Genomic DNA, 72,089 nt, shown 5'->3' on the forward strand with positions numbered 1-72,089 from the left:
AGTAAACATATCTAATTAACTTGTTCTGGACAGTTTGATAAATGAATAATACCCAATACATTAATTTATTGTGATGGCAATCAAAATATTTACAACAAATTAAATTTTTTATATTTTGTGGGACAATCAAAGCTTATGTTATGTTCTGTTTTCTTTGGGAAATTGGAAGGATATCATTTACAGTTATTATTTTGGCAAATAGAGAAGTGTCTATGGAATCGGATATCATTGCTTGTAGTTTTTACTATTTTGTCCTAGTCAAATAAGACAGGGTACTGCTCCAACCTTATAAGTTAATTAAAATGAAAAATCAGATTACCAAACTAAAAGAGAAATTGGAACAAAAGTAATTATGAATACATTCAATCCTCTCCGAAAATACAATTGCAACTTTCTCTCTAATGATTAAATGTGGCCTTGTTAGCATATACACTATAGCAAATCAGGGCATCCGCGGCTGATACCGTTGCCTGCCGCTGAAAGTATTTCCCCTAAACCCAAAAAAGAATCACGAATATTTGGAGCCAGACCGAAAAACCCATTGCGGCTTAGGGTAAAAACCCTCCCGCCCAGAGGAGGTCAATTGACCTCTATTTTTTTTACAATTTTTTTTTTATATTTATACACATTTTTCTATATAATCTAGAGGAAAATGCTACAAATACTGTAAATTGGCCCCCATTAATTGCATAAAATTTTTATATGATTGATCCCCATTCACAATTGACCCGCATAGTCCGAAAGTTTGGCTCCGCCTCTGCTCCTGCCGACGCAATATCTCTCTCTCGCTCTCTCGCCTTAGACTGACCTCATTGCTGCCGTAGACCCCACCCTAAACCCTCTCCGCATCATCAACTCCTACTTTAATTAATTACTTTATTCAGCCTGAATCAAAATCAGCACTTTTCATTGCAAAAATGAAATAACATACAAAGAAACAGTGTAATTCACAGTATAATCGACAAAAGTACTTAACATATACATGAACATAGTACGTACATACAACACCAAGCAAATATAAAGCCACAAACTAGCAAGAATATTTTTAGCTACACCATCACTTTCTCAAATATACATGCACACGCATAATTAAATAATCATCTTTCATGGACTGGTGTGACTTGGTGGGGCCGGAATAGGTGCGACCTGGTAAGGCACCTTGGGAATAGAAGGAATGCTTGGGATGGAAGGCATAGGAGGTAATGTAGTTGGAATACTGGTTGGTATAGTCGCGGGAATAGAAGGAATACTTGGGATGGAAGGCATTGGAGGTAATGTAGTTGGAATACTGGTTGGTATAGTCGTGGGAATTGTAGTTGGAATGGCAGGAATAGGCGGGAGTGTAGTGGGAATTGTACTAGGAATAGTGACCTTCGGAATAGAAGGCATTGGTAAAGTTGCTGGAATAGCTGGAATAGTTGGTTTTGGTGATGTTGGTGCTACCTCAGGCGCCGCTGCTTCGGTTGTGTCTAAGAGATGACGAGCAGCAAAACTTCCATTAATGGCTGTTAAAGCTAAAACCAAAGCTAGAATTGACCTAACTTGAAAAGCCATGAGAGCAATCAATCAAAGAGACAATACTAAATTCAAGAACTGTATTTAATATATGAAATAGTGAGTTGTGTGAATTGGCAATGGGGAAATGCTGAGATTTATAGTGAGGGGTTGTTAAAGGATGAGGTGCAATGGTCCTTAGGTTGATCAACCAAAGGTCTGTGGGTTGGTAAACCAAAATTACAGATACATCACATATGTCAGATTGATAAAAAAAATGAAACAGATCAAAGTGACACAATGGCATCCAAGAACAACAACTATAAAGAAAAATAATATATAACTAAATCGAAAAAATACACTTATAATTGAGAATGTTTTTTTGTCCAACAACTACTAGCTAATATTTGAACGGATGACTTGTTCAATTTTGGATGTGAAGAGGTTTCGAAATAAAATAAAGTCAAAACAAACATATATAACAGGTGGTCTACTATGAACCTCCAAAGGTTTGATCTTTTTTACTCATAATATTTTTATTATATTTTTTGTGGGGTTTCATATTACCACATATTGCATATCTCAACCTGATTAAAAATACATATGAAGTCTGGAAAGTAATATATTGTGAAGTACTTAGTCCATAATTTTCCAATTTCGGATCATTCAAATTTGACTTGGATCAGATTGGATTTCAAATCCTCTAGCTTCAGATGAATTATAGGAGCTTCAGGTCGGAATAAATTGGGATCATAATCTATTATTTTATTACTTAGGAGTGCATTTGGCTTGTAAATAAATTTTTACTGTTACAACGCTTATAATCAACGCAAGTCTAATTTTTACACAACTACAAATCAAATTATGGTCCTCGGTGTTGTAGAGAAGGACCCATAATAGACATGAGAGGGGGAGGGAGACCAACACAGGTGCTACTGTATTTTATTACAAGGGATAGTTGATAGTTAGTTAGGTAGGTAGAAAGCTTCAGCATTTAAATTTTGTTTTTTGGTTTTGCTTTTATAATATTTGATTGAGACTGTCCTTGCAGGATGTAAGGTTGTAATTATTTTTTCTTATATTAATACAAATCGTTGGTGAGCAATTGCTCACTTACCCTAAAAAAAAAGGTCTAATTTTTACCGAACACACATATTTTGTCAATTAATTAGTTGTGCTCAAGCAGCTCAACAGTTTGATAGATGATCAATATATAATATCTAATACATTAATTTATTGCGACAGTCATCATAAGATTTAACGACAAATTAAATATTTTATTTTTTGGTGGGGCAATAAATGCTTATGTTATGTTCTGTTTCATTTGCAGTTATTTTTTTGCCAATGTACCTATGGAATCGGTAGTCATTGCTTCTAGTTTTTACTTTTTTCTCCTTTGCAAATAAGACAGGGTAATTCTCTAATCTTATAAGTTAATTAAAATCAAAAGTCAGATCACCTAAGTAAAAGAGTAACTGGAACAAATTAAAAAAAAATACACAAGACCAGTAACGATCTGAGCTCATCTCCGAAAATACATAAAGGTAGTCTGTCTGTATTGCTATTTGAAAAGAAGCATTAGTGAGACCTTGAGCTCATCATCTAAATTTAGTCACTTGTGTAGACAAATTAGCGCATGACAATTTCCAAGTGAAGAAGTGGCATTCTTAAAACAGATTGTTGCACTGTTTCAGTGATCAGTCTACAGACAAAGCATAAATTTGGTATATACCATCCCCACTTAATAAATTATTATTTGTGGAAGGATTTTGTTAATTTTGAATTATGCGCATTGCAAATATCCTAGGGTTGAAGGGTGGAGGGTCCAACTGTTCTAATTTGATTTTCAGTATGGACCTTTTGAGAAATATGTAAAGTCATTTACTAGTGAAAATTCTATATGAAATTCAGTTTCACATGACATTGTCTGGTGCTTGAGCGTAAATTTTGCGGCTTGTGTTCCAGGAAAGACTGGAGATATGTGTTCACTATTTGTTACCTTTTGCAATTTGATTTAGAAATACATATGTAAACTACTTAAAAAATCATTTATAGTTATGTTTTAATCTAGTATATATTAAAACTTGGTACTCTGTCTGCTCCTAGCGATCCATGTGTGCCACATTTTGCATAGTTTAAGCATGTTGCAGTTTTCTCAGTATATCAGAATGCTACAACAATTGTCTCGGTGCTTAATTAGTATTTATAACGGCATCTAACAAAAAAAAAAGGTGGACAATTATTCTGAAAGAAATTAAAAGACCCATTACAAACACGTGTGATTTCAGCCTGGAACAAAAGCATCACTTTGCATTGCAAAATTGAAATAACATAAAAAGAAACAATGTAAATCACAGTATAATCCACAGAAGTACTGAACATATACATGAACATAGTACCTACAACACCAAGCAAATATAAAACCACAAACTAGCAAGAATATTTTTAAGTACACCGTCACTTTTCAAATATGCATGCGCACGCATAATTAAATAATCATCTTTCATGGACTAGTGGTCGCACTTGGTGGGGCCGGAATAGGCGCGACCTGGTAAGGCACCTTGGGAATTGTTACGGGAATAGAAGGAATGCTTGGGACAGAAGGCATAGGAGGTAATGTAGTTGGAATACTGGTTGGTATAGTCGCAGGAATTGTAGTTGGAATAGCAGGAATTGGTGGTAGTGTAGCGGGAATTGTAGTTGGAATGGCAGGAATTGGCGGTAGTGTAGCAGGAATTGTACTAGGAACAGTGACCTTCGGAATAGAAGGTATTGGTGGCAAAGTTGTTGGAATAGCTGGAATAGTCGGTTTTGGTGATGTTGGAGGCTGAGCTACCTCAGGCGCCGCTGCTTCGGTTGTGTCTACAAGATGACGAGCCGCAAAACTTCCATTGATGGCTGCTAAAGCTAACACTAAAGCTAGAATTGACCTAACTTGAAAAGCCATGAGAGCAATCAATCAAAGAGAAAATACTAAATTCAAGAACTGTATTTAATATATAAAATATGTTGGAAGTTGATTCAAAATTAACACATCTAATTTAGATGGCTGCCGAGGTTAGTGGGTTTGAATTTCTCCAAAATTAGAAGTCTGTATTTGTCATGTGTTCTAGAGTTAGTATTTCTATGTTTAGTTGAGTTAGTGGAGAATATGGTTTCCTTATTTACACTAGGCAGAAATAGCATGTAGTGGGGTTAGTGGATTCCTTATTTAGAATAATGTTTAGCTATAAATTCAGCATGTTGTAATCGAATTTAATTAACCAATAGAAGTTAATTTCAGCAGCAAATTTCTTCTCTTTGTTTCATTGTATCCTTCCGAAATTTCCAACAAATTGGTATCAGAGCCGAAGGTTAGAGATCAGGGCAGATCCGACCATGGCAGAGAACATGAGCGTTTCAAATCCGTTGATTCCGCTGTTCAAGGGAGACAACTACGAGTTCTGGAGCATCAAGATACGAACTTTGCTCAAGTCACAAGGTCTATGGGAATTGGTGGAGACGGGAGCACCGACCGCAGATCCCACACCAATAGAAACAGCAAAGCGAGATGCGAAGGCGCTATTCTTCATCCAACAAGCAGTGCATGACACCATCTTCTCGAAAATTGCAGCAGCCACCAACGCAAAGGAGGCGTGGACAACCCTGAAAACAACATTTCAAGGGAGTACTCGAGTCATGGCAATCAAACTTCAAGGCCTACGCAGGGACTTTGAAACATTGCAGATGAACAAGGAGGAATCCGTGCAGATTTTCCTCTCAAGAGTACAAGGGGTGGTCAACCAAATTCGAGCATTTGGAGACACCATGGAAGAGAAGACGGTGGTGGCGAAAGTGTTAAGGAGCCTAACACCCAAGTTTGATCATGTAGTTGCAGCAATCGAAGAGTCCAAAGATCTAGCAACCTACACCTTTGATGAACTCATGGGGTCACTGCAGACTCATGAAGCAAGGATGTCAAAGGCTGAAGATAAAGGCGACGACAAGACATTTTACATGCAGGGGGAGACGTCAAGAAGCAGAGGCAGAGGTAATTTTGGCAGGGGAAGAGGAAGAGGCAGAAGCAACACTGCCGAAAATAGTCAATCATACCATGAAGCCAAGAAGAACATCCAATGCTACTACTGCAATAAGTTTGGGCACTACCAATCCGAGTGCTACAAGAAGCAAAGGGAGGAGAATCAAGCAAGCTATGCTGTAAAAGAAAATGAGCAACCGGCACTCTTCATGGCGTACACCAAGAGCAAGATTGATGCAAGCAACAAGGGCACAGTAGCAGTGCACACAAGAGATAATGGTGGCAGCAGTCCAGAAAGTAGCAAAATCATGGTGGGTAGAAATATTTTGTTTGATGAAAAAGCCCTCAAGGTGGAGAATGAAGGGCTCATTCATCAGAGACCGTTGAAGTTGGTGTACAACCAAGATATACGGCTAGCTCAAATGCCAGAAAAATGTAGTTTCAAGGTGTTGAGAGATATTGTGACGAAGATGTTTCCTTCATTAAAATCTGTGCTGATCAAGTACAAGGATTCTGATGGAGATCTGGTTACCATTACTGATACACAAGTGCTGAGGATGACAGTTGGGATACGAAGATCTGGAATGATGACTTAGAAGATAAAGATGATGTTGAAGCTTGGAGTAACCTATTTTGAATCAAGGGGGAGTGTTGGAAGTTGATTCAAAATTAACACATCTAATTTAGATGGCTGCCGAAGTTAGTGGGTTTGAATTTCTCCAAAATTAGAAGTCTGTATTTGTCATGTGTTCTAGAGTTAGTATTTCTATGTTTAGTTGAGTTAGTGGAGAATATGGTTTCCTTATTTACACTAGGCAGAAATAGCATGTAGTGGGGTTAGTGGATTCCTTATTTAGAATAATGTTTAGCTATAAATTCAGCATGTTGTAATCGAATTTAATTAAGCAATAGAAGTTAATTTCAGCAGCAAATTTCTTCTCTTTGTTTCATTATATCCTTCCGAAATTTCCAACAAAATAGTGAGTTGTGTGAATTGGCAATGGGGAATTGGTGACATTTATAGCAAGAGGTTTTTTAGGATGAGGTGCAACTATCCTTAGGTTGATCAACCAAAGGTCCGTGGGTTGGTAAACCAAAATTAAATGCATCACAACATGTCAGATTGCAGATTGCAGAGAATTAAAAATCAAAGTGACATGCAATAGAACAACAACTAACAAGAAAAATAATATATAAATTAATCTAAAAAAATGTACTTATAATTGAGAATGTTTTTTTTTCTTCTAACAACTACCAGCAAATTAGTACATTTGAACAGATTACTTGTTCAAATTTGGGTGTGACAAGGTTTCCAACTCAAGAAAGTCAAAACTATATAACAGGTGGTCTAGTATGAACCTCCTAACGTTTTATCATTTTTCTCAGAATATTTTTATTATATATTTTTCTGGGGGGTTTCTATTACCACATATTGCATACCTCAACCTGACTTGAAAATACATATACAAGTGATCTGAAAGTACTTGTGAAGTACATAGTCCATTATTCAAAATTTAGTTGGATTAGATTGGATTTCAAATCGTCTAGCTACATGATCCGCTGAATGCGAGCTTCTCGTTGGAATAAATCAGGATCAAAATCTATTAGTTTATTACTTAGGAGTGCATTTGGCATTTAAATAAAATTTTACCGTTACGATGCTTATAATCAACGTAACTCTACTTTTTACCAAACATGGATATTTGTCAATTAAGTTGTTCTCAACAGTTTGATAAATGATCCATAGATCCAATACATACATTAATTTAGTGTGATGGTGATCAATTGATTTAACGACATTTTTTTTTTTTTTTTTAGTTTTTGGTGGGACAATCAAAGCTTATGTTATGTTTTCTTTGGGAAAATTGAGAGGATTTCATTTGCAGTTTTTTTTTTTTGCCAATGGAGAAGTGTCAAGGGTATAAAATGAGCAATTTTAGTTAGTGTCTACTATGACCCATATGGAGTCGTATCTCTTGCGGGTCCGGGGTAGTCCCATGATAAAATCCATGGTGATGATTTGGAATTTTTTCTGAGTCCTTGAGTTTGGGGTATAGTAGTCCTGCTGTTTTCTTTCGCGCAGCCTTCATTTGTTGACATATTATACACTTTGCCACATATTCGCTCACTTCTTTCTTCATATTGGGTCACCAGAATTGAGTATGTAGATCCTTGTACATCTTTACCTCACCGGGATTATTGAATATCCAGATTCGTGCGCTTCTGTTAAAATTTCTCGTTTCAACTCTGAACAGTTTAGCACAAACACGCTTATCAAAATATAACAGTCCATCGCTTTGATATATTGATACAAGAGAATGCAGTGAGCCCAAAATTTATGCCAAAAGGGTCCTGTTTGCATCTCCTACTTTAAAAATGAAGCATCCATGATTGGATTTAGTTATCGAATGTTTTCATAGAAGATTGTTTCTGACGGGGTGTTCACTATTTGTGACGTACCTATTTTTTTTTTTTTGAGGAAAAACAAGGGTCATGCCCTTATTTCATTGATTAAAAAGACGGTTACAAGCGTTTTGTAACTTCAAAATAAAGACAATTGCAGCTCAGGACATCTGAGCCTAAAAAGTAAATTAAAACTAAAAAAAGAAAAGAGAAAATGGTAGATATGTCTACTGGTAAGACCATACCAGTAAGACTAAATCTTGAAGAAGAAAAAAAAAAAAAAAAAAAAAATCCACATCTGTGGTCTCCAATTGTGCTGGTATGCTCTCCTTCACACCAAGCTATATCTACATTACACCTTTGGAGAATGAGGGCAATAGAAATGTGCTCCAGTGTCAACACATTCCTCCTGACAGCGTACCAGTATGCTATTCTCTCATTACAGCATACTAGTTCAATGTCCAATGTCCTCCTGTCAGTGTACCAGTCCTTAGTTCTCGAAACACCTGAGCATCGTACCAGTCTTTCTTCTGTACCAGTCCGGTCTGATCAGTGGTATTCCATCATTGCCCCTGTGATTGTTGTTGCAGTTTAGTCACAGGAAGCCGATGATGAGGCTGAAAGCAAGCTGTATCTCCACTGGTCTTGGACTTGCGTTACCAATTCTGAAATCTCATTTGTAGAATCTCTGAATATTATACTACATCTTTCCCTTCACAGAACAAATTGTGAGATTAACAAAAATTTGATTTAGAAATACATATGTAAACTACATTAAAAATTATTTAAAGTTATGTTTTAATCTAGTTTGGATCTATTAAAACTTGGTACTCTGTCTGCTCGTAGCGATCCATGCGTGCCAACATTTTGCATAGTTATAAGCATGTTGAAGTTTTCTCAGTTATTTTATCAGAATGGTACAACAATTGTCTCGGTGTTTTGTTAGTGTTATTTAAGGGCATCTAACAAAATAAAGAGGACATTTATTCTGAAAGAAATTAAAAGACCCATTACAAACACGTGTGATTTCAGCCTGAAACAAAATCAGCACTTTGCATTGCAAAAATGAAATAACATACAAAGAAACAATGTAATTCACAGTATAATCCACAGAAGTACTGAACATATACATGAACATAGTACCTACAACACCAAGCAAATATAAAACCACAAACTAGCAAGAATATTTTTAAGTACACCATCACTTTCTCAAATATGCATGCGCACGCATAATTAAATAATCATCTTTCATGGACTAGTGGTGGCACTTGGTGGGGCCGGAATAGGCGCGACCTGGTAAGGCACCTTGGGAATTGTTACGGGAATAGAAGGAATGCTTGGGACAGAAGGCATAGGAGGTAATGTAGTTGGAATACTGGTTGGTATAGTCGCAGGAATTGTAGTTGGAATAGCAGGAATTGGTGGTAGTGTAGCGGGAATTGTAGTTGGAATGGCAGGAATTGGCGGCAGTGTAGCAGGAATTGTACTAGGAACAGTGACCTTCGGAATAGAAGGCATTGGTGGCAAAGTTGTTGGAATAGCTGGAATAGTCGGTTTTGGTGATGTTGGAGGCTGAGCTACCTCAGGCGCCGCTGCTTCGGTTGTGTCTAAAAGATGACGAGCCGCAAAACTTCCATTGATGGCTGCTAAAGCTAACACTAAAGCTAGAATTGACCTAACTTGAAAAGCCATGAGAGCAATCAATCAAAAAGAAAATACTAAATTCAAGAACTGTATTTAATATATAAAATAGTGAGTTGTGTGAATTGGCAATGGGGAATTGGTGACATTTATAGCAAGAGGTTTTTTAGGATGAGGTGCAACTATCCTTAGGTTGATCAACCAAAGGTCCGTGGGTTGGTAAACCAAAATTAAATGCATCACAACATGTCAGATTGCAGAGAATTAAAAATCAAAGTGACATGCAATAGAACAACAACTAACAAGAAAAATAATATATAAATTAATCTAAAAAAATGTACTTGTAATTGAGAATGTTTTTTTTTCTTCTAACAACTACCAGCAAATTAGTACATTTGAACAGATTACTTGTTCAAATTTGGGTGTGACAAGGTTTCCAACTCAAGAAAGTCAAAACTATATAACAGGTGGTCTAGTATGAACCTCCTAACGTTTTACAATTTTTCTCAGAATATTTTTATTATATATTTTTCTGGGGGGTTTCTATTACCACATATTGCATACCTCAACCTGACTTCAAAATACATATACAAGTGATCTGAAAGTACTTGTGAAGTCCATTATTCAAAATTTAGTTGGATTAGATTGGATTTCAAATCGTCTAGCTACATGATCCGCTGAATGCGAGCTTCTCGTTGGAATAAATCAGGATTAAAATCTGTTAGTTTATTACTTAGGAGTGCATTTGGCATTTAAATAAAATTTTACCGTTACGATGCTTATAATCAACGTAACTCTATTTTTTACCAAACATGGATATTTGTCAATTAAGTTGTTCTCAACAGTTTGATAAATGATCCATAGATCCAATACATACATTAATTTAGTGTGATGGTGATCAATTGATTTAACGACAATTTTTTTTTTTTTTTTAGTTTTTGGTGGGACAATCAAAGCTTATGTTATGTTTTCTTTGGGAAAATTGAGAGGATTTCATTTGCAGTTATTTTTTTTTGCCAATGGAGAATTGTCAAGGGTATAAAATGATCAATTTTAGTTAGTGTCTACTATGACCCATATGGAGTCGTATCTCTTGCGGGTCCGGGGTAGTCCCATGATAAAATCCTTGGTGATGATTTGGAATTTTTTCTGAGTCCTTGAGTTTGGGGTATAGTAGTCCTGCTGTTTTCTTTCGCGCAGCCTTCATTTGTTGACATATTATACACTTTGCCACATATTCGCTCACTTCTTTCTTCATATTGGGTCACTAGAATTGAGTGTGTAGATCCTTGTACATCTTTACCTCACCAGGATTATTGAATATTCGGATTCGTGCGCTTCTGTTAAAATTTCTCGTTTCAACTCTCAACAGTTTAGCACAAACACGCTTATCAAAATATAACAGTCCATCGCTTTGATATATTGATACAAGAGAATGCAGTGAGCCCAAAATTTATGCCAAAAGGGTCCTGTTTGCATCTCCTACTTTAAAAATGAAGCATCCATGATTGGATTTAGTTATCGAATGTTTTCATGGAAGATTGTTTCTGACGGGGTGTTCACTATTTGTGACGTACCTTTTTCAATTTGATTTAGAAATACATATGTAAACTACTTTAAAAATTATTTAAAGTTATGTTTTAATCTAGTTTGGATCTATTAAAACTTGGTACTCTGTCTGCTCCTAGTGATCCATGCGTGCCAACATTTTGCATAGTTATAAGCATGTTGAAGTTTTCTCAGTTATTTTATCAGAATGCTACAACAATTGTCTCGGTGTTTTGTTAGTATTATTTAAGGGCATCTAACAAAATAAAGAGGACATTTATTCTGAAAGAAATTAAAAGACCCATTACAAACACGTGTGATTTCAGCCTGAAACAAAATCAGCACTTTGCATTGCAAAAATGAAATAACATACAAAGAAACAATGTCATTCACAGTATAATCCACAGAAGTACTGAACATATACATGAACATAGTACCTACAACACCAAGCAAATATAAAACCACAAACTAGCAAGAATATTTTTAAGTACACCATCACTTTCTCAAATATACATGCACACGCATAATTAAATAATCATCTTTCATGGACTAGTGGTGGCACTTGGTGGGGCCGGAATAGGCGCGGCCGGGTAAGGCACCTTGGGAATTGTCACAGGAATAGAGGGAATGCTTGGGATTGAAGGCATAGGAGGTAATGTAGTTGGAATACTGGTTGGTATAGTCGCAGGAATTGTAGTTGGAATAGCAGGAATTGGTGGTAGTGTAGCGGGAATTGTAGTTGGAATGGCAGGAATTGGTGGCAGTGTAGCAGGAATTGTACTAGGAACAGTGACCTTCGGAATAGAAGGCATTGGTGGCAAAGTTGTTGGAATAGCTGGAATAGTCGGTTTTGGTGATGTTGGTGCTACCTCAGGCGCCGCTGCTTCGGTTGTGTCTAAAAGATGACGAGTCGCAAAACTTCCATTGATGGCTGCTAAAGCTAACACTAAAGCTAGAATTGACCTAACTTGAAAAGCCATGAGAGCAATCAATCAAAGAGAAAATACTAAATTCAAGAACTAGTGTATTTAATATATAAAATAGTGAGTTGTGTGAATTGGCAATGGGGAATTGGTGACATTTATAGCAAGAGGTTTTTTAGGATGAGGTGCAACTATCCTTAGGTTGATCAACCAAAGGTCTGTGGGTTGGTAAACCAAAATTAAATTCATCACAACATGTCAGATTGCTGAGAATTAAAAATCAAAGTGACATGCAATGGCATCCAAGAACAACAACTAACAAGAAAAATAATATATAAATTAATTTAAAAATGCACTTGTAATTGAGAATGTTTTTTTTTCTTCTAACAATTAACTACCAGCAAATTAGTACATTTGAACAGATTACTTGTTCAATTTTGGGTGTGACAAGGTTTCCAACTCAAGAAAATCAAAACTAACTTAACAGGTGGTCTAGTATTAACATCCTAAAGTTTGATAATTTTTCTCAAAATATTTTTATTATATAGTTTTCTGTGGGGTTTCTATTGTTGGGTTTTGTTGCTACCCTTGTACTGGCTTGAGTGCGGAAAAAGACCGAAAAATAAAAATTTTTACGTCTAACTTAAGCCGATGATCTATCTTATTGATTGATTTCTAAAACTAAATTTATTTAACAATTAAATAAATTAAGATAACATTATACCTTGGTTCCAAATTCTAATTAGAACTGCCGCTGAGCTTGCCTCGTTGCTACTGCTGCTATGGACAAGAGCACCAGACGTACAGTGCCTCTATCAGTAATCCACCAGGAATGATCAGAGAGCAAGTATTTCTTCTGCCAGAAATACTATACTCGCAACACTCAGCTAAACAAGTTGTCTCGCACTTTGTAGATACTCTGATTCACAACTTATGTGTAAAAGTCGAGTAACCGTTAACTACGCAAGATTACAACCACTTACCACTCAAATATATACGTCTATACGTATATATTTATAACCTCACACAATCACTATTTGAGAGGGATTCCGAGAATGTCAGGAACGTGCGTTCAGTCAGGTTTCCACTCAAACTTGGAAATGAAATGGTATGCCTTCTATCCAACCCTCCACCCCTCCACCCCTTTATATAGGTGTAGTAGGTTGGTTTTGGCATGGGTGAAATGACCAAAATGCCCCTGGACCCAAAAAGGCCCATAATGAATAGTACAAGGACCAAAATGAATAGTTCTGGGTCTAGAAAGGCACATAATGAATAGTTCAAGGCCCATAATAAATGGTTATTGGGCTTGGACATTTTGTGCTTTGATTTGGGCCCACTATGAATAGTAAAAGGGCCCAGAATGGCCCAGACGGAATAGTATAAGACCTAGAAAGGCTCATAATGAATGTATCATACTTGGGCTTTTGGGCTTCAACTCTTAGGCTTTCTTAATTATATTCTAAATATAATTAAGACCCAAATATATTATTCCATATATATAATTGTTCTGAATAATTATATTTTATTTGCGGTTGTAACAATAATTACACAATGTGTCATACACGCTTATAATTTTAATCTGTTTAAGCCCATTCTCTTTATGATATTTTTTATATTAATTATAACATTTATAATTAATGTTTTGCCATCTTATTTATTAATTATAACTATTTATTATTAATAATAAGATTCTCTGATCCGGTTCCTATATGGTGTGACCCGATAGGATTTGTATTATGTTGGCAATAAAATTAAAAACTGTTTTAATTTCTATAGATAATAGTTGGCATCTGGCAGTGCACTGTGACCCCCAATTACACAGATGATGTTGTCTAGTACAATATCATGATCCTGCTATAAACTTATTAATTTACTTGTGTTAATTCCATTGTCTCATAGCAACAGATCAGGTTCAGGGTAGGAATGTGTCATTCATGCAATCCTAATCTTTTCTTGTTTTTTGAGTAGATTATTTTATATGATTAATCTCTATTAATCATACCGTATACGTATAATCCTACTCCTATCAAGGGGCCCACTGTTACTATCACTCGTATAATAATACGAGAGACAATAGTACTTTTGGTGAGGATCTCTTCCTCCGCACAAGTCATGTGTACTGAAATGCCACCTTTATAACTACCTTTTACAGATAGCGTTTGATAACACTTACAAATACACATTTCTCATGTAGAAAATACCACACCTCATACTGTAGAACTTAACACTGAAATGAAACCGTTAATGACACAAACACATTACCATTTAACGTCTTATTTAGGGTCAGTCAAATACCATGTTCTTAACATGTATCTATGTAATTAAATGACAACTCTTTGTCTATAGTCTGTGAAACTTAACCATTATTTAATCCACATACTAACCATATAATGGATAATTAGTGTTCCTGCTAATTATCTTGGTTAGTAACAATTTTGAGTATTTATCATCTTTATTATGAAATTTCACAATTTCAGTCATGAACTCGAATGATTAATAAATGCAATAACATTCAAGGAATAAATGATATATTAATCATCCAATTCATGAACAAATAATTGACTTATAGATTACTACCTAGCATCTATTACCACGTATTGCATGCATACCTCAACCTGACTTCAAAATACATATACAAGTGATCTGGAAAATAGTTGTGAAGTACATAGTCCATTATTTTCCAATTTCGGATGAATTCAAAATTTAGTTGGATTAATTAGATTGGATTTCAAATCGTCTAGCTGCATGATCCGATGAATGCGAGCTTCTCGTTAGAATAAATCAGGATCAAAATCTGTTAGTTTATTACTTAGGAGTGCATTTGGCATTTAAATAAAATACCGTTACGATGGTTATAATCAACGTAACTCTACTTTTTACCAAACATGCATATTTGTCAATTAAGTTGTTCTCAACAGTTTGATAAATTATCAATAGATCCAATACATTCATTAATTTAGTATGATGGTTATGTTCTCTCCCATTTGGTAAGCTTCCTCAATTTGCTCATTTAGTTATGTTCTCTTCCATTTGGTAAGCTTCCTCAATTTGCTCAATTTAGTTTATATTTTTAGATGGTTTGAATTAAAGTGGTTGGTTCTGAGAAAAGAAATTTTGATATTCCCGTTTACGGTATTATGTTTTGATGTCATTCAAAGGACCTACAATAACATTTACAAAATTAACATTTGAAATCAAATATTTTGAAAAATAAAATAGAGAAAATTTCACTCGACAGTTCATATGCTAGAGTGGCCTAATTTGTTTACTTTAGGACCTTAGTTTTGATTTTCTAAACCATTCGTTTATGTTAGTAGTCATGAAAAGGAGACATGTAACCAGAAAATATACATACTACCCAGAAAATAGGCCTTTTTGAACGTCATTAGTGGTTCTGTGGTACTTCTATGCTATGTTGAATTTTGAAAGGAGCATTTACAATCTAAATTTTCTTTTTGTGCATATAAAATTATGCCTGAATTAAGTTCGCACCTTCATTTTTTGTTTGTGTTTTTTTTTCTTTGACATCATTAGTGGTACTCTTTATGCATTCTTTGAAGCATTAATTCTGTTCTAATCTATTTAGACTAAAGCTGGCTACGCTCTTCTCTTCTTTTTGTTATCTATGCGAAAATTGAACTTTGTGTTAAATATGTATCATTTTTTCTTTCTGATTTATTTTAACAGCATCCTATAATTTTTCTAGTTTATTTGATTCCAAGAAAAATAAAAAAATGCCAATTTAAATAAGCGAGACACCGGCCTGAAACCAAATTACCTTATTTTTTTAATATCAACAATGAAATAACAAAAAATTGAACGAAATTAATCACACTATAATCCACAATAGGAAACATAAATATGTACGAAATATAACACCAAACAGATATATACCAACACCATATGAAGTCTCTCTTGCATGTGTATGAATTAATCATGATCTTTCATGGACTGGTAGCGGTAGGTGGGATCGGAATAGATGGCACCTGGAAGGGTACTTTTGGTATTGTCGTGGGAATAGAAAGAATGTCTGGGATGGAAGGCATAGGTGGCAATGTAATTGGAATAGTGGATGGTACAGTCGTGGGAATTGTAGTTGGAATTTCAGGAATGCCCACAATGGCAGGAATATGTGGCAGTGTAGTGGGGATAGTACTAGGAATAAGGACCTTTGGAATAGAAGGCATTGATGGCAAAGTTGTTGGAATACCCGGAATAGTTGGCTTCAGCATTGTTGGCGCTGCACCTTCGGTCATGTCTAAAAGACGGCGTGCTGCAAAACTTCCATTAATGGCTGTTAAAGCTAAAACCGAAACAAGGATTGACCAAGCTTGAAAAGCCATGAATGCAATTTGAAGAGAGAATCAGAATACTAAATTTGAGAACTAGTATATTTCAAATTCAGTTTCTATGCGTTGTTGTGTGAAGTGCTAGTGAGAAATAGTGATATTTATAGTATGGGGTTTAAAGGAGGTGCAAAGGTTTTTAGGTTGCTCAACTAAATTTGTTCAATTATACCAGAGATAACAGGATATTGAAAACCAGAACAGATAGAAGACACCTGGTGGCGCCAAATAATAACAACTATCAGGTGGAAAACAATAAATAAATAGAAACATTGAAACGAAATTTAAGTTGACAACGATATTCGAATTCTACAACTACCAAATTATATGTAAACAGATTACAATGTTTAATTTTGGATGTCAAGAGGTTCTTAGTCAAGAAGTCACAACAAAATTGGTGTTCTGCTAACTTCCTAATAGTTTGATCAACTCCTCACAAAATTTAGAATTTCAGTTTCGATTTTTGAGCCGTATATGATATATTTCTGCTACAAGTAATTAAGATTTTATAAAATAGTAACAAGTAAGCATATCTAATTAACTTGTTCCGGACAGTTTGATAAATGAATAATACCCAATACATTAATTTAGTGTGATGGTGATCAAAAGATTTACAACAAATTAATTTTTTTATTTTTTGTGGGACAATCAAAGCTTATGTTATGTTCTGTTTTCTTTGGGAAATTAGAAGGACATCATTTGCAGTTATTATTTTGGCAAATAGAGAAGTGTCTATGGAATCGGTACATTGCTTGTAGTTTTTACTTTTTTTCGTTGGCAAATTAGACAGGGTACTTCTTCAACCTTATAAATTAATTAAAATAAAAAATCAGATTACCAAACTAGAGAAATTGGAACAAAAGAAATTATGAATACATTCAATCCGCACTTGATACACAAGATCATGTAACGATCTGGGCTCATCTCTGAAAATACAAATGCAATGGTCTCTCTAATGATTAAATTTGGCCATGTTAGCACACACTACAGCAAATCAGGACATCAGCGACTAATATCATCACCGGTCGGTTTTGGTCATGTTGGTGCTACCTCAGGCGCCGCTGCTTCGGTTGTGTCTAAAAGATGACGAGCCGCAAAACTTCCATTGATGGCTGCTAAAGCTAACACTAAAGCTAGAATTGACCTAACTTGAAAAGCCATGAGAGCAATTAATCAAAGAGAAAAATACGAAATTCAAGAACTGTATTTAATATATGAAATAGTGAGTTGTGTGAATTGGCAATGGGGTATTGGTGACATTTATAGCAAGAGGTTTTTTAGGATGAGGTGCAACTATCCTTAGGTTGATCAACCAAAGGTCTGTGGGTTGGTAAACCAAAATTAAATGCATCACAACATGTCAGATTGCTGAGAATTAAAAATCAAAGTGACATGGAATGGCATCCAAGAACAACATCTTACAAGAAAAATAATATATAAATTAATCTAAAAAATGCACTTCTAATTGAGAATGTTTTTTTTTTCTTCTAACAATTAACTACCAGCAAATCAGTACATTTGAACAGATTACTTGTTCAATTTTGGGTGTGACAAGGTTTCCAACTCAAGAAAATCAAAACTAGCATAACAGGTGGTCTAGTATGAACCTCCTAAAGTTTGATCATTTTTTTCAGAATATTATTATTATATATTTTTCTGTGGGGTTTCTATTACCACGTATTGCATGCATATATACCTTAACCTGACTTCAAAGTTTAAAATACATATACAAGTGATCTGGAAAGTACTTGTGAAGTACATAGTCCATTATTTTCCAATTTCGGATGAATTCAAAATTTAGTTGGATAAATTAGATTGGATTTCAAATCATCTAGCTACATGATCCGCTGAATGCGAGCTTGTCGTTGGAATAAATCAGGATCAAAATTTGTTTATAATCAACGTAACTCTACATTTTTTTACCAAACACGCATATTTGTCAATTAAGTTGTTCTCAATAGTTTGATAAATGATCAATAGATCCAATACATAGATTAATTTAGTGTGATGGTGATCAAATGATTTAACGATAAATTAAATTTTTTTATTTTTTGGTGGGACATGCAATCAAAGCTTATGTTATGTTTTCTTTGGGAAAATTGAGAGGATTTCATATGCAGTTATTTTCTTTTGCCAATGGACAAGTGTCTATGGAATTAGAAGTCATTGCTTATAGTTATGTTGCATTATACGCCATACAATTGTTCTTGTTTCTGCATGGCATTTGTCTGGTGCTTAAGCGAAGTTTTTGCAAGTTGTGTTGCATTTCTTTGATCAGTCTGTTGTCTTAGAGGTTAGCTGTAAGCACTAGTACTGGTAATTGTTTGCGAGGCAGTGTCAAACCACGTCTTGTTGAAACAGGTTTCATTTGGATATTGATACAAGAGAATTCCATGAGCCCAATTTTTATGCCAGAAAGCATCCTGGTAGCATCTTCTAATTTAAATTGGAAAGGAAGCATCCATGATCAGTTTTAATTAAATGATCATCTTTCATGGACTAGTGCTGGCACTTGGTGGGGCCGGAATAGATGCGACCTGGTAAGGCACCTTGGGAATAGAAGGAATGCTTGGGACGGAAGGCATAGGAGGTAATGTAGTTGGAATACTGGTTGGTATTGACGTGGGAATTGTGGTTGGAATTGAAGGAATTGAAGGAAGTGTAGTAGGAATTGTACTCGGAATAGTGACCTTTGGAATAGAAGGCATTGGTGGCAAAGTTGTTGGAATAGCTGGAATACACAGAATAGTCTGTTTTGGTGTTGTTGGAGCCACATGTTGACGGAAGTTACAAAAGGAAGGTGCATAGTTATTATTATTCTGTGTATCTACCTTCTGTCAAGACTCAATGAACTATTATATTCAGTGATGTGCTTTGGTTGTCGATGCAATCGACTGCCAGTGACTAGGAACACAATACATTACACGAGTATGTAACAACGGAGTCGGTTCCCCTCTTTCCTTCTATTACGTATATACATCTGTATATTGAGTAATTTCATAAACTTCATTGAATGTTCTACGACTTATATACTCTTAGCCTCTTAGGTTTTTCTTCTTTAGTTTATGTACAAATCCAAAGCCATTGATTAATTTAGTAATACTTGTGCAAACAGATTACGTGAGAAAAGCTGGTTGGATTTTATCTCAAAAATTTCCTTAAAAGGGAGTCTCGGAAGACAGATTGAGAGGGAGAGATGGCGATGGGTGACGATCCGCAACTGGATGAATCCAGTGACCTCCCTGCGCAACCCTATCGGCCATTCCGCTGTACCTCCTCCTAAGCCTCGAACAACGCTTGTATAAACCGTTAACACTACCTCAACAAGTACCCTGCCGCTTTGCTAATAGCTATAAAATGTTGGCCACGTGCACCAACAAGGTTCGATGTTGACTATTCATTATCATGTTGGAGGCACGTACCTTTAAATAAACTCCAATCATATTGATCGATGGCGAACATGATCAGAAAAAAAATGCATTCCAAAAAAATAATAATAATAAATAAACCGATTGACATCTTCTTTCCTTTTTAGCAGTTTTGCCTTCATGGAGCACACCTATTCTTAATTTCCTTTTTGGCAGTTTTTCATCACAATCCCTCCAGCGAGGAACAATCTTTAGACTTTATTGGTGCTCTATCATACAAATGGATAGAGAAGTGCCAATTTTAGATTATTGCATTGTAGTTCTGATGATGCACAGGGACCTGATTCATACAACATCTAAATCTGATGTCGGTCATGGACCTGATTCATACAACATTTAATTTGGAGGCGGTTTGTGCATAACGAGACTAATATCTCAAAGGATATTGTAGACTGGATTGCATTTTGTTGTGGAACGTGCTTTTCAATCGCCTCTTAGCTCGTATCTTATTAGCACTTTAGGTAATATAATTTTTATTTATTTCCTTTGAAATATGGCACCATTTCTTGCCCGGCAATAACCTTGTCATCATTTACTATCACCAAAATTTATTTGTTGTATTATTAATATAACACATTATAAAATTTTGATTTTGTTTGCTACAAGATAAAAACTGTAAGAATGGACTGGTTAATAACATTGTAGATAAACTTAAATAGTAATTAGCTCCCTTCTTATAATTCATATAATGTACGTTTTTGTAAGCTTGTAAAACATGCTAGAACATTTTTTGAGAAAAAAATAATAATCAAAACAACTATATATATATATCCCTGTTTTACAAAATGGACCCTAGACTTAACAGAAATATTTATACAATTCTCCCTCTACTAAATTAATCCAAAATTAGCCCAAATTGATTGGGCTGAAATGTGGAGGGACCCTAGCTACATGTCCACCATTTTTTTTTTCTTATCGGCTGTCTTTCCCGCGCGCTCCCACAGTCTCAAATGGAGCGTCTCAACAATATGACCGAAGAACCTTTCGACAACTTCCTGATGGTTTTCAATAAATTATGGCAGAATCTGCCTTTCATCAAAAAACTTCCTGATGGTTCTAAATTGTCTTCCATGCATAGTGACACATCGAATACCTTCATGCACACCAAACGTTCCGAGCGAGAGATAGTTAACCAAATTGTGGCTAACTATCTGTACCAACACAATCGTTTCGAGGCTGGAGATCTGTTCATTTATGAGGCTGGAATGCCAGACGCTTGCACATTCAGATCTCATTACAATCAGTTGACTAAGTTCCCTCTCACCACTGTGTGCAATGTGGGTGCACAGAATCAATCTTCCCTTGCTGCTCTAGCTTCCGAGAATAATAGGAGATGAGGAATGGGAGTCCACAGAGAGCTTACCATTGTACAACAAGACAGATGTCGGTTTGGAGTGCAACTTTCATTCTGTTTTTGTGTGGAGAGAGATGGCGACAGATGAGAATCCCCTGTCTCCATACTCTTTGTTGGAATACTGTCGCACGGCTGATGTGCCCTTTCTGTTTTCATGAGGTCCATTTGCACTAGTGTTTGCAGGTGCATGTCTGAAACGCCAGTGTCGATAGCTTTAGTTTCTCAAGATTATAAAATAATAGTAGTACATTAAAATAGAAGATAAATGCATGATCTTCAAAGACAATTAGATGTTATTTGTTTCTCAAGTTAATTTGTTTTGTCAGATTATATGTGAAGTTATAATTTAATTATAATATGCTTTATTTAACCTATAAATACTGGTAATTGGTTTAGTCCCTATCCCTATAGTGCAATGATGATAGTTAATGTTTGCTTGATGCCTGCAAATGAAATTATTTTGTATTCTGAAATGGCTCATTCTTATCCAAGTCAAATACTCTGTTTGATTCATTAAATCTAACACTCACTCTTAGATTAGTGATTCAATTTAGATGACCGGTAACATTGAAATCAGGATATATAGCAACAGACATACTAAAACAATAAACAAAATAATCTACTCATATTAAGATTATGTTCATGAATGCATAAATTGGCTTGACAATTGCACCAGTACTCTGTTTCAACTTTCAATTCCACACCCGAACACCCAATTAGCTACAATAATTCATATTTTTTTCTTTCACTATTGATAAGTTGGCTATTTTCTAAGGTCCTACAAATCGTTTCATAAATAGTTTAGGGCTTTCAGGTAATCATTTTGATTGGATGGGCATCTTAATCTAGATCAGCTTTACATAGATGATGAGATTATAATTCACCTTTTTTATATCATGCATATATAGGAATTCCTCTCTCCATAAGATGCAGAGACGTAAACAAGTGGAGTCAAGTGCCCACCCTTGACTCAATTTCTTTTATTATACTTCAAATTTTATACCTTTTTCAAAAATATTATAGAAATATACATACTTCAAAAAATTATATAATTTTGAATTTTTTTTCTTACAAATATGTTTCTTTTTCTATGTTTTCTCCAAATAAAAGGTAATAAAATTATACTTAATATTCAAAATAATTATAAAATTATGTCTCACCCAATACCCTGCTAATTATCCTGGTTCTGCCCCTAATGAGGTGACTTTGCTAATCTTACATATATTCCCTATAAACCAATGGAAATGGAGGGAATAATTGCAAGTCCTAAATTGCTAACTACGCATATAGTAAGCTCAAAAAGTCTCCAAAAATAGAATAAAATAAATACACAAATTGTAGAGTGTTTTCATACCTTTGGCAACTGCATTTGTCTCCCTCTTTTCCTAAACCACTCATGCTGAGAATCTTTTGCAAACTTCAGTCATTGAAACTATATAGAAGGTGAAATGTTTATAGATGATTGAGACATATCTTCAGTCTCTCTCAATGGAATGTGAAATGTTTTTGCCCCAATATTTATAGATGTTTTGCCTCGGACTCATCACTGCACACAGTTTGTCCACTGCACACGGTTTTCCCAACGCACGCGGTTTCCCCAACGCACGCGGTTTCCCCAACGCACGTGGTTTTTCCAATGGACACGGTTTTTCCAATGGAAGCGGTTTCTCAAATGGATGCAGTGTTTATAACGCACACGGTTGCAAAAGGAAAGTAGTGTACAAAATTGTAAACAGTAATACAGAGTTCACAGAAGAAGGAAAGTAGTACAAAAGGTTTTTGTAAGCAACACATGTAGACGGAAGTTACATAAGGAAGGTGCACAGTTATTATTCTCTGTATCTACCTTCTGTCGGGACTCAATGAACTTTTTTTTATTAAGGGAGCGTGCTTTGGCTGTCGATGGAATCTTCTGCTAGTGACTTGGAACACAGTACATTACACGAGTATGTAACAACGGATTTGGTTCCTCTCTTACCTTCTATTAGGTATATACATCTATTAAGTAATTCATAAATGGCATCGAATATTCAAAGCCATCGTTTAATTTAGTTATACTTGTGCAAACAGATTACGTGAGAGAAGCCAGTTGGACTTATCTCAAATTTTCTTTAAAAGGCAGTCTCGGAAGACAGAGTGAGAGGGAGAGACGGCGAGGTACAATTCAGAGAAAGAGATAGAGGTGAAATGGCAGGAGGCGTGAAACCTAATAGAGCATTGAGCCATTGAGCCAGATCATCTCTACTTGGAATACCACGAAGGAGATGCTCACGGGCGGGCGGGCCCGGCTCACGGTTCAGATGTGATTCCTGGGTTCACAGGCGCCGTATCCAGTCGTATCCCTGACTTTCAACGGAGTATCGGCGACCGTACCGGCTTAGTAAGGATACTTATTTTTCCTCTACAATTAATTGACTTTCAACAGAGTATCGGCAACCTTACAGCTTAGTAAGGCTTAGTAAGGATACTTATTTTCCTTACTAAGCCAATACGTATACCGATATAGGTTTAGTAAGTTTTTTTTTAAATCTAAAATTAATTGACTACTTATTTTCCTCTACAACTACCCAACTAAAGTTTGAACGCATGCAGTACTCCAATTTGGAAGTGAAGAGGTTCCGAAATCAATAAAGTTAAACATTAGGTGGTGATCTTCAGCTAATTACCTCTTACATTTTGATCAAATTATCATAGGCCTTACAGGTGTTTGGCACAGAAATAGAGAAAAAAGACTTGAATTTTCAATGTTGCTTATTTGCAGCATTATTATTATTCTAGAAAATTTATGTTTCATATATATAATTTATAAATCATACGACGACAGAAGAAATTTCCTTTCAATAAAATTAATGTAACATAAAATGAACGTTGTTCATGCTCAATTACATTTCTGGATTACATGGTCTTTGATGTTGACAAGCGGAATTTTATATATATAGATATTTTAAGAAAATATATGTAGAGAAATTATTTTGAAATTATATAGGCTATTAGATGAATTGCATCTATATTTCGATCCCATAGAATATATCCTGAAGGAACCGGAAAAAATTTCTAGTTCCATTAGTGACCTATAGATTGCACAATACCAAGCCATAGCATGTCAATATTCCTGAAGGAACCGAATTTTTTTAGGTTCCTTTAGGACCCTTTTAAGTGCTTCCCCTTCTCCTACCCAAGCTTCTTCTCCCCTTCTCCTACATTATTTTAAATGTTTCTATAAATAAAAAATTCTAGTTGGCTAGGCATAGTAAGAATCGTGCTCATCATTAATACATTTTTTTTTTCTTTTTAATGTGAAGTAAATTAAATCTTTTTAATATTATTGGCATCGACCAATATATGATTTATTTGCAGTATATTTGTTAATCACATGGCAAATAAAATCTTATTCACTTAATTCAAGATCATTTTGTTGTCGTGTGCAGAATTGGGAAACAATAGCTGGCCATGAATCACAAGATTAGGAAATATTTTATTTTGTTGAAGATTTTATTTTGTTGAAGATTTTATTTTATTATATTTCTCTGTTATTTCTTTCTATTTTGCAGATGAGACAAATTAGGAAATAATTTCAATTAGCTTTGTTTCTGTTTATACAAATAATTCCCGTGTATTATATGGCTGTTCTTGAAGAGAACAATGTATCAGAAAAATTAAGATAATCAATAAAGAAAGGGAGGGAGGTTTGGGGAGTCTTGTGTTTTTACGATATTTTTACATGGTATCAGAGCAGTGATTATACCAACAAATCAAACAGAGTACTGTCATGTCTAAAGCTGACGAAAGCGTGACAGGATCAGGAGATCAAAGTGGGACCGATGCACTTCTTGAGAAACTGGCGCAACTCCTCACAGCCAAGAATCAAGTGGCTGCAGTACCAACTCCACAATTTGAAGGGGCTGCTGCACCGATTGCGATCAAACTCGATGGAACTAATTTCGGGTTGTGGTCACAAGTAGTAGAGATGTTTGTACTCAGCAAAGACAAGTTGGGGCACTTGAACGGCGATCGATCACAACCACCTGAAGGCAATCCGACACACCACAAGTGGAAGATCGATGATTCAATTGTGAAAGGTTGGATTATCAATTCTCTAGCACCAAATCTAATTGGAAATTTTATTCGTTTTCCAAAAGCAAAAGAAGTGTGGGACGCCATTGCTACCACATTTTTTGATGGCAGTGATGCTTCACAAGTTTATGACTTGAAGAAAAGAGTATCCCGGCTGAAACAATCGGGTGGGCAAGTTGAAGAATACTACAATTCATTGCAAGCTCTATGGCGGGAGATAGATTTTCGACGGACAAATCCAATGAAGTGCAAGGAGGACATCGAGAAATACAATCAGGTGGTGCAGGAGGATCGTGTCTACACCTTTCTCGATGGACTTGATGGGGTGCGGGCGGATGTGCTTCAAATGACTCCCTTGTCAACGGTAGAGCAAGCCTATGCCCGAGTACAGTGAGAAGATGTGAGGCAATCTGTGATGTTGGGTAAGAGTCAAATTGTGCCGGATTCTATGGCAATGATCTCAAAAATTTCTGCACCACATGAGGTAAAAAATTACAGCATTTACAATCTGAATTCCAGCACTAAGGTTAGTTCAAATGGGACCCGAAACCAGACTCAACCTGCCATGGGTACTGGGTGTACTCATTGTGGAAATCCCAAACATACAAAAGACACTTGCTTCAAGCTTCATGGCTATCCAAAATGGTGGAAAGAGCTAAAGAAGAAGAGGCACGAATCGGGAAAAGCAAGGGCTGCTGTGGCTGTTTCTGAAAATTACTGCGTATTTCCATCGGGTGAGTCAAATGTGAAAACCGAACCAGCAGGTATGGCAATTTTGTCGTATGATTTTCATAAGCATAAACCTAGTACTTGGGTAATAGATTCAGGGGCCACAGACCATATGACATTTTCTGACCAAGATGTAGTAGGAAAGGGAAAACCTAGAAGGGATACCATTTTTAATGCAAGTGGAGGTAAATGTGTTGTTACAGGCGTGGGAGATGTGAATGTCTCTCCATCTCTAACATTGTCCAATACTCTCGTGGTTCCCGCTCTGTCTACTAAACTGATCTCTGTGGGACAACTGGCAGAAGATCTAAATTGTGTAATACTTACGTATCCACATTTTTGCATTTTTCAGGATATTCTGACGAAGGAGATAATTGGGCGTGGTACTAAAAGAGGAAGGCTGTATTACTTGTATGATTGGAAGGATGGGAGTGTGAATCTAACAAAAAGCATATCTACAAACCGTGAAGCAAAAATTTGGAGATGGCATAGAAGGTTGGGACACCCATCATTTGGGTATATGCCAAAACTTATGCCAAATTTCTTTTCGGATTTAGATATATCTGTGTTTGAATGTGAAACATATATTAAGGCTAAAAGTCATCGAGTATCATACCCTATTAGTACTAGTCGGAATAATTCTTTATTTGACTTAGTTCATTCTGATGTGTGGGGGTCGTCCCCAATAAACTCAATCCTTGGTTATAAATGGTTTGTTTTGTTTATTGATGATTGTACTCACATGACTTGGATTTATTTGATGAAAGGGAAAGATGAGGTGGCAAATATCGTTAAGGGATTTTATAATATGGTAGAAAAACAATTTGGCAAGGGAATTAAGTATTTAAGAAGCGATAATGGTGGAGAATTTATTAATAACAACTTAAATGATTTATTCATGTGTAAAGGGATTATTCATTAGACTTCATGTGTGGGAACTCCGCAACAAAACGAGGTTGCAGAAAGGAAAAATAGACACGTACTTGAGGTTGCTAGATCCTTATTATTTGAGTATAATATGCCAAAAGTTTATTGGGATTGTGCTATAACAACTGCCATCTACCTAATTAATAGAATGCCCTCCAAAATAATAAACTTTGAAACCCCTCTTAAAAAGCTGTCCACCTTCGTGACTATCCCTTCAATCCTTAATCTTCCTCCAAAAATCTTTGGATGAGTTGCATATGTTCACATACCAAAGAACCAATGAACTAAAATTGAACCGTGTGCCATGAGGTGCGTTTTTGTAGGGTATGGGACGCATCAAAAAGGATACAGATGTTACAATCCTACAACTAAAAGAATGTTTGTAACCATGGATGTAACATTTGTGGAATCTGAAAGATATTTTCAAGAACCTCGGTATCCTTCTCAGGGGGAGAATATGGTAGAGAAGGAACCATGGTCGTGGTTACAAGTTGCACAATCTCCTGACATTACAGAAAACGAAGCTGCTGAAAACAGGGCAGAAAACAGGGTCGAAAACAGCCCAGTTCGGGCTGAAAACAGGGCAGAAAACAGGGGCGAAAACAGCCCAGTTCGGGCTGAAAACAGGGCAGAAAACAGGGGCGAAAACAGTCCAGTTCGGGCTGAAAACAGGGTAAAAAACAGGGGCGAAAACAGCCCAGTTCGGGCTGAAAATAGGAGTGAATCTAGTCCAGTTCGGGCTGTGGAAGATAGGGAAAGTGAGGACCCTAACCGGGTCAATAATCGTGAACCTTCATATCAACCCGAATTGAGGGTATGGATAGATCTAAATGAAGAACTCAGGGACAGAGTGATACAGCCAGAAGATGTACCACAAGATCCAATTACTCCTGAGGAATATCCTGAGGTAAGTTCTCTAGACTCTGGATTTATTTTGCCCCAAAGAAATAACCGTGGGAAGCCACCAAAACGGTATATTCCCGAGGATGGAACAAGTAAAGAAGTACAATACCCAATTGCCAAATATGTGACAACCAAACAGTTACCAGAAAAAATTAAGAATTTCACAGACGAAATGTTATCTATTGAAATTCCAACAAATGTAAATGAGGCCTGTAGAGACCAAAGATGGGTGAAAGCCATGGAACTAGAAATGAAAGCCTTAAAAAGGAATAATACTTGGGAGATGGTTGAATTAGAAAAAGGAAAAAAAACTGTCGGATGTAGGTGGGTATTCTCGGTGAAATATGGTGCTGATGGTAAGGTAGAGAGGTATAAAGCGAGACTAGTTGCGAAAAGATACACTCAGACATATGGCATAGATTTTCAAGAAACCTTCTCTCCAGTAGCAAAACTAAATACTATTCGAGTTTTACTATCTTTTGCAGCTAACCTAGATTGGCCTCTCCACCAATTTGACGTAAAAAATGCGTTCCTACATGGAGATCTCGAAGAAGAAATTTACATGGATCTTCCTCCTGGATATGAAGGCTTGGCAAATGAAGGATCGGTGTGTAAACTGAAGAAGACACTTTATGGATTGAAACAATCTCCAAGAGCCTGATTTGGAAGATTTAGAAGTGTCATGATGAAATACGGCTTTAGGCAGAGTGACTCAGATCACACTTTATTTTTTAAAAGGAACCAAGGGAAACTAACTGTCTTGATTATTTATGTAGATGATATGATCATCACAGGAGATGATCGAGAGGAAATACAGAAGCTTGAAGATCAACTCTTCAAAGAGTTTGAGATGAAGAATCTAGGAGGCTTGAAATATTTTCTTGGAATTGAAGTGGTCCGATCCAAGCGAAGTATAGTTTTATCTCAAAGAAAATATGTACTTGATCTGTACATCTGAGATTGGAATGTTAGAATGCAAACCAGTTGATACACCGGTATGTCAAAACCAAAAACTTGGGGAGCTGCTCGATGGGGTTCCCACGAATAAAGAAAGGTACCAACGATTGGTAGGGAAATTGATCTACTTATCTCACACCAGACCTGATATTGCATATGCTGTGAGTGTTGTGAGTCAATTCATGCATTCTCCAAAAGAAGAGCATCTAGAGGCTATGATGCGTATAATTAGATACTTGAAAGGAACACCTAGAAAGGGGATACAATTTGGGAAAAATGGACACCTAAAGATTGCAGGATATATAGATGCTGACTGGGCAGGTAGCATAAGTGACCGAAGATCCACCTCAGGGTACTTTACCTTTATAGGAGGGAACTTGGTTACATGGAGGAGCAAGAAACAGAATGTAGTAGCTCTTTCAAGTGCAGAAGCTGAATTTCGGGGAATTGCGAAGGGAATATGTGAATTATTGTGGTTAAGAAAATTGGTGAGTGAACTTGGTTTTGAACCACAAGAGGAGATGGAGTTATACTCAGACAACAAAGCAGCCCTGGATATGTCTCATAACCCTGTTCAACATGATAGAACGAAGCATGTGGAAGTAGATCGACATTTCATAAAGGAGAAAGTCGACTCGAAGATACTGAAGCTGTTGTTTGTTAAATATGAAAGTCAACTAGCAGATATACTTACAAAAGGAGTGTCAAGCAAGTTTTTTGAGAGCACACTTGACAAGCTAGGCATGACAGATGTATACGTGCCCGCTTGAGGGGGAGTGTTGTCGCGTGCAGAATTGGGAAACAATAGCTGGCCATGAATCACAAGATTAGGAAATATTTTATTTTGTTGAAGATTTTATTTTATTATATTTCTCTGTTATTTCTTTCTATTTTGCAGATGAGACAAATTAGGAAATAATTTCAATTAGCTTTGTTTCTGTTTATACAAATAATTCCCATGTATTATATGGCTGTTCTTGAAGAGAACAATGTATTAGAAAAATTAAGATAATCAATAAAGAAAAGGAGGGAGGTTTGGGGAGTCTTGTGTTTTTACGATATTTTTACACATTTGCTCCTCTGTCAACTATTTATCAGCATATTATAATTGATATGCATCTCTGCTCATATACGTACAAGCCTGTTATTAGGAAAAATAAATAATGTATATACTCCAACAAATTAAATCAAATTATTCGAAAATTTTTTACACCTGCCAGCCTAAAGAAGCCAAAGCATTTAATACATATTGATAACTATCTCACATGAGGCTAGAAACCATAAAAATAGTGAACAAATATTAACTATGTAGTACAAAAACAAATACAAACCAACAGGAGTATTCAATACATTATATAACAACTATCTCACATAATCCAAGTCTCCACCATAACCAGATAATTATATGACTGTTCATGGACTGGTGGTGTCAGCAGGTGGGAATAACAGAGGGCATATTAGGAATATTGGGAATGCTCGGCATACCAGAGATAGGTGGCAGTCCAGAAGGAATAGTAGGAAAGTTTGGTATATTGATCTTTGGAATTGAAGGCATCGGTGGCATAGTTGTTGGAATAGTAGGAATAGTTGGCATAGTTGGTTTTGGTGTAGTTGGAGCAACCTCTGGTGCTGCTGCTTTGGTCGTGTCTAAGAGATGGCGAGCCGCAAAACTTCCATTAATGGTTGTAAAAACCAGAGCCAAAGCTAGAAGTGACCAAGCTTGAGAAGCCATTAGAGAATTAAATGGAACAGATATTGATAATTTGTTATCCTCTAGATTGAAGTAGGAAATCTTTCTTGTTGCTGCTTTTGTGATTTTGCACTAACGTTTGGATGATATATATAGTATATATAGCTAGGGTTCCAAACGACGGTGCAATATAGTCTTAGTTTGGTGAACTAAGATTGAACAGATGTTCCAAGCTGGATTCCTCTGTAGCATGTATTTTAAACTGTTATCGATGTGGAGCTTATTTTAACTAATTTCCTGTGTAGTTCATTGTATCTAGTTGCTTGCCACAAAGAAGCATTTTTTTTTTCTAGTATGAGTGGACTTGACCAATTTTTCTGAATGAACACTACAGCAGAAAACACTTTCTGCGACCGGTTTTCCGGTCGCAGAAAGTCCAGGCGCCGGTCTCTGAAAGTAATTCCGGTCGCAGAAAGCTGATTCCGGTCTCTGATACTCCGGTCGCTGAAAGCGTTGTCGCAGATACTCAACTGCTGACGTCACCGGTCGCAGAATGACGTCACCCGGTCGCTGATACTCTTTCTGCGACTAATTTTTTTTTGTCACAGTTGTTTTTTTGCTGACGTCACGAAGAGGTATCTGCGACCAAAAAACGGTCGCTGATAGTCAAACCCGGTCGCTGATACCCTTCTGTCAGTTTTTTTGGGTTTTTTTAGTTATTTATTTTTCTTCCATTTAATTGGTACCACACGTACCAATCATTCACATCGATCAAACATAAACAACAATAGAAAATTATAAAAAATCTCATGGCCTCTCAATGCTAATTGAGTTCTGATTACATTCATCTATCAAAATAAGAAACATGGTTTTAAATACAAAAGATCTACTATTGCAGTCCCTGATGCATCTTTAAATTCAGTAAAACAGATAATTCAAACAGATAACATCAATGAAGCAAACTTCTCCATTGATTTCTCGGCAATTCCGGCATATTTGTTGATGTGTGACACATTACATCCAAACTTCCCTTCAGCATTGACATCCATAGCCGCACTATCATGGTTGCATAAAAAATTATAAACAAGCAACACAAGTAGTAGGGTTTTATTTCATTCTTTTCAATAATGGTTGCATAAAAAATTTGGAAGCACAAGAGAAGTATGCATTTAATTGTAAATATTTGGTTTTCACAGATTGTTTTCTAGAACAAAAAGGGACAGTTGAAAGTAGTGGCTTTATTTCTCTTCTTCTCCAGACAATGGCAAAGCCGAAACAAGAACTGGTACATATTTCATCAATTTTAGGTACATGAACTGACTGTGTTGACCAGATTACCCCTTTCTGACAAGCAGTTTTGTTATTTTCATTGTAATTAATTGTGTGAACCAAATTGAGTGTTCTTTACATGTAAATTTCCAGTAACACTTGAACTTTATGCATGCTCAATTTCATATTTTTCTATGGTCATTTGCTATGATTAACATGCATATTAGTGTAGGCCCAGCAACAGATCAGTGAGCTGTCTGGGTTAATTTAGGGGCTGGTTGGAAGTTAACACATCACCGTTAGGTCTAGGGTAAATTCTGGTGGAGGCAGAGGCGCATCGCTTCCAGTGTTCGGCCATGGAGCTGCCGCGTCCCAGGCAGCCCTCTGACCAGCGTCGACAGAGAGAGAGAGTGATGGTGCGTTGAGAGAGGCGATAGAGCGAGAGAGAGACATGAGACATGCCGAGGGCCGTCGGTCTGAGGCGAGAGAGAAATGGCGGAGAGGGTTTAGGGCTGAGCGGGATCTGGAGCGGGAGATGGTTTTGGGGAAGGGTTTTGATTTTCGCGGAGGACTGTGCGCGGAGATGGTTCTGGCGCCTTATTTTTTTAACCCCAAAAATATTTCAGCGATCCAAAAAAAAAAAAAAAAAAATACTTTCAGCGACCGGTGAGGACGCCGGTCGCTGATACCGGTCGCTGATACTATTGGTCGCCTGAATTTGAGTGAAAATCTTTATTTTTAGGAAAAAAATTAGCATCAGCGACCGGCGTAACCACCGGTCTCTGATACCGGTCGCTGAAGCTCCGTTTTGCTGTAGTGGAAGTTGGTTAACTCATCGACTGTAGGGGTGTCAATGGTACCTTTTTAGCCGTTTACCCGACCCGTATCGTATTCGATAAGGCGGGTATGAGTAAGATTTTTTTTTCGTTAGCTTATTGGGTATGGGTATGGGTAAAAAAAAAATTTCGTTAAATAAATGGGTAAGGGTATGGGTAATGACTATTTCGTACCCGTTACCCTATAGGGTAATTATAAAATCTAAATATATATTCAATTCAATTTTCAACCCACTTAAATGTATATTCAATTCAATTTTCAACCCACTTAAATGTATATTCGTGTTTTTGAATTTTTATTCTTTATAAAAAATAATATAGTTGGAATTGATTGCACATTTTCTTATTTTTTTATTAGAAATGCAATTATGTATATGTGAAATGAATGAGTTTTTGATGTTTAATTTGTAAAATATAATAAAACTAATTATTATACTAGTATTATCCGTTATTCACCCGCTACCGTTTCGTTACCTGATAATATTAACGGGTAAGGGTAGGGTAGGGTAAGATCAATTTTTAATGGGTATGAGTAGGGTATGAGTAAAGTCAATTTTAATGGGTATGGGTATGAAAATGTCTCCACCCGACCCGTACCGTACCCATTGACACCCCTAATCGACTGCCATAGGGTATGACAATTGGGAGATTGATGTCAAACTCACCAAATTGATACCTAATGTAAGGTATTAATTAATCCTTGAAGTCTTTTTTAACTATATCATATCAACAAAATTAATTTTTAACCGTATGATTTAGTTTTTTCTCCTTTTATTTATCAGATGTTTCTTGTATCATGTTTTTCTTTGCTCATTTTAAATATATGCATTTTGAAGTGTCTAAGATGTCATATAACTCTTAACGCATTGCATTATTTTTATGTTCTTCGGTTTAAATATTACAGATAATCATGTTGTTTGTCATTTTATATGTCTTAAATATATATTTGGAAAGAAAAAAAATATTTATTAACTCCAAAATTTTCTGAGTGTAAATAATTTCATATGGAAAATGATTTATTTAAAAATGAACATTTTTTTTTCCATTTTTCAGTATAGAAAACTCAAGATCTTGAAACAATATATTTAGCTCTAAAGTAGTTTCAAGTTATTTAGCTCTATTTGCATTTGATTTTTAGTGACAATAAATTTTTGATTTGAAGAGAATGAAACCAATACTTATTGAGTTTTTTATTTTCTTTTATTTGTTTTATTATTTTTGTTTATTTATTGTATGCTACTTAATTAGTATAATTCAGTGCTGTTTGGTGTTGAAACAAGCAATGATTAATATGAAATTATTGCGCCTTATTCACAACACAAATTAAGAAGGGAGGACTTAAAGGAGTATAATTGAGTTAAAATCGTTACCAATTGTATAGGACCTGAACCGAAATGATCCGAATCATACTTATTTAAAAACAAACAAAAGCTCACAGAATAAGTAATAAATATAACTTAAGCGTCCCAATCGAGCACTTTATTTATCTAAACTTGTAACTTGTACGTAATATGAATCCAATAAATAATATATACATAACTTCAATCGTGCAATTTGAGCATGAACCCATAAATTGAAACAATCGATCTGAAACCTGATTTAAACTGTATCAATCAGCTCAAGCTCAAAATAAATCAGTCTAATGTAACCGTACCTCATAACTTGTCTGAACATAAAATTAAGAAGAACACAACTTACTTAATATGACTCAAAAATACATAGCTCCTGTATACAAACATGTTTTCAATCAATACCTAATTAAACTGTTCCGACAAGAAGCTCGTATTAATTTGAAGCTACATGATTTGAAATCCAATCTGATCCAAAATTTAAAATGATGGACTTATGTACTTCACAAGTACTTCCTGACTTGTATATGTAATTTACTAATTTTAAGTCAGTTTGAGATATGCAATATGTTATAATATGTGAACACCCCCCACCAACTACCCCCCCCTACCCCCCCCCCCCCCCCCCCCCAAAAAATAAAAATAAAATAATAATAATAATAATAATTAAATAAGATAATAATAATAATAATTTTGAGTTGATCAAACTTAGGAGGTTCATAGTAGACCACCTATTCTGTTTGTTTTGACTTTCTTGATAGGCAAATTGGAAACCTCTTCACATCTAAAATTGAACAAGTAATAATCTGTTCAAATGTTAGCTGGTAGTTGTTAGAATAAAAACATTCTCAATTATAAGTGCATCTTTTAGATTTATTTATATTTTTTTTTCTTGATAGTTGTTGTTCTTGGAAATCATGGTGCCACTTTGATCTTTTTTTTTTTCTCAGCAATCTGACATGTGTGATGTATCTGAAATTTTGGTTTACCAACCCACAGACCTTTGGTTGATCAACCTAAGTACCATTACACTTCATCCTGAAAAACCCCTCAATATAAATCTCACCATTTCCCCATTGAGAATTCACACAACTCACCATTTAATATATTAAACACAGTTCTTGAATTTAGTACTCTCTCTTCAATTGATTGCACTCATGGCTTCTCAAGCTTGGTCAATTCTAGCTTTGTTTTTAGCTTTAACAGCCATTAATGGAAGTTTCGCGGCTCGTCATCTTTTAGACACGACCCAAGCAGCAGCCCCTGAGGTGGCTCCAACATCACCAAAACCGAGTATTCCAGCTATTCCAACAACTTTACCACCAATGCCTTCTATTCCGAAGGTCACTATTCCTAGTACATTTCCCACTACACTCCCGCCAACTCCGGCCATTCCAACTACAATTCCCACGACTATACCAACCAGTATTCCAACTACATTACCACCTATGCCTTCCATCCCAAGCATTCCTTCTATTCCCTCGACTATACCAACAAGTATTCCAACTACATTACCTCCTATGCCTTCCATCCCAAGCATTCCTTCTATTCCCAAGGTGCCTTACCAGGTTGCACCTATTCCGGCCCCACCAAGTGACACCACTAGTCCATGAAAGATGATTATTTAATTATGCGTGTGTATGTATATTTGAGAAAGTGATAGTGTAGCTAAATATATTCTTGCTAGTTTGGGGCTTTATATTTGTTTGGTGTTGTATGTACTATTTTCATGTATATGTTAAGTACTTTTGTGGATTATACTGTGAATTACATTGTTTCTTTGTATTTTAATTCATTTTTGCAATGAAAAGATGATCATTTAAATATTTAATTATGTGTGATGCATTATGTGAGGAAGTTATAGTGTACTTAAAATATTCTTGCTTTGTTTGCTGTTTTATGTCTGCTTGGTGTTGTATCTACTATGTACATGTACATGTATATGTCCACTACTTCTGTAATTTTAGTATTATACAGTGAATTACATTGTTTCTTTATATGTTATTTCATTTTTGCAATGAAAAGTGCTGGTTTATTTCAAGCTGTAATCTTACTTTTGTTTGTGATGGGTCTTTTAATTTTTTTGGAGAATAAATGTCCTTCATTTTATTTTGTAACAAACCTTTAATAATAATGAGCACCGACACAATTAATTGTTGTATGATTCTAGTAAATTTATTGAGAGAATTGCTACATGCTTAAAACTATGCAAAATATTGGCATACATGGATGATTAAGATTTAAGAGCAAACACAATAGCTTTAGCCTAAATTGAGTTAAAACATAAAAACTAATTTTAAGAAGTTTACATGCATGTGTATATCTAAACCAAATTGCAACAGGTAACAATTAATGACTTCCCCATGAGAAACAACCTTCGATAAAACATTCGATAATTAAAGCCGACAATATTGGATGCTTCTTTGCAGTTTGAAGTACGAGATGCGGCAAACGACGCCCTTTTGGTGTAACATTTTGCGTCACAGCATTCTCATTTCTCATGTATTAATAAATAAAAATGAAACCTTTGTGATTAGGAAGAGAGACACAAATTTAACTTTCATTATCAATAATCTCTTACTCTCTTAAATTCAAAAGATTCCTTACATATTATACAGCCCCAGAACCTTTTACACACTCTATTATCACTAAATAATATTTAAACCTCTCATTAATGTTCTCTATTTTTCACTTTACAAAACATCCTAGAAGACTACAACATGACTTTCTAGAGAATTTCATCATTTACTAATGAACCGTTCATGACAATTCTAGAGAGTTCGATCCAACAATAACTATATCATTTGACCATTAATTAAGTTCATTATTTCTAACAGAAATGTTATCTACCAAGTATCTGCTTTCTCTGTAGATGGATCGCTAAAACGGTGCCAACAATCTGATTCAAGAATGCCATTTCATGCACTTCGCCTACACAAGTGATTGGATTGAGATGATTAGCTCAAGCTTTCACTTATGCTTCTTTTCGAAAGCATTACCGATAATACTTTATATACTAATATGGCCGCATTTAATCATTAGAGAGAAAGTTGCAACTGTATTTTCAGAGATGAACCCAGATCGTTAAACGATCGTGTATCAAGTGCGGATTGAATTTATTCTTAAGTTAATTTCCTTTGTTCCAAATTATCATTTACTTTTGTAATCTGACTTATATAAGCTAACTTTTTTAATCTAACTTATAAGCAATGACCCTGTCTTATTTGCAAAGGAGAAAAGGTGAAAACTACAAGCAATGGCTTCCGATTCCATAGACACATCTCTATTGGCAAAAAGAAAATAAGAGCAAATGATATCCTTCACATTTCCCCAAAGAAACCTGAGCATAACTTAATCTATGATTGTCCCACAAAAAATAAAATATTAATTTGTCGTAAATCATTTATATATCAATTCAGAAACTTCATATTTTTTTTTCTTTGTATATGACCAATTGTAGAAAATCTTATTTCAAAAACTTCAGAATTGTTTGCATCTTTGTTAATTACTTACTATTATGCTAAATTGTATGTGTTCTCACATTCAGAGCTTTACTAAAAGAAACAATGTATACTCCCGCAAAACTGAAAAGATCAATTTAATACACAAGCGATATCTTCTAGACTGAAGAAACCAAGTACATCCTTTCATTCCAAAATATGAAATTACATACAAACGAACCATATGATTCTCAAACTACAAAACACACAAATAGTAAACATATATTAACTATGTAGTACAAAACCAAACATAAATCAACATAGCACATATATAGATAGAGTATCTAGAGTAAAGCTAGCGTGTGACATGCTCACCAAGAAAGTTTGGTGAGCATGACTCCAAAAGTATATCAGATCGATGTCAAATGCCAAATCCAAACCGTTGAAATCCATGTACTTCATGAGTGATGCTTATACATGCAAAATTTTGAAAGTTTCGAGTTTATTTGCTACACGGTCAAGTGGTCAAAGAAATAATAAAAATTGAATATATAAAATAACTTATAATAAAATGTTCATTTCTTTGACCACTTGACCGTGTAGCAAATAAACTCGAAACTTTCAAAATTTTGCATATATATGCATTACTCATGAAGTACATGGATTTCAACGGTTTGGATTTGGCATTTGACGTCGATCCGATATACTTTTGGAATTATGCTCACCAAACTTTCTTGGTGAGCATGTCACACGCTAGCTTTACTCGAGTATCTATATATACATCACCGCTGTCTCACATAATGAAAATCATATGATGATCAATTGTTCATGGGCTGGTGGTGTCAGTAGGTGGCGCCGGAGGCGTTAGCACTTTTGGTATTGCAGGAATGCCGGGTATGGCCGGAATAGGAGGCAATGCAGTGGGAATAACAGAAGGCATGTTAGGAATATTGGGAATGCTCGGCATACCGGAGATAGGTGTCAGTCCAGAGGGAATAGCAGGAATATTTGGTATGGTGAACGTCGGAATAATTGAAGAAATCGGGGGCAAAGTTGTTGGAATTGAAGGAATAGTTGTTGGAATAGTCACTTTCGGTGTAGTTGGAGCAGCTTCTGGTGCTGCTGCTTCAGTCGTTTCTAAGAGACGGCGAGCCACAAAACTTCCATTAATGGTTGTAAAAAGCAGTGCCAAAGCTAGGAGTGACCATGCTTGGGAAGCCATTAGACAAATAGAACAGAGAATGTAGATAACAAATGTATTTAAGTATTAAACTTTGGTAGTTGCTGTTTTGTGGTTTGGCAGGGAAGAGATGATGATATTTATAGTATAGGGCATTAGGGCTTGACGTGGCTCAGTGCAACATAGTCTTTAGTTTGGTGGAGTAAGATATATATATATATATATCAGAAGTTCGCTATATAGTTTTTTTGTGGCGGGTAGCGTAGACTATAACCATGCAGTGAGTCGTTATTTGTTGGTTCGCTTTTAGTATAATTTCATTCCAATTTCATATTCTATTCTATGTGGTAATTTCATTTGAAATTTTAGAATATATGATAATTTCAGATATTATTTTTAATGAAATTACTTTTGAGAACCAGGCTTTAGTCTAGTGACAAAGACAATATACTATGCGTGGGAGGTTGCAGATTTGAAACCTGAATAGAAGAATTCTTAAGATATTAAATAGTTGTGTTGCTTAACCTTGAACTTTTACTCAAAAAATGAAATTACTTTATTCAAAATGCTACGTTGGAAAAGATAATATTAAAACTTTAGTCTAATCTTATGAATGCAGATACCCTTAGAATAATACTAATGGTCCTCGTAGTTTATTGCATGCGTTCATTCAGTTGATTGCTATACAGAGAATCTATTTTTAATGCTTTGAGTAGATTTGACCAAGGTTGGAATGAAGTTGGTTACCTCCTCAACTGCTTCTGGTATGACTATAGGAGCGATCTAGTTAATTTGAGGATGATCTCATTCCCACCAAATGAGAAGTATAGATTGTTCATGAAGTGGCATCTGCGTTTGGTAGATTACTCTTTGTTGGGCTCTAAATTTAGTTATATATGTTTTTTTTGGGATAGTGCGTAAATCACCTGCAATAATAGAAATTTCGATCATCCATAAATAAATAAAATACAAATGTGATACAAGGAAAACCAGAAAATAAATGAAGGTGGAATAGATTTCTAAAATTAACAAGTTATATCTAAAAGTTTTTTTCCAAATTCTAATTCCAAATTATAAAATTTTGTAATTAATTCCCGCAATTGTGAAGAAATTGTTCATGTGAAGAAATTTTGTAATTAACAGTACTAGTATAGATTGCATCACATTATCAGAAGAAATTATTCGTGTGAAGAAAATGAGCTGCTTTTTGAGCAGTAGTGGCTGATCTACACTCAAATAAAAACACAAAAAACAAAATAGCCATCAATTTTACTCAATAAAAATAGTCCCGGTATTATTACAATACATGAGATTTACCTGTCTATACCTCATAGAATAAAATCACAAGTTTCATAATTAATTAATACTCCAAAATTTACTAGTCAGCATATAAAGTGAGTTTGAAAAAACTAATGTTGCATATTTGCTTGCTCTCACTTCACTTATACTTGAGGCTAATGAAATTTATAGTTGCCTGGAAGATTCAAACTAAAAAATAGCAAAAATAAATAATAATAATAATAATAATAATAATAATAATAATAATAATAATAATAATAATAATAATAATAATAATAATAATAATAATAATAATAATAATAATAATAAAAATACTAATAATATATAATAATAATAATCAGGGTTCTAGATAGCTAGCTAGCTAGCTATAGCTTTTTTGGACCTCAAAAGCTATAACGTTATTAACTGTTTTTTTTTTTAATGATTATAAATAACTAGCTATGGTTGCGCTATTGCTTTTTCGGACGTTAAAAGCTATAGCGCTATATTAGCTAATAATAATTATTATTATATTGCACGTTGTCTACACAAGTGATTGGATAATTAAGATGATGAGCTCAAGCTCTCACTAATAGGGCAGATTCAAGATTTCTTTCAGGGTAGAGCACTAATCGGGTTTAAATAGCTAATCGGATTCATATCCATTAACTTATCGGTTACACAATTGCAACTAAATCCCTATAACTATGTTTATTATAAATATGTTATAATCATGAAATCGATTGACATCGTATTAAATATTTTCAATGCTAATTAGCAAAATGGGACTATTCTTAGCAAATTAGCAAAGTGAAGTTAAAACTTAGATAAAAATTTAACCGAAATATATGTATTAAATAATAAAATGTCTAAAAAGTTCAGCCAACCCATTTTCTCAAAATTGTAATGATAGGTCTCACCGTCAGACATTTATTGTTCTCTTCTTCTCCTTCATTCTATTTACGAAATAGCGCATCGCAATCATAAAAAATTGAAATACGTAAAATCGAACAAAGCACGGAAGGAATCGGTTCAAAAATCAGACTAGCTCAGGCTAGAAATAGACACTACATTTTTGCAGAGATAGACACACTGAAAAATTAGTATATATTAAATGGAAACTAAAAAATTTAAATACAGAGGTAGTCACACTTATACCTCTTTCCGAAGGCATTACGGACAAATTATATATACTACATTTAATCAGTATAGAGAGTTGCAATTGTATTTTCGTAGATGAGCCCTGAATCGTTACACGTTCTTGTGTATCAATTAGTGCGGATTCAATTTATTCTTAGTTTCTTTTGTTCCAAATTCTCTTTTAGTTTGGTAATCTGACTTTTGGTTCTAATTAACTTATAAGCTAGGGCCATGACCCTGTTATTTTCAAAGGAGAAAACTAAAAACTATACAAGCAAATGATATCCTTACAATAACTTCTCTATAGGAAAAAATGTAACTGCAAATGATATCCTTACAATTTCCCCAAAGAAAACAGAAGATAACATAAGCTTTGATCGATTGTCGACAAGAAATAAAAAACAAAACCATTTAATTGTCGTAAATCATTTGATCGCCATCACACTAAATTGTATTGGATATTATTCATTAATATATCAAACTGTTCAGAAAATTAATATTTTTCAATTGAGAAAAATACGTAAGTGTGTTTAACATTAGGTCACCTAAGCGCGTACTTTAATCGAATGTATTTGTATTAATATCATTAGATCAAGAAAATCTTATTTAAAAAGTTTCAAAATTGTTTTTATCTTTGTCAATTATTTATTAGTATGATAAAATGTATATGTATATGTGCTTGCATTCCGGACATTACTATAAGAAACATTGTATACTCTTGCAAACGATATCTCCTAGGCTGAAGAAACCAAGTACTTAATTCTTCTCAATCCGAAATAGGAAAATACATACAAACAAAAGATATATGATTCTCAAACTACAAAACACACAAATAATAAACATAAATTAACTATATATGTAGAATGTAGTATAAAAAAACCAAACATAAATCAGCATATCAAATATATAGAGTATCTAATACATGACTGTTGTCTCACATAAATCAACATAGCACATATATAGGTAGAGTATCTATATATACATCACCGCTGTCTCACATAATGAAAATTATATGATGATCAATTGTTCATGGGCTGGTGGTGTCAGTAGGTGGCGCCGGAGGCGTTAGCACTTTTGGTATTGCAGGAATGCTGGGGATGGCCGGCATAGGAGGCAATACAGTGGGAATAACAGAGGGAATATTAGGAATATTGGGAATGCTCGGCATACCGGAGATAGGTGGTAGTCCAGCGGGAATAGCAGGCATATTTGGTATGATGAACGTCGGAATAATTGAAGAAATCGGGGGCAAAGTTGATGGAATTGAAGGAATAGTTGTTGGAATAATCACTTTCGGTGTAGTTGGAGCAGCTTCTGGTGCTGCTGCTTCGGTCGTTTCTAAGAGACGGCGAGCCGCAAAACTTCCATTAATGGTTGTAAAAAGCAGTGCCAAAGCTAGGAGTGACCATGCTTGGGAAGCCATTAGACAAATAGAACAGAGAATGTAGATAACAAATGTATTTAAGTATTAAACTTTGGTAGTTGCTGTTTTGTGGTTTGGCAGGGAAGAGATGATGATATTTATAGTATAGGGTTTCAAGTGGGTAAGTGCAATATAGTCTTTACTTTTTTTTTTTTTGCAACTAATATAGTCTTTACTTTGGTGAACAAGATATAACAGACGTTCCATCTTAAATTTTCTGTGGCATGTAGCGTAGACTATAACCATGTAGTGAGTCGCTATTTGTTTGCTTGATTTTAGTATAATTCTTTCTAATTTCATATTATAGGTGCAATATATGGTATTTCTTATAATGAAATTACTTCCAAAACGCCATTTTGGCAAAACAAAATATGAATTTATATTTGTTCATCCATTTCAGAAATTAATTTATGGTACAGAATATTAATTTCTTTTTCAATTTCTGTACGCTAAAACAATCAAAAGTAATTGCATGACTGCAGTGCTTTTCAAATTAACTTTAAATTAGTTTCTGTTATTTTTACTCTAATGTCAGTCTAATTTCATTAATGCAGATACCGTTAGTATAAAGATATTGATCCGAGAAGTATATTGCATGCATTCAGTTGATTGCCACAAAGAACCTGCTTTGGAGGCTTTGAAACTTTGAGTAGATTTGACCAATGTTTGAATGAGACTAGTTTGAGATTAATTAATCTATTTCACCAAATGAAAAGTATAGATGTATCACCTGAAGTGGCACTGGCACGTGCATTGGGTAGATTACTGGTTGTTGGGCTATATATTGAATTATGTATATAGTGCGTAAATTCAATCATTTATAAATTAAAAATATATAATGGATGATGAATCATTCATAAATTAATCATCTATATATATATTCAATCATTCATCTTTGTCAACAATGCATATTATGTATATAGTTACTAATACATTTATCAGAAAAACTTGTGCGAGTATTTCACTTGACCATACTATGAATTATGACACGGCCCGGCCTATGAGATTCATAAGAACACTAGCTAGTTCAACTAATACATTATTCAAAGAGAAGCAAAGCTCAACTCAACAGAGGACAAGAGAAGATCAACTCAACTCAAATAATAAAATTTATAATAACTCAATATTACAAAATGACTTTGGACTGTTATATAGCCATATTCCTTTCTTTCGAAACTACCTAACAATTATTACAAGTCTCAAATACTTTTACTAATACCAAAATACACTTATTAACCTCCCAGTAACTCTAAAAAGTCTCTCGTAGAAACCCACAAATAAACAGAATTCAAACACATTTTCGACCATATTTTTAAAGACCCACTAAAAACTCACACCTAACTTAATTAATGACACATAGCCCAAAACTAACAACTTATCTTGACATACCTTTTTTACTATGATTCCTTCAGATTCTGGACAAATGTTCACTACAGCAACAAAGACTTTCAGAGACCGGTTTTCCGGTCTCTGATAGTCACGTCGCCGGTCGCTGATAGTCATTCCGGTCTCAGAAAGTCAATTCCGGTCTCTGATACCCCGGTCGCTGAAAGCCTTGTCGCAGATACTCTTCTGCTGACGTCACCGGTCGATGAATGACGTCAGCCGGTCGCTGATACTTTTTCTGCGACCAATTGTTTTCTGTCGCTGTTAATTTTTGCTGATGTCAGAAAAACATATCTGCGACGAAATAAACGGTTGCTGATAGTCAAAAACCGGTCGCTAATAACCTTCTGTCAATTTTTTTTGGTTTTTTTTTGGTTATTTACTTTCCCCCATTTAATTGGTACCACACATACCAAACATTCACATCGATCAAACATAAATAACAACATCTAAACATACAAAATATAAACAACATTCAAATCAAACAAAATCGATCAAAGCAAGAGTATATTACATCATGCTAAATCAAACATACACAACAAGAATGAGACACCTTTCGCGAGGATAAAAAAGTGACTTTTTGCGACGGACTACTCTCATTCTTCAGCTTTTTCTTTTTGCGACGGTACTTTTCGCGAGGGAGTACCGTCATAAATTTGTTTTTTCTCTCGCAAAAAGTATCTACATTGTTGTAGTGATAATATCACATTTTGACAATACTAATTACATGAGCTAATCCACAAACACTAAAATCTTCTTGTGACCTAGAATTAATTGATAACCTGGTCATGAAGGTTCTTGTTGACAAGCTGTAGGTGGTCTGTTTGAAAAAAGATGCAATTATATCTGTTACATCATGCTAAATTCTGTATAATATGCTGTTTTCATATTTTTGAAAAGTCTTAACTTTGAAAATGGTTAGAAAATAGCAGAAAAATCCAAATGGAGAAAACTTTGGCTCTAAACCACTTGTTTTTCTGTCCTCTATCTAACTGTGTAAGTGGATTTTGGATTTAGACTTTTGATCAGCCTGCACTGGCTGATCTGTCACAGGAGGTCAAGAAAAGATCGTAGCCAACTTTAGAAATTCATTCCAAGAGTTTTACTAAGCCAAATTTAATGTTCTTTATATGAAAATTCTCAAGACATGGTGTTCTATATGCTGGTAATTTTTCATAAATTTTGGGGCTCCCTAACTATACCAAACAGTAGCCTAAACACAGGGGTAAACTGGGAACAGTGCTGTCATTTTTGCTGTTTTTTCCCATTTCAAAGGCTGAACTTCAAAAATTCATTAAAAATAGCAAAAAAATCCAAATTGATCAAAATTAAAGCCTAAACTGCATGAAATTAAATCCTCTATCTATCTGTCCTATTTATTTTACCAGAATCAGAGTTTATGTTCTCTAATTTGGTAGTTTCCAACAGAAGTTATCTCATGAGCAATCTACAAATGAAAATACCAATCTACAAATAAGCAAGTACAAATAAGCAAAATTGCAAAGAGTAAAGAGCTTACTGAATTTTGTAGTAGTTAAATTAATGGTCAAATCCTACCACAACAGCACCAACCTGCAATACCACATATAAATATGCTAAAGTAATAATCAACCACTTTATTACAATAAATAAAGGGTCTTTTGCCAAAAAAGAAAAAGAAAAAGTAATAATCAACCTGCAATTCACCTTTTGGCCTTCTCCAGTTGCAATTCGAGCTCCTGAATCCTTCTTGCATGAAGCAAATTTCTAGTTTCTGCCTCGTTAATCCGAAAATAAAGTTAATCTGAAAATAAAGTTAAGATATTTTAGTATGGACCAAACTGAAAATAAACTTTGATCAAAGTATGTACAAAACAAGGAAATGAGATGGAAATTAATTGAACTTTCTTGGGGTAAAACCAAATTCAATAATACTGGATCATTTTGTTTCCTTTAGTAAACCAATGTCTGCTTGGAATGAGCCTACACACAAGATGTAAATGCATCCTCTAACAAAACCAAAAGAATAAAAAGTGAAAAACATTTACAAGAATTGCTTCTTTCTTGCGGCAGAGAACAGTCAAATACACCGAAATAGAACACATACAAGCTTAATTCTCACTTCTTGCACAGCCAATAAGATTGAATCCTATCCATGGAAAATATGAGCAAGTTGAAGAATGTGTGTCAGAACATGACAGTGAGGATGCCCAAAGATCTTAAAGCACATGACAACCAACTATTTAACCTCAAATTATATAATTAATTGAAAGATAAAAGTTAAAAATGAAGCACTTGGTTAGAAAGAAGCAGTAATCCATTTAATTCTTACTAGAGGAAAGATGTAAAATCATATTAGTAACTCTAGATGCTTTTCACTTTCCTATTTTTTCAACTTTTTCCCATAGGAAAGCGGCATACTAAATTGAAACATTTGAGTATGAATATACTTGAAAGTAAATTAGACAAAATTGAAAGTAAATCATCTACTTTCCTGTTTTCATCTCTCAAGTTTAAAAATTACATTTGGTACTAAAATTGTACCAGTTTGCTCCATACTTTGACATGAGTCACAAATTTCTAGTTTCTGCCTCGTTAATCTGAAAATAAAGTTAAAATATTTTTAAGCAACATTTCAGCTCATATTTTGAGACAAAATTTGGCTTTAGATTCCACATATTTTTTGAGCAAATCAACAAAACCCTAAATCGGGTGACAAAAGAGAAAGAAACAAAAAGAAAAGGAAAAGTACCTAAGAAGAGACGAGCGAAAATCACACGATTGCGGTGCTTGAGAAACCTCGCCATCTTGTCTTGAGCCGTAGCTGACAGAGGAGATTGAGGTGCGCGGAGGAGAGAGGAGGAGATGGAGGTGAGCGGAGATGGAGGCGCGCGAAAGAGAGAGGAGGAGATGGAGGCGCGCGGCACTTGGCACCAGAACCCTAGCATCGGGGCGGAGAGCTGCGTTTTGATTTTGGCTGAGGGGGTGGCGCGCATTTTATTTTTCATTAGCCGCTTTTTTAATTTTCAGCGATATCAAAAAAAAAAAAAAAAAACTTTCTGCGACCGGTATCATTCCCGGTCGCTGATACCGGTCGCTGATAGTCGTGGTCGCCTGACAAAATAAAATTTCATTTTTTTTATTTGAAAAATAGATTATCTGCGACCGGCGTCAGCACCGGTCGCTGATACCGGTTGCAGAAAATTTGTTTTGCTGTAGTGGTTTCACATTAAAGTTCTAGAACTTGTTGTCAGCTTTCTACAGAGTTTTGAATCAGCTTAATCGGAGTTCATATGAAACTCTATGGCTAAAATACTGAAGTGTGTCATACAGTTGCGGATCTATCACTTAATGGCGGTTATGGCAATAAAACCACTGCTAGATTAATTCTCTTTTGTCTAAATACCTGGATATCTCAAGGCCCGTTGAAGTGCCCCATATGACATATCATTGTACGATGAGGCCTATCTGTTTCAAGAGTATCAAGAAGGTACAATCTGGGCGGTGTCAAATTTGTATCCTTCGAATTAACTCAAACTTTGAGTTAAGATCTTGACCATCCAATTTTAATCCACACTAAACGTTATAGACATGGACCAGATTGGTCCGAATTCTCACTACAAGAATGGGACAGTATCCAGTAAATTAATGCAGAGGATGCGGATTAACCATACTATAGTGACTTAACTTGCAATGACTATGTATAGTGACATACAATTATGCATGCATATATTGCACATATCAATTTTGGAAAAATAAAATGATGGCCTGTGGTCACATACAATTATGCCTGCATATATTGCACATATTAATTTTTTTTTTAAACAATTCTCGAATTAATTTTTAAAAACAGAACATAACATAAGCTTTAATTGTCCCACAAAAAAATAAAAAATAAATCATTTGATCGCCATCACACTCAACTAATATATTGGATATTATTCATTTATATATCAAAAAATGTTCACAAACTATATATTTTTCGATTGAGAAAAATACAAAAGCTAGCGTGTTTATCATTAGATCGCCTAACCGCATACTATAATCGAATGTATTAATTAGTATGATTATCATTAGCTAGATCAAGAAAATCTTATTTAAAAAGTTTCAAAAACTGTTTTTATCTTTGTCAATTATTTAATTGTATGTTAAAATGTATATGTGAGCACATTCAGAGCTTTACTAAAAGAAACAATGTATATATAGTACTCCAGCAAAAATGAAATATCAGACTAATACACGAACAGTATCTCCTAGACTGAAGAAACCAAGTACTTCCTCTCATTCCGAAATATGAAATTACATACAATGAACAATACATGATTCTCAAACTACAAAACACACAAATAGTAAATTAACATATATTAACTATGTAGCAAAAAACCAAACATAAATTAAAATACAAATATATAGATAGAGTATCTATATATACATGACCGCTGTCTCACATAATGAAAATTATATGATGATCATGGACTGGTGGTGTCAGAAGGTGGAGCCGGAGGCGTTAGCACTTTTGGTATTCCAGGAATGCCGGGGATGGCCGGAATAACAGACGGCATATTAGGAATATTGGGAATGCTCGGCATACCGGAGATAGGTGGCAGTCCAACGGGAATAGCAGGAATATTTGGTATGGTGAACGTTGGAATGATTGAAGATATCGGTGGCAAAGTTGTTGGGATAGCAGTAATAGTTGGAATAGCAGGAATAGTTGGAATAGTTGGAATAGTTGGTTTTGGTGTAGCTGGAGCAGCTTCTGGTGCTGCTGCTTCGGTTGTGTCTAAGAGATTGCGAGCTGCAAAACTTCCATTAATGGTTGTAAAAACCAATGCCAAAGCTAGGAGTGACCAAGCTTGAGAAGCCATTAGCGAAATAGAAATACAACAGAGAATATATAGATAACAAATGGATTGAAGTAGAATACTTTGGTAGTTGCTGTTTTGTGGTTTGGCAGGGGAGAGATGGTGTTATTTATAGTTACTAGGGTTTCAAGTGGCACAGTGCAATATAGTCTTTAGTTTGGTGAACTAAGATATAACGGAGGTTCCATGTTATGTTTTCTGTTGCATGTAGTCTAAGACTATAACCATGTAGTGAGTCGCAATTTGTTGGCTCGATTTTAGTAATTTCATTCCAATTTCATATCGTAGGTAATGTCATTTGTAATTTTAGAATATAATAATTTCATAAATTAAAATATTTTTCTTAACAAAATTATTTTCAAAACACAATGTTGGCAAAAATATTAATTCTTATTCTCACTTTACCCATTTTGGAAAGTAATTTATGAGATATATGAGAATACTTTTTGTTCAATTTCTGAACGCTAAAAGCAATCAAAATTAATTGTATGATTGCAGTACTTTTCAAATTAACTTTAAATTAATTAATTTTATCTTTATTCTAATGTCAATCAAATTTCATTAATGCAGATACCCTTACTACCTTTGGTAGTGATCCAAGTATATATATTGCATGCATTCAGTTGATTGCCACAAAGAACCGCTGTTTTGGAGGCTTTGAAACTTTTGAGTAGATTTGACCAATGTTTGAATGAAGTTGGTTACCTCTTTTCAACTGCTTCAGGTATGACCGTATGACTAGGAGACTAGTTAATTTGAGGTTAATTAATCTATTTCACCAAATGAAAAGTATAGATGTATCACCTGAAGTGGCACGTGCATTTGGTAGATTGCTGGTTAAGTTGTTGGGTTATATATTGAATTTTTTTTTTTAGGATAGTGCGTAATTTCAATCATTCATAAATTAAATATACATACAAGGAAGGGTGATCCCAGGAAAATTAGAAAATAATTAAGTGCAAGGTGGGAGACTTCTAGAAATTAGCAACTTATATCTGAAAGGGAACTTGTCCGAAGGCATTTGGACATAACTCCTGTCCAAAGCATTCCTAGGCCGCACGATCAATTCAGATCAAAATTTGTTAAATCAATGCTAACTTATCTCTCCTTACCTCTTTCCGTTGAGCAAAAAAAAAGGAAATGGTCCTTTTTTCTCCTTTCTCTCTATTAGTCAAAGAAGAAAATCTATGATAGAATTCTAATCAAATCTCTCCTAGAAAAATAAAAAAGGAAGCTGATATGAGTACCCGCGCTACAGTACCCGCACCTAAACTGTCATAACTGTTTGTGGGGGACCAAACTGCCATAACTGCACTTTAGATCTGTAACTTTTTTTTTAATATTAATAGTCAAATCTTGAAGTATGTAGTTCAAAGAATACGAGTATTTATATCTATATAGTAAATAATGTAAATGATAAATTAATTATTTTTAAATAATCGTACCCGCACTTTTTTTTGAAATTTCTGATGTCGTACCCGCACCTAAACTGCCATAATTGCTTGTAGGGACCGCAACTGTTCCAGATCTGTAATTTTATTTTAAAATATTAATAATCGAATCTTGAAGTATATAGTTCAAAGAACACAAGTATTTATATCTATATAGTAAACAATGTAAATGATAAATTAATTATTTTTAAATATTCGTACCCACACCCTTTTTTGAAATTTCTGACGTCGTACCCGCACCTAAACTGCCGTAATTATTTGTGGGGATCGCAACCGTTCCATATCTATAACTTTTTTTTAATATTAATAGTCAAATCTTGAAGTATATAGTTCAAAGAACACAAGTATTTATATCTATATAGTAAATAGTGTTGTAATTTTTACATAACTGTTTGTGGGGACCTAAACTGCCATAATGTTGTAATTGAATCCCTCCTCTTTTTACATATGACACTAAAAGTATTAATATCTAAATATTGAAAGTATTTATATCTATGCACTCAAGTATTTATTTTTACGAGGTCAACTATTTTTGTTAGAGAAATGTTGACGCGAAATTAGTACCGAGGCTTTGAAAGGGTGCTGCTGGGATTTTAGAATAATAATTAGTTGAGACTATATAATATCTTTTTATAATAATAATTAGTGGGGACCATAATACATTATTCCTCTAAATAGAGTTACTGTAGCGCGGATACTGTAGCGCGGTACAGAAATAATTATTCAATAAAAAAATATGGATAAACCTCTTATCCCTCCTTCATTCCCAACATCAGAAAGCACACACAGTATGACGGTAATTTATCCCTCATCTTTCGCTCATCTTTTGCAAGTAAAGCAGCATCAAACTCATTGGACTTCATAATTAGCAAATCAAAATCATTTGGATACTCATTAAATTGATCAAATATCAAATTCATTAAATTATTTTCAATTTAATACATAGATATATATAGAGAAGATTTAATACAATAATTAAACTAAAGATAATTAATTGCAACTTTTTCAGATAAGCAAGATATGGTTACCAACTTGTACCAGTCATGATCTGAATTGATCGTGCGGCCACTACAGCAGAATGGATTTTCTGCGATCATATCAGCGACCGGCGCCAGTATCGGTCGCAAAAAATCTATTTTTTTCAAAAAAAAAAAACTATAACAAAAATTAGATGTGATCAGGACTTTCTGCGACCATATCAGCGACCGGCGCCAACACCGGTCGCTGAATTTTTTTTTTTTTTTAGTGTCGCTGAAAAAAAAAACGCTGCTTCTGAAAAAAAAATCGCGCCAATGCCCCTCCGCCAAAATCAAAACAGCTCCGATCAAAACCCTTCCCCAAAATCAAAACCCTCCCGCTCCAAACCAAATCTCCGCTCACCCAAACCCACCCTCCCGACCCAAACCCTTACTGCCTCCGCGCCTCTTCGCCTCTCCTCTCTCCTCTCTCCTCAGTCTTCTCTGGATTTATCTGCCTACCTCTCCGTCTCTCTGTCCTCTTCCCTTTTTCTGCAAAAACACTCAACAGCAGACTGCACCATTGCCTCAACCTCCTTGCTGCTGCCTTATGCGCGAAGCTTGAGGCGAGGCCGAGAGCAAAGGAGGAGACGGTTCCAACCACTGACCTTCGCCATGACGTGAGTCGGAAGCACGAATCGAATCTGAAATTTCGTTCAGTAATGTTCTAAATTACTTAGTTGCTTCTTTTAAATGTGAAATTTCTAAGAATTTGTGTTAATTGCTTGTGGTTGATTAACACGATTCAAATCTGATTTTAATTGAGAAATTTCATGTTTTTCATATGCGGGTTAGGAAATGATCTTCGTGACAACCTTTTTGTTTTAATGTTTGTACCATGCACCTCTATTGATATAAATTGTAACTGGTACCAGTTCAGTAACAGTATTTTCTGATTATGGTACCGTTAGGGGCTGTTTTGTAAGTTTCCAACAGGCCGCCGTCTTATTGTGCTGTTCCTTTATACTATCAATTTGTGGCGAGTTCACTTTATGGAATGGTCAATCTTTCAATTTTGAGATGATTCTTCAGGTAATGTTAATAGAGTGGCGAGTTCACTTTATGGAATAGTCAATCTTTCAATTTTGTGCATTGCTATAGCTCTCGTCTTAATTTTAACTTGTATTCTTGTCTTAATTTTCAGAAAAAAAAAAAAAAAAACAAACAAACAAACAAACCTGATCATAGACTACTGTTTGGGAGCCCTTATCAACAGTCGGGGTAATTGCACGACCTATTTTTCAGGCAAGGTAAGAATGTCATGTACTATCGAATTAATTTTATTTATTGATGGAGTGTAAGTAGGCATCAGCTATGGCTGTGTCTTGTCACTTGCATCTTCAATTTTATGATGTTTCAATGTTTTTTTAGTCCAAATAAACAAATTAAAAGATCATGTTAAAATTACTCTTTGTTCCTTGAGCCTCTGATTGCAAAAATCTGCATGCAGCAGCTGATTTCTAAAAAGATTGAAACTATCGATTCTGATTTCTAACACTTATGATCTTTAACATTAAGTATTTAAAAGATCATGTTAAATAAATAGAAACCAGGGGTCTTTTTGCAAAATTTCTCTTGCCTCTGATTCTGACAACATGGTTCTTATTCAAATGAGTAAAATTCTTAAGAATGACATTTTGGTGCAAGGTATATACCCTAAACCGGATCATGGCACTAATACATGTGCGTCCTCAGCATTGAAACTAAGTATAGATGCCACTGGCACTCAAAGTGCTTCAAATGACCTCTGACTGGTTCGCCAGTAGAGAAAAATCGAGGGACCAAATTAAGAACATAAAACATAGCTAAATAAAGGGCTCAAAAACAAATACACTAGAACTTGATTTCATATTTTTAGCATTTTTCTGCTATTTATTAGGCATTTTCAAAGTTGGCTTTTTTGAAATGCAAAATCAGCATTTTATGTTTTTATTTCCACTTCTGTCCCTGTGTCAAACAATTTGTTGGTTAATTGTTGGTGAGATTAATATTTGCTATTGAAAATTGGTTATGTGCAGAGGGATTTAACAGCACCATATGTTGATGATAGAGAAGCGACTGTTGCTGCCTTTTTTTTGCATTTGGAGCCTTTCTCGGGTAATTTCAAGCACCTCCCTTTTTCTTGATTGATTGTTGCTCGAGATGTGATAAATTGTGAGTTCTTGTGATGAATTGGGGTATTGATCGATTGAGTACGGGTTGTTGATTTTCCCGGCTTTATTAAATTCATTGATATGTGTTGTTTTGTTAAATGGGGGTGTTTGATATTGTGCAAAATAACAATAGGCTAACTTAATTTGGGAAAATTAGAATTGAGAATTTTGAGGAATATGTGTTTTTCTTTTTTTTAATTTCATGACTTGAGAATTTTGAGGATATTGTAATTGATACTATGGCAAAATTAGAATTTTTGTGTTGATATTATTACTGTTGTATCTCAAATCAAAACTGTAATTTTGTATGATATTTGACATTACAATTGAATCGATCTATTGTGTATGTTTTGAGAAAAGTAAAATTAAAAAAAATCCAAAAAACTGACAGAAAAGTAAATATAAAAAAAAAATGACAGAATAGTATTAGCGACCGGATTTAATTATCAGCGACCGTCGATTCACGGTCGTCGATACCTTTTTCCTGACGTCAGCAAAAAACAACAGCGACAAAACAAATTGGTTGCAGACAAAGTATCAGTGACCGGATAATGTCATTCAGCGACCGGTGACGTCATCAGAAGAGCATCTACGACAATGCTTTCAGCGACCGGAGTATCAGCGACCGGAATCGACTTTCTGCGACCGGAATGACTATCAGCAACTGGCGACGTGACTATCAGAGACCGGAAAACCGGTCTCTGAAAGTCTTTCCTGCTGTAGTGGGCCTAGGAATGCTTTGGACAGAAGTTCTGTGCACAATGAAGATCCTGCGTACACCAATCTTCAACATTCATCCAATAGATAATGTGCATTGATTACAAAGATGATTAAGAAACATACATATATCCATTTTTATAAAATATATATTGATTGAGGATCATGAAAAAATATGGCACAAATCCTTTATGCAATTTTCTTATTGGATTGGACAGTAAATGATACTATATATAAAATTCAAAATCAAGGGATCACTCACAGAAATCAAGAGCTCAAAACTCAAAATTGCTCAAGGGAACTTCAGTCCATCTTTGCATGCATTTAACAAAAGAACGGAAGTTACTAATTAATACATTTATTTGAAAAAAAAAATCGGTGAAATATCCCACTTTTTAAAACAAAAAAAAAAACATCTATTTGAAAAAATTGTGCGAGTATTTCACTTAACCATACTACGAATCCGTATCCTTCAAGTTAACTCAAATTTTGAGTTAAGATCTGGTCCGTCGGATAGATTTTAATCTGCACTAATAATAAAGAGCCCCGTGCGTTATAGATGTGGGCTGAATTGATCCGAATTCAGATCGCATGGTTGAAAAAATTAACTGATCAAATGGTATATGTTAATGCAGAGGATGCGGATTCACCATATTACAGTGACTACCTTACAATGACCGTGTATAATCGCATACAATTATGCATGCATATATTGCATATATTAACTTTGGAAAAAAAAAAAAATGACGGCGTATAGTCACATACAATTATGGATGCATATATTCAATTAATTTTAATTTTTAAATACGATTTTAATCACCAATTCTGGAATTATTTATATTTCAAGTTTTTGAACTAGGCTACCTATTTTGTAGCATCATACTTTGCTATATGCTAAGAACCACATATATTGCACTTAGTGTGTATTCCACAAACTCAAATAAATGTATAGAAGGGGAAGGAAAAACAATTAAAAAAAAAAAAAAAACTAACTGCAAATGATATCCTTCCAATTTCCCCAAAGAAAACAGAACATAACATAAGCTTTAATTGTCCCACAAAAAACAAAAGATCATTAATTAATGTATTGGGTATTACTCATTTATATATCAAACTGTTCAAAAATTATATATTTATCGATCGAGAAAAATACAGAAGCTAGCGTGTTTATCATTAGATCGCCTAACCACATACTATAATCGAATGTATTAGTATGATTATCATTAGCTAGATCAAGAAAATCTTATTTAAAAAGTTTCAAAAATTGTTTTTATCTTTGTCAATTATTTAATTGTATGTTAAGATGTATATGTGAGCACATTCAGAGCTTTACTAAAAGAAACAGTGTATATATACTCCAGCAAAAATGAAATATCAGCTAGATTAATACACGAACTATATCTCCTAGACTGAAGAAACCAAATACTTCCTTTCATTCCGAAATATGAAATTACATACAATGAACAATACATGATTCTCAAACTTCAAAACACACAAATAGTAAATTAACATATATTAACTATGTAGCAAAAAACCAAACATAAATCAACATAACAAATATATAGATAGAGTATCCATATATACATGACCGCTGTCTCACATAATGAAAATTATATGATGATCATGGACTGGTGGTGTCAGAAGGTGGGGCCGGAGGCGTTAGCACTTTTGGTATTCCAGGAATGCCAGGGATGGCCGGAATAACAGAGGGAATATTAGGAATATTGGGGATGCTTGGAATACCGGAGATAGGTGGCAGTCCAGCGGGAATAGCAGGAATATTTGGTACGGTGAACGTCGGAATAATTGAAGAAATCGGGGGAAAAGTTGTTGGAATACTAGGAATTGTTGGAATAGCAGGAATAGTTGGAATAGTTGGTTTCGGTGTAGCTGGAGCAGCTTCTGGTGCTGCTGCTTCGGTTGTCTCTAAGAGATGGCGAGCTGCAAAACTTCCATTAATGGTTGTAAAAACCAGTGCCAAAGCTAGGAGTGACCAAGCTTGAGAAGCCATTACCGAAATAGAAATAAAACAGAGAATGTAGATAACAAATGGATTGAAGTAGAATACTTTGGTAGTTGCTGTTTTGTGGTTTGGCAGGGGAGAGATGGTGTTATTTATAGTTACTAGGGTTTCAAGTGGCACAGTGCAATATAGTCTTTAGTTTGGTGAACTAAGATATGACGGAGGTTCCATGCATGTTAAGTTTTCTGTGGCATATAGCGTAGACTATAACCATGTAGTGAGTCGCTATTTGTTGACTTGATTTTAGTAATTTTATTCCAATTTTATATTCTATGTGGTAATTTCATTTGTAACTTTGGGAATATAATTTCATAAACCAAAAGATTTCTTAAAATGAAATTAATTACTTTCAAAACGCCATGTTGACAAAAGAAATATTAATTTATATTCATTCATTCATCTTATAATAAATCATGGATATGTTAGAATTTCTTTTTTAATTTATGTACGTTAAAAGCAATCTGAATTTATGTTATTTTTATTCTAATGTCTGTCTAATTTCATGAATGCATATGCCGTTAATATATATAATGCATGGTGTGTGTGTGTATATTGATCCTGTAGTTAATTTATTTCATGCATTCAGTTGATTGCCACAAAGAACCTTTATTGGATCAGGCTTTGAGTAGATTTGACCAACTGCATCAGGTATGACTAGGAGACTAGTTAATTTGATGTTATTAACTAATCTATTTTACCAAATGAAAAGTATAGATATGGTTCACCAGAAGTGACACGTGCATTTGGTAGATTACTGGTTGTTGGGCTATATATGGACTTATGTTTTTTAAGATATATAGTGCGTAAATCGCCTACATGCAACAAAAATTAATTTTAATATATAATTCATAAATTAACAATATATACAAGGGTGATAGCAGGAAAATTAGAAAATAATTAAGTTAATGTGGGAGACTTCTAGCAATATTTAACATCTAAATCGTTGAACTCTTCTATTTTACGATGAATCTAAATTATTGAAATTATTTTTATATTACGAGTGATGTATCTCCGTGCAAAAATAAATAAATTTTGGAATTAATTGCGTATAAAATCAAGTGTTCAAAAAATATTCAAAACATAAATGAATTAAAATTAATTTATAAACCTTCTAATTTTGACCGCTTTACTTTATACTAAATTAGTTCAAAAGTTTAAAATTTTCGCATCCTCTCAGTTTAAAATTTTGACCGCTTGACTTTATACTGATTTCTACATGCTCTCAATTTGAGAAGTTAATAATTCCATCAAAACCGTCTACATTATTCACCACACCATAATACACATGTCCATCATACTGATTTATACATGCTCTCAGTTTGAGAAGTTAACAATTTCATCAAAACCGTCTCATCTAACTTAATAATTACATCAAAACCGTCTACATTATTCACAACACCATAATACACATGTCCATCATACTGATTTCTACATGCTCTCAGCTCGAATTGCATGTAGGTCAGTCCATCATTTATCTTCATAAGAGCTTGATTAAATATATCCTTGTACTTCATTGTTATTTAAAATGCAAAGTTGAAATCGTAGTGGTAATTTACAATTGTATCCACTTCAGGTACCTCGCATCCTAATCAAATATTTGACATTCTATAACTCACAGACCCGTCAGATTAAACAATCAAAATTTAAACAAGATGACCAGACAGCAACAAATTCAAAAAAGACTCGAATATAGTCTATTTGAGGTTTTCAAAAAAGCAAAAAAAAAAATACCCAAGTTGCAGGATTTTCCTGCGACTTGGGTATTTTTTTTAAAAAAAACTGTAAAACCTGGTAATTTTTAATAAAATATTTTAGAAAATGGGTAAAAATAAAAATACCAGTGCGAATAGCTGATAGAGGTCAAATAAGTCACTATTTTTCCTATTACTTAGCCTAGATTATTACCATTTATCGAGTTACAATTGCTTATTTTTTAGAGAATCAGATTGATTTTTATTATTTCACTTGATTTTAGATAATTGCATATTTTCAATGATATTTGAGCAAAAACAATCATAAAACATGCAATTCTGACATCTCAGCCTCAGTCGCATGGATGCCTTCATCTGCATGCTATTCGGAAAAGCTATCACGGGAGGTTATAACCACCCGTGTGGATCTCAGCCAAACCGCATGCTATTCCGGCATCCGCACGTAGAAACTGCCAGAACAGCAGTTACAGATCTAACTTCCCAACCAATGCCTATTTAAGCAAATGGACACCTGGGAAAGATCTCTCTCTCAAACCATAGAAGAAAATACACATCTGGGAGCACTTAGAACTAGGGTTTCACTCTAGTGGAGGCTATGCAAAGGAGAAATCAATAAGGAATAGCAAGTTCTCTACTAGAAGAGGAGGAAGGAACAAGGCGTAAAGACGGCATGCATGAGATAAGGGGCAACATAGGTGTTCGCTCTCCATCTCTCTCTATTGCTCTCTCTCTCTCTCTTTATGTACTTTGTTCCTTTTGTTGTTAATTCTGCCATGAGCGGCTAAGCAGCCCTATTCTAGGGTGAAGACATGTAATCTTCAATTCTTATGAGTTTAATCTAGTTGTTCATTTATTATTATATTTGCACTATGATCTGAATTCTTACTGAGATTTTATGCCTTATGCTCTTGTTTATTGTGTGCTTATCCACTTATACCTAATTAGGGTTAACCAATATCCTATGAACATAAGTTATCCTAGATACAAGTAGAATAGACTGACCGGTTGACCACTTGTATTCGAACCACAGTTAAGGGACCTATTAGGAAGTGTTTTAGCAGACGAATATCGCATTCCATCACTAATAGTGGGGTAATCTTAATTGTTGCTATTACCAAAGGCTAGAGGAAGGACCGACCAAGTGAACTTGATCCTTTTGTAATATTAGTAATTATGACTTATCATTAATCTACATGCAATTGTGCTAAGTATCTGACAAGTACTTACTTAATTAGGGTGTTGTGAGGCTTACCGGAGATCAACACTAGAATAGGATTAGCAGCTCTCAGATCGCAGAGATGCCAGTGTAGGGAGTGTACGGTTCAGGCCAAACCATGTGTGATTCTGACTGGAGTTGAAACCAGACTTTGTACGGTTTACCCAAACGTGTGCGGATGGTGACAGAGCCGCATGCTATTGAGTAACTTTGCAACTGACAGGTATTAGTAATAGCATGCGGTCGATGACAGACCGTGTGCAATTGTTATGACAACCAGAACCTAGATTAAACAAGTTTGAATGATAGAATGTCTGATTCCCTAGAAGCCCATCTTCTAAACACTTAACCTACTACTACTCCTCTGTTGTAATCCAACATTACAACCGAGCAACCAACAATCAAACAACCAAAACACAATCAACCAACCTAAAGGAACCGATAACCTAGACCTTAGTTTACATCTTAGATCTCTTAATACACCATCCCTATAGATCGACACCTCAATCTATACTATATGATAGATTCATGCGCTTGTGAATCGATAGTAAAGTAGACATTAGGGTTATAAATTTTATTAGCATTGATTTCTGCCCTATCAATAGCTCAGGGGCAGTATTATTTGTGCTTTGAGATACGTACAAAACAAATTTTAACGGTTGAGAATTTTAACGGTTGAGATTGTCCATAAAAACACTCAATGTTTAGGATATCTCAAAGGATGTGAATTCAGAATTCCCCATTGGCAAGGAACTTCAGTCCATCTTTTCATGCATTTAACAAAGAAAGAATTAGAAGATTAGATCTAGTTAAAAAGTAGATCCAAGAATTTAAAGGGTGATTAAGAGCAATTAGACTAATTTTGAGTAATTTAGAAGATATTGTGAGAATAAAGGAGTAGATTTAGGAGTTGGAGTCGCTTGACTTGTTGTAAATATGTTTTTTATCAATCGAATTGTTAGTAGGCATTTAAAGCCGCTAACCTTCAAAAAAACAAAGAAAGAAAGTTACTAATACATTTATCTGAAAAAATTGTGTGAGTATTTCACTTAACCATACTACGAATTCTAATACGCCCCGGCCAATGAGATTCATAAGAACACTAGCTAGTTCAACGAATACATCACTTAAAAAGAAGCAAAACTCAACTCAACAGAGGACAAGAGGAGATGAACTCAACTCAAATGATAAAATTTATAATAACTCAATAATCTGATTACAAAATGACTTTGGGATGTTATATAGTCATATTCCTTTCTATAGAAACTACCTAACAATTATTACAACTCTCAATTATACCAAAACACACTAATTAACCTCCTAGAGACTCCAAAAGTCTATCCTAGAAACCCACAAATAAATATAATTCAAACACACTTTCGACCATATTTAAAAACCCACTAAAAATTCACACCTAACTTAATTAATGACACACAGCTCAAAACTAACAACTTATCTTGACACGCCTTTCTTACTATGATTCCTTCAGATTCTGGACAAATGTTTCACATTAAAGTTGTAGAACTTGTTGTCAGCTTTCTACATAATTTTGAAACACCTTAATCGGAGCTCGTATGAAACTCTATGGCTAAAATACTGAAGCGTGTCAAACAGTTGCGGATTTGTCACTCAATATGGCGGTTATGGACAATAAAACAGCCACTGCTAGATTAATTATCTTTTGTCTAAACACCTGGATATCTCAAGGCCCGTTGAAGTGTCCCATATGACATATCATTGTACGATGAGGCCTATCTGTTTCAAGAGTATCAAGAAGGTACAAGAATGGGAGAGTATCCGCGAGGGTATACCGACAGAAAGGTGTTTTTTCTATTAGCGACCGTAGCATCCACGAGGATACCGACAGTATCTCTCGCGGGGCGGTGTCAAATTTGTATCCTCCGAGTTAACTCAAACTTTGAGTTAAGATCTGTACCGTCCGATTTTAATCCACACTAAACGTTATAGACATGGTTAAAAAAGTTAACTCAAATGGTAGATTAATGCAGCGGATGCAGATTAACCATACTATAGTGGCTTAACTTACAATGACCATATATGTATAGTGATATACAATTATGCATGCATATATTTTTTTTTTTAGTAAAGGTGAGGTCAAGCCACATAACTATTTAATATTCTTGTAACACAACAAATGATTTCTCTCATCTAAGTTTCGAACCCATAACCTCTTACATATAGACTGTGTCTTTGCCACTAGACCAAATACTAGTTCTTAATTATATATGCATGCATATATTGCACAGAACAATTTTGGAAAATTAAAATGATGGCCTATAGTCACATATAATTATGCCTGCATATAATCAATTAATTTTAATTTTTTAATTAATTTTTTTAAAACAATTCTCGAATTATTTATATTTCAAGTTTTTGAACTAGTCGACCTATTTTGTAATATCATACTTTTTCCTATATGCTAAGAACCACATATATTTGTCCACAAACTCAAATAAATATATAGGAGGGGAAGGGAAAAAGTAAAAACCACAAACTCATCGCCATCACACTAAATTAATATATTGGATATTATTCATTTATATATCAAACTGTTCAGAAACTATATATTTTTCGATCGAGAAAAATACAGTAGCTAGCTCGTTTATCATTAGATCACCTAAGCGCGTACTTTAATTTAATCGAATGTATTACTATGATTATCATTAGATCAAGAAAATCTTATTTAAAAAGTTACAAAAAAAAATTTCATCTTTCAAAAGTTGTTTTAAAAAGTTTCAAAAATCATGTTTAAAATGTATATGTATATATGTGCTCACATTCATCAGGGCTTTTACTAAAAGAAACAATGTATACTCCAGCAAAATTGAAATATCAGATTAATACAAGAACAATATCTCCTAGACTGAAGAAACCAAATACTTCCTTTCATTCCGAAAATATATGAAATTACATACAATGAACGATACATGATTCTCAAACTACAAAACACACAAATAGTAAATTAACATATATTAACTATGTAGCAAAAAACCAAACATAAATCAACATAACAAACATATAGATAGAGTATCTATATATACATGACCGCTGTCTCACATAATGAAAATTATATGATGATCATGGACTGGTGGTGTCAGAAGGTGGGGCCGGAGGCGTTAGCACTTTTGGTATTCCAGGAATGCCAGGGATGGCCGGAATACCGGAGATAGGTGGCAGTCCAGCGGGAATAGCAGGAATATTTGGTACGGTGAACGTCGGAATAATTGAAGAAATTGGGGGCAAAGTTGTTGGAATAGTAGGAATAGTTGTTGGAATAGCAGGAATATTTGGTACGGTGAACGTCGGAATAATTGAAGAAATCGGGGGCAAAGTTGTTGGAATAGTTGTTGGAATAGCAGGAATAGTTGGAATAGTTGGTTTCGGTGTAGCTGGAGCCGCCTCTGGTGCTGCTGCTTCGGTGGTGTCTAAGAGATGGCGAGCTGCAAAACTTCCATTAATGGTTGTAAAAACAAGAGCCAAAGCTAGGATTGACCAAGCTTGAGAAGCCATTAGCAAATGGTACAGAGAATGTAGATAACAAATGGATTTAAGTAGAAAACTTTGGTTGTTGCTGTTTTGTGGTTTGACAGGGAAGATATGTGATATTTATAGTATAGGGTTTCAACTTTCAAGTGGGAAAGTGCAATATAGTCTTTACTTTGGTGAACAAGATATAACAGAGGTTCCATCTTAAGTTTTCTGTGGCATGTAGCGTACGTAGACTATATAACCATGTAGTGAGTCGATCGCTATTTGTTGGCTTGATTTTAGTAATTTTATTCCATTTTTATATTCTAGGTGGTAATTTCATTTGTAATTTTGGGAATATATGGTAATGTCATAAACTAAAAGATTTCTTAAAATGAAATAACTTTCAAAACGCCATGTTGGCAAAAGAAATATTAATTTATAATTTTATATTCGTTCATTCATCTTATAAATCGTGGGATATATTAGAATTTATTTTTCAATTTATGTACGCTAAAAGCAATATGAATTTATTGCATGACTGTCAGGGGCGGACCCAGCATGTAATAGGGGTAGCTGCCCCCTCTTGGATTTTGAGTTTTAATAGTAATCTATCGGTACTGATAGACTTTGCCCTCCTCTGGATGTTTGATTTGTAATTCGGGTTAAATTTAGTATTAAAATCAAAATAAATTTCTTGAATTATAATTGATAATTAGAGTTATAAGTTAAAGCATCAGAAATTACAAGTCAGAGCATTGAACAATATAAGTCAAAGCATTGTTTTTTATCGAGTACTCAATTAGTTAATAGATTTAAATCCAATTCAATATTTTCTTAGCCCCCCTAACGCGAAAATCCTAGATCCGCCCCTGATGACTGCAGTGCTTTTGAAATTAACTTTAAATTAATTTATGTTATTTTAATTCTAATGTCTGTCTAATTTCATGAATGCATATGCCGTTATTAGTATATATAATGCATGGTATATATATTGATCCTCACCATTGGAAAAAATAGAATCAGTATCGGTTATATACAGATATCAGTATCGGTTCACAACCGATCCTGATGAGGGCGACACAGATACCAAACAAATATGTATCGGTTGTTACAACCGATGCAGATAGGTACTAATCTGCATCGGTTCTAATTAAAAACCGATGCAGATAGGTACTAATCTGCATCGGTTCTAATTAACAACCGATGCAGATAGGTACTAATCTGCATCGGTTCTAATTAACAACCGATGCAGATAGGTACTAATCTGCATCGGTTCTAATTAACAACCGATGCAGTTCTATTTTGTAAATAGAATTTTTAAAATTCAGGAAAAACTATCAGCATCGGTTGTACTGTACATCCGATACAGATGTATATTTCAAATTATATTTTTTAAATTCAGAAAATAGAGTATCAGCATCGGTTCTGACTGAAAAACCGATACTGATTTGTATTTTAATTCAGAAAATCACTATCAGCATCGGTTCTTAAGTAAGAACCGATGCTGATACTCAATTGAATTTTTAAAAAATATTTTTTATTAAATGGCCAGCTTCCATATTTATTTAGCTGGCCGAAATTTGAAATTATCACAAATCCTAAATTATCAATAAAACACATTCTAAATTAATTTTCAATAAAACACATCCTAAATTAATTATCAATAAAACACATCATAAATTAATTATATATCGTACACATCCTAACTTATTACAAAAAATTCATGTTCCTAACTTCCTCTCGTCTTAATTTCTTTCAGCAAGGCTTTGGCCCACATTTGGCGAAAGTCGGCCAAGCGTTGTAACGTATATTTAGCGGGAATATCCTGCATTTTTAGAATTTGTGAAGAGCATATATATACAATTAAATTATGTATTTTATTATATTTGAAACAACAATTCTTATTTTTGAAAAATTTATAAATGCATATATACCTTCAATTGCGGAAAAACATCGAGACAGTGGTTTATTATGTCTTGCATGAGCAACATGGTATAATATGCACATTCCCAGCCGGCTGGTTGTTGTGGGCACTACATAACAAGTTTCAAAAAAAAAAATGTTTGTTTTACGAGCATACAGTGGCTTATATGTATATTCATTATAATTATATCGCAATATGAATTTTTACCTTGCAATCGTTACGAACCGTTAAAGAAGCACCCATTTCCTTTATGAAGACGATGTTGAAATATGAAAACATTGAACAATCAGTACTTACGATACATTTTTGAAATGATAATATAATAATAAAATCATTAGTATTCTAAAAAAACGTAAAATTTAGGAAAGACACTTACTCCTCGATAGCAGCACTGATCATCAGCATTCTTTTACCTTTCTTATCGGAATCGTACACGTACAATGCACGTTCTCTTGGCATAAGCACGACCAATATCCAATGATTTCTGCATGTTAGGTTTGTAGCATGTCATATTATTCAATTTATATGAATTGAAAGAAATATAATAAAATTAGAATATATATATATGTAACACTAACATCTGATGGTATGGTATGAAGATTAATCTCTTGTCCTGATTTTCTCGGAGTGCTTTCCCTATGTATTGAAGAACACGTCCTCGGTCATCATTCAACAGGGTGGCATTCGTTTGACTGGGGTCCATGAAACCAACCTGCTCATCGGGATATTCCTCCTTGAGGTATTTGTGCCAATACCTACAAAATAAAGACACAAAGGTGTTCTCAATTTTGTGAAATTTGAATTACAAGTACTAAACATCTGCAATTATTACAAATATTAACTCACAACATCCAGATCTGAACAACTGGTACAGTGAGCCACTCCCGTGGAGTAAGCAAGGCCGCATAATCATCTGCATAGACGCATATGGAGTCATCTGAACATAAAAGATCAGCTGGGGAATCGATTTCGATTGGGCTGCCATCTAGCTCCGAAAACCGATCACAAATATGCTTGAATGTCTGTCCCAGCTTGTCAAAATTGATACCATCAAATGCCTTGCAGTGACTCGTTGCTTTCGGACCTCCAGGAATAATCATTTCTTTGCGTGGTTCCTGCAAAATTTCATAATAAATTGAAGTAAAATCCAAAATCATCTATAACTCTATCACATAGATACTAATTCGGAAGTATAAGAACTTGTAATAATAATATACCTCAGCTGAACCTATCGCTATCATGGACATCGGTCATGCAGTGAAACTGCCGAGGGCATCCTTTAGGGTTTCCTGCTCGCCATTTGGTACAGGTAATGGGTGATTTATGAAGTCCGCATCGAAAATACCATCCACCATCACTCTTGCATGGTCGAGCGGCATCGGTCTGCCGTGAATTGTTCCACCGGGTGCAACTGGAACATGAATTGTCCCCACGGCTACTGTAACAGTGTTCCCATTGACAGCTGCCTGGAGTTTGCAGCTTATTTCTGCCTCCTGTTCAGATATATGTATTTACTCGAATAAACTAAAACGTATGAACAGTACAACATGTAATGGAAAATAAATGGTGAAATTTGAATATTATTGAATTTGAATTTGCATTACCTCAGTATACCCGGAAAGATCTGCAATTGGTTTGACTGACTGGCTGCTGCTCTAAAGGACTGTTGGGGTAAACGTCTGAACTTGTTGGCCCATTGACTGCTGAACCAAAAGTGCAAGTTGAGACTTCATTTCTTCCCTCATTTTTGCTTCTAGTCTCACCTCTATTTCTCTTACTTTGTCCTCCATTTCTTCCCTCAGTTCTTCCCTCATTTTTGCTTCAGAACTCGAGGGAGCGCGTCTCCTCCTTATTGAGCTCTTCTCGTATATTTTCCTGATAGGAACCAAACCTCCCACTCCTCTCACCCTCCCAGGATGTTCCGGATTTGGCAGAGATTTTCCGAGAACATCGTCGTATCGTTCGACGGCCAACAAGCCTTTTTTCAGAGCCGCCTCTTGTTCTTCCTGGAATGACAACATGTTATAAACTAATAAATTAACGTAGAGGTTTCAATGAATGACAATATCTAAAATTCTTACAATAAACTAATAAAGTAAAGTAGAGGTTTCAATGAATGACAATATCTAAAATTCTTACAATCTTCTCGATGACCGATACGTATGTTTCTGGATAAAAGCGTTCCTTGGTCTCCTTATCGAGCTTTTGTCTTCCTAGTCTCCAGGTGACGTGCCTATGCTCAATCGACATATCAAGGACCTCTTCTGGTTTCAATGCACTTGTTGAGCCTTGGGAAGACGGATCACTAGATGTTTTCTCGTCTGCAATCGTCTGCATAGCATCTGTAAGCCTACTCCGAAAACCCTCGCTCATGTAACCTCTAGATCCTAAGAAATGCGGATACTCATTTTTGGCCTGATTCTCCTTTCCAATTTTGCTAGCAGTCTACAATTAATATGTCAAGACAATCATTGTAGGCCTTAATTATAAGAGTATTTGAATTCTTACTTAGAGATAAGGTAGGTGATCCGCAGAAATAAACATACCTCAAACTCCTCCGTCTCTCGATACTTGACAAATACCTCCCAGTCTTTTTCTTCCATATTTTGCTTGGCAAAATCGGGAGTCTCACCCGCGCGCCACACTTTAGTCATCTCGGTTCGCCACCTCCGGTGATAAGTAGCCATCTTCTGATAATAATAGTTCCTCACTTTTTCTTCCTCTTTTATACCCCATCTCAGCTGCCAAACAAATAGAAATCAAAATTTAGAGTTATTTAATATCAAATGAAAGCTTGTGAACTTAGTACTACGTTATTTACCTTCAGTGTTTCCCATATTTTCAGCTTGTTCTCTTCTGGAACATCTTTCCACAATACGAAACTTATAGGAATATTCATTCTCACCAATATACCGAATTCCGTTGGAAAAGACGTTGTTTCCGTAGTAACAACCGGCCTGTGAAACTTGTCAAGTTCCAGCTCTTTCCCTTTCTCGTTAAACTTCTCCTTAATTGCATTAGGCCCTCTTCCTCGTTTCTTAGCCGAGGCTGTCTCACTATTGCTTTCCATATCTGAATTTGCAAGTCCAAATAAATCCAAGTCCAAATAAATTCAAAGTCCAAATAAATCCAAACTAACTTCAAACCAATTCAAATTAAATCAACAAATAAATCCACACCAATTATTTTGGTTTGGTAACTAAACCAATTATTAACCCAAATTCTAATGTACCAACAACAATTTCCAAATGTCTAACAATTATTTTGGTTCTTAAGCTAGGTACCAACAATTATTCTAATTAATGTACCAACAATTAGTAATGTACCAACAATTCTAATGTACCAACAACATTTATTTTGGTTCTTAAGCTAAGTACCAACAACAACCGAAATTATAATATACCAACAAAAAGAATTAGCAACAAGAATTTTCTAAATTCAATTGGTACCCGAATTAAATTGGTACCCGAATTATTTCTCAAATTGGTACCTCTTAAATTGGTACCCTAATCTATCAAATTTGTAACAAATTACTAACAAGTATATTCTTAAAATACTTGGTACCCGAATTAAACAAATTATTTCTAACAAATTTCTAACAAATTTCTCTCAAATGTTAAACAAATCTCTAAAACAATTTCTAAATTCGGTTTGGTACCCGAATTGTAAACAATTTATAAATTCGGTTTGGTTGATTTGAAACCGAATTGATTTGATTTGATAATTTGGAACTACTTAAAATAGCAAAACTAAAATAGCAAACTTACCTAAAATGAGAGGCGAGAGGACTGAGAGGAGAGGGCCGAGCAATAGAGCCGACGGAGGAGAAGACAGGACCGGGCCACTGGAACGGCGGAGGAGAAGAGCAATGGAAACTCAAAATGCACGGCTAGGTCACGGCTAGGTCACGGCGGAGAAGAGAACACAGAACCGGGTTTTGAGGTTTCAAATCAGGGCTAGGTCACGGCGGAGGAGAGGGTTTTGAGGTTATGAGGTTTTGGGTTTTTGAAAAATTTGTAAGTTTTAAAGAATATAGATGCGCCGGTTGGAGAGGGAAGCCGATCAGCATCGGTTCCTAGCTTAAGAACCGATGCTGATAACTATCCTATCCCAGTAAGGCTTACATGGGGCCTGGTTACCATCCTATCCCACTCTTTGAATACTTCGTCTCAGTAGTGACCACTTGGTAGTCGTGTTTTAGTATTTAAGAAAATTTCGGCAGCATTTCCCCTTAGTTCCCCGAGTATTCGGGGAACTAATAAGGAGAAATGCTGCCGAAATTTTCTTAAATACTAAAACACGACTAACAAGTGGTCACATCCTAATTGAGACAAAGTATTCAAAGAGCAGTCCCAAAACGGGGACTATTCAAAATTAATCCCTAATGGATTAATTTTGAACGGGTATCATGACTTAAAGGCATTAATCATGCGGTTTTGGCTCTCAAGACAATACTCTAGCTACATACTTACTACAAATCTATTTAGTCTAGCTATCGAAATACACATTTATGCACAAAACTAATTAAACATGAGTTTTATGTGGTACTTACAACTTTTTTAGATGCCGTACCGAGTGAGATGAAGATCGCTGCACCAAATCTCTCAATAATAGCCAAACTACAAAATTAAACCATCAGAACCTAAATAAGAGATGTATATATATATATCATGGACTTGGCTACGATGCTATATATGGGTTGCATAGAGGCCTCCCGTGCTACGGCTCAATATTTGAGTTTTCAAAATACTCACGGTCGATCCGAACCGTTTATCTTGTTCTCCGTATTAATATGTGTTTGGAGACCAAATTTTACATTTTTTGGAAATTTTTAACTATTTTTTTAGATTTATTGAAAATCGTTGTTTTTCAGACAAATCTGGACCATAAAAAATAGTAAACAATTTCCAAAAAATGTCAAATTTGGTCTCCAAACACATATTAATATGGAGAACAAGATAAACGGTTCGGATCGACCGTGAGTATTTTGAAAACTCAAATATTGAGCCGTAGCACGGGAGGCCTCTATGCAACCCATAGCATATTAGCCAAATACTATATAACATATATATGATGCATGCTAGGGTATATATGGGTATATATCAAAAGCTCAAATATAGCATGCATGTGCAAATATAGTTATATCAAAAATTCATATATATCATGAATTTGCTCATCTTCACATATAAAGAAAAGCTTAAAATATAAAAATGTATTAAAACCTAAAAGATAGATTAGGGTTTATAAAATGGGCCGAATTAGAACCTAAATTGTGCTAGATCTAACATCAAACTTGAGAAAAGAGATGATTAATCAATTAATGAACCTGAGAACGAAGAGTGAGATAGCTGATCAATGCCCAGTAAGATAGCTGCTGCGCCAAGCAATGGAGGAAGAAGAAAGAAAAATGATTCTGTGAAGAATCAGACTTCGGGATAAAGCTAAATAAGAACTATCAGCATCGGTTCTAAGCTTAGAACCGATGCTGATACTTTACAATCAGAATCGGTTCTAAACTTAGAACCGATGCTGATAGTATCAGCATCGGTTTTAATATTAGAACCGATGCTGATAGTGCATGTGCTGTGCTTTCATTAGCTTTTAGTATCGGTTTTAGTGATAGAACCGATTCAGGTAGGTATTAGTATCGGTTGGTCAGTACACCCGATCCAGATAAGCCGATCCTGATTCCTGTTTTTCCACTAGTGCCTGTAGTTTATTTCATGCATTTAGTTGATTGCCACAAAGAACCTATATTGGAGGCTTAGAGTAGATTTGACCAACTGCATCAGGTATATGACTAGGAGACTAGTTAATTTGAGGTTAATTAATTAATCTATTTTACCAAATGAAAAGTATAGATATGGTTCACCAGAGAAGTGACAAGTGCATTTGGTAGATTACTGGTTGTTGGGCTATATATATATGGACTTATGTTTTTTTAAGATACTGCGTAAATCACCTACGTACAACAGAAATTAATTTTAATATATAATTCATAAATTAGAAAATAATTAAGTGAATGTGGGAGACTTCTGGTAATATTTAACGTCTAAACCGTTGAAACTCATCTATTTTACAATGAATCTGAATCATTGACATTCTTTTATATTACGAGTGATGTGTCTTTGTGCAAAAAAAAATTCAATTTTGGAATTAATTTCATATGGAATCAAGTGTTCAAAAAACGTTCAAAAGATTAATGCATAAAAATTAATTTATAAACCTTCTAATTTTGGCCGCTTGACTTTATACTAAATTAATTCGAAAATTTAAAATTTTCGCACGTAGATGCGCCACTCGTAAAGTAGATGAGTTCAACTATTCGAATTCTTCATTTGAAGTCAATCTGATAGGTTTTAGAGTAAAGTTCACAAAGAAACTTGATAAACTTAAGAACACCTTCCTTCTACTGAACAATTTATATCTAATTAAAAGTCAAAATTATAATTCCAAATTATTAAATTTTTCTTAGTTTCTGCAAGCTCCATTTATGTGCCATGTAATTTATTTATTTCTTTTGGCCAATTTAGTTGCTAAACGAGTCACTAAATCGTATTCTTGACAAACAGAGTAACGTGCATTATTAATTGAGAAAGATGATTAAGAAACATAAATTTATCAACATTTCTAAAATATTTATAGATGGAGGATCATGATTGAACTATGAAATTCAAATTCAAGGATCACTCTCAGAAATCTAAAGGGTTGACAAATTAAAACATGCTTCACTTCTCGGCCCATATATCCAGCCCATTAACTTCTCGGCCCATATATCCAGCCCATTTCCAGGGAACTAATTCAGTCCATTTTACCTGAAAAATCTGAAATGAAGGCCGAAGATATGTCTCAAATAATCCAACGAAACTCAAATAACACTGTAATGCTGTAAAGTTGCACCATGTAAGAAATTCCCAATTTTTATATTGGGGAATTCGTATGGCTCTCAATTCGAATATTATGAAATTGCAAATTTCTAAATCTCAATTATAAAATTTGTAGAGCTTTCACTTCGTGTGAATAATTCAAGAATAATAAAATTGACAAAATTGCTGAAATTAGCAACCAATTGCTTATCGATTATGAGGATGGTTCAAATGCCTCACATACTATATCGTTGTTACTAAAGTTCAATATGTCGATCCAAACCGCTTTAGCCTCTTTCTAAATAAATATATAATACATAAAATTTAATGAATTTATGGAATTATTTTTTAATTATTTGTGAATTATGTGCCAGGTTTATAAAATTTGTGAATTAATTGAGAATTATTGGCAACATATTTTCTTTCTGAAACCATTAAAATTAAATATATTTATTCTGCTTTTTATAATGAACTATTTTAAAGACCTATTCTCGAATTATTTATATTTCAAATTCTTCACCTATTCCACCTATTTGTTAATATTATAATTATTGCTATTCTAAGAACCGCATTAGACAGCACTTAATTGACCACAATAATTAATTGAGCACAACAAACCAGATCTGAAAACAAGCATGTGCGTCTCCTTGTGTTCTGTTCTACTGACAAGAGAAAAGTATGAACTGTAATTAAATTTACAATTTAATATTAATAGTCGTACTTAACATAATCATTTTGATTTAAATTAAAAATAATCCCTGTCAGTTAACAGCGGTCTCTTTTGTTTGGATTCATGTTACGATGACTCGCGATATAATGGTGGTTTCTACATCAGCCACAGATAATCTTGGAATCTTTCACAGAGCCATGTGTCCACTTCTCTCCAACAATCCTGGCGATTGGCAATTAAAAATTAACAATAATCTCCTTTTACTT

The 72,089-nt window shown here is 34.8% G+C and overlaps 5 protein-coding genes and 3 long non-coding RNA genes across 8 annotated transcripts; 3 read left to right on the forward strand and 5 right to left on the reverse strand.

The window, feature by feature from the left end:
- Window positions 1-946: 946 nt before the first annotated feature.
- LOC144552684 (uncharacterized) lies at window positions 947-4,485 on the reverse strand. The gene is made up of 2 exons (XM_078300681.1): window positions 4,112-4,485; window positions 947-1,311 (listed from the first exon to the last, which is right to left on the reverse strand). Exons 1-2 carry the CDS (start codon window positions 4,439-4,441, stop codon window positions 1,105-1,107), a joined length of 537 nt encoding a protein of 178 aa, XP_078156807.1. The 5' UTR covers window positions 4,442-4,485; the 3' UTR covers window positions 947-1,104.
- Window positions 1,155-30,553, forward strand: LOC144552689 (uncharacterized). Its single transcript, XR_013511197.1, has 2 exons — window positions 1,155-1,207; window positions 30,185-30,553. It is a non-coding gene; the product is annotated as an uncharacterized LOC144552689 (long non-coding RNA).
- LOC144552687 (uncharacterized) lies at window positions 8,987-12,117 on the reverse strand. Its single transcript, XM_078300683.1, has 2 exons — window positions 11,731-12,117; window positions 8,987-9,466 (listed from the first exon to the last, which is right to left on the reverse strand). Exons 1-2 carry the CDS (start codon window positions 12,082-12,084, stop codon window positions 9,164-9,166), a joined length of 657 nt encoding a protein of 218 aa, XP_078156809.1. The 5' UTR covers window positions 12,085-12,117; the 3' UTR covers window positions 8,987-9,163.
- LOC144552448 (uncharacterized) lies at window positions 15,968-17,537 on the reverse strand. Its single transcript, XM_078300432.1, has 2 exons — window positions 17,427-17,537; window positions 15,968-16,382 (listed from the first exon to the last, which is right to left on the reverse strand). Exons 1-2 carry the CDS (start codon window positions 17,535-17,537, stop codon window positions 15,975-15,977), a joined length of 519 nt encoding a protein of 172 aa, XP_078156558.1. The 3' UTR covers window positions 15,968-15,974.
- On the forward strand, window positions 24,810-25,440 carry LOC144552685 (uncharacterized). Its single transcript, XM_078300682.1, has 2 exons — window positions 24,810-25,237; window positions 25,344-25,440. The coding sequence occupies exons 1-2, from the start codon at window positions 24,928-24,930 to the stop codon at window positions 25,367-25,369; spliced, it is 336 nt and encodes a 111-aa protein (XP_078156808.1). The 5' UTR covers window positions 24,810-24,927; the 3' UTR covers window positions 25,370-25,440.
- An 11,134-nt stretch (window positions 30,554-41,687) lies between the features above and the next one.
- On the forward strand, window positions 41,688-55,536 carry LOC144552690 (uncharacterized). The gene is made up of 2 exons (XR_013511198.1): window positions 41,688-41,788; window positions 55,448-55,536. It is a non-coding gene; the product is annotated as an uncharacterized LOC144552690 (long non-coding RNA).
- On the reverse strand, window positions 41,814-42,409 carry LOC144552688 (uncharacterized). The gene is made up of 2 exons (XM_078300684.1): window positions 41,918-42,409; window positions 41,814-41,856 (listed from the first exon to the last, which is right to left on the reverse strand). The coding sequence occupies exon 1, from the start codon at window positions 42,351-42,353 to the stop codon at window positions 41,958-41,960; it is 396 nt and encodes a 131-aa protein (XP_078156810.1). The 5' UTR covers window positions 42,354-42,409; the 3' UTR covers window positions 41,814-41,856; window positions 41,918-41,957.
- On the reverse strand, window positions 45,259-46,307 carry LOC144553595 (uncharacterized). The gene is made up of 3 exons (XR_013511397.1): window positions 45,767-46,307; window positions 45,415-45,522; window positions 45,259-45,311 (listed from the first exon to the last, which is right to left on the reverse strand). It is a non-coding gene; the product is annotated as an uncharacterized LOC144553595 (long non-coding RNA).
- Window positions 55,537-72,089: the final 16,553 nt, after the last annotated feature.

The sequence above is a fragment of the Carex rostrata genome, chromosome 4 (genome assembly GCF_964058835.1).
Source record: "Carex rostrata chromosome 4, lpCarRost1.2, whole genome shotgun sequence".
Classification (NCBI taxonomy): Eukaryota; Viridiplantae; Streptophyta; class Magnoliopsida; order Poales; family Cyperaceae; genus Carex; species Carex rostrata.

Excerpts from the sequence above, each read along its gene's own strand:
- LOC144552684 (XM_078300681.1), bottom strand. The coding sequence starts at position 4,441 with ATGGCTTTTCAAGTTAGGTCAATTCTAGCTTTAGTGTTAGCTTTAGCA. Across the intron at positions 1,312-4,111 it reads CAACCAGTATTCCAACTACA|ATTCCCACGACTATACCAAC; the intron begins TTACCTCCTATG and ends ATTCCAACTACA.
- LOC144552685 (XM_078300682.1), top strand. The coding sequence starts at position 24,928 with ATGTCTAAAGCTGACGAAAGCGTGACAGGATCAGGAGATCAAAGTGGG. Across the intron at positions 25,238-25,343 it reads CGATGATTCAATTGTGAAAG|TGATGCTTCACAAGTTTATG; the intron begins GTTGGATTATCA and ends TTTTGATGGCAG.
- LOC144552688 (XM_078300684.1), bottom strand. The coding sequence starts at position 42,353 with ATGGCTTCCCAAGCATGGTCACTCCTAGCTTTGGCACTGCTTTTTACA.
- LOC144552687 (XM_078300683.1), bottom strand. The coding sequence starts at position 12,084 with ATGGCTTTTCAAGTTAGGTCAATTCTAGCTTTAGTGTTAGCTTTAGCA. Across the intron at positions 9,467-11,730 it reads TGCCTTCAATCCCAAGCATT|ACTATTCCAGCTATTCCAAC; the intron begins CCCTCTATTCCT and ends TCACCAAAACCG.
- LOC144552448 (XM_078300432.1), bottom strand. The coding sequence starts at position 17,537 with ATGGCTTTTCAAGTTAGGTCAATTCTAGCTTTAGTGTTAGCTTTAGCA. Across the intron at positions 16,383-17,426 it reads CCGAAGCAGCGGCGCCTGAG|ATTGCATTCATGGCTTTTCA; the intron begins GTAGCACCAACA and ends TTCTCTCTTCAA.